Source organism: Anolis sagrei, chromosome 1 (genome assembly GCF_037176765.1).
Source record: "Anolis sagrei isolate rAnoSag1 chromosome 1, rAnoSag1.mat, whole genome shotgun sequence".
NCBI lineage: Eukaryota > Metazoa > Chordata > Lepidosauria > Squamata > Dactyloidae > Anolis > Anolis sagrei.
Window position 1 is genome coordinate 284,112,575 of NC_090021.1, and position 72,089 is coordinate 284,184,663.

Here is a 72,089-nt window from a genome sequence, read left to right on the forward strand (position 1 = left end):
CCCATAATTCCATAGCATTTAACCATGGCAGTTAAAGTGGCATTAATCTGCATTAGTTCCACAATGCAGATGGATCCAAAGTTCCTTCTCTTTTTTTCCACTGGTGCATGGCGGGGTGGTGGTGTTAAAGCTCCAAATGGTCCAAAATCAGGAGATTCTGTCCCCACTACTCCATCTTTTTGGTGTTTTCTGGCGAGAGGGACTTCACAGTGGTAGCTATATGGCATACTCTGCAACTGTCCCAATTTGGCAGAGACATTCCTGATTAATTTTCTGACATTCAATTTTTTAGCATTTCTTAAATGTCTTGGTTTGTCTCTTGTATTTTCAGTTTCACCTATTTTCCTTGGCTTAAAGACAGTCCCGAGTTACAAACATCTGACTTACAACAACTCATAGTTAAGAACTGGGGTGAGACAACAAGAAGTGAGAGAAATCTACCCCTCGGAAGGGAAATTTATTCCTGAATGAGCTATCAGGGCAAAACGGTGTCTCAAATGAAGCTTTCTCACCAATCCTTGGTTCCACAATAAGTCAAATTTTTCAAAATCCAATTATCACAGAGACAGAAAGTGAGGTGAAATCTTCTGAACCACTACAGGGTTAACCCTTCCCCATGCAATTCAAAGCTCTCTCTCTCTCTTTATATATCCCTACAGTGGTTGTTGTTGTTGTTGTTGTTGTTGTGTGTGTGTGTGTGTGTATATATATATATATATATATATATGGAGTTACTCTTGAAAATGTACCTGTTCTGATTTACATACAAATTCAGCTTAAGAACAAACCTACATAACCTATCTTGTTTGCAACTTGGAGACAGTTTACTTCATTTGCTGCAATTGAATTCGAGGGGGAAAAGCAGCTGGTGCCCAATTATTTCAGCAAGGAGTTTTCCCTTTCCCAGCAGGTTCAGCCAAAAGCAAACTACTACAACCTCTCCAAGTATGTCTTAGAGAGAATGTTCTCCCTCATTGATAAATTTTGCCATCTTGGACCACACTGAGATGTTGCTTGACCACTTGTGTTCTGGCTTTCATGTATTAAATATTGGAGGGCATACTATAGGAGTACTTCTCCAGCATTTTTGGCAAGATCCTATGTGCTATTTTTCACACATCGATTGAAATATTTTGATTGATTACACTTCCAATGAACATTTTATCCATAATGCTGTCTTAATTGACTCCTATTTCTCTGTTGTCATTTTATTGCAATGCCTTGTGTTTTTCATGAGTGGTGTTCAGAAGGTAAGCTACCCTGAGGACCATTATTGAAAAGGACAGAATGCTTTACGTAGAATTGAGTAATTGCATTTTGTGGTTTTTAATGTTTGTTGTAGATCATCTTGGTAGTTTAGCCTGGAAGCCAGCTTCTACGTCTTTTAAGCGGACAGTAGCACTCTTAAAAAGCAAATTAAAAAAATGTAGTGCTGTTTGTGCAGCAATGTTGGCACAGCCATGCCTTGTGAAAGATAAAGTGTTATTTTATAGGACAAATGAAGTGATGTTTCTTCAAAGGTTTAACTTTCTTCCTCATCCTTTATGAAGGAAAAAACTGTTTTGAGCACAGGAGGAGACAGGACTTCAAACAACAAACAACCGAAGATGTATGATGAAGTGCAGCTGCCAACCAGAAATGATTTGAGTGCAGAAAGAAAGGGGGAAAGGAAGTATATGAAAAAAGACGATGACTTCTAATTACAGTAGGAATATCTGAATCACAAATGATAACAGACAACATGCCAAAAGCAAAAGTAAAACAGCTCTTGTTCATTTGGTTTCTTTTAATGGAGGATGGGACCATCAATGGCTGCTAATTACAATAGCTACATCACTTTCAGTGCTATGATTAAATGTCATGGTTCAGTCCCATGCAATGGCAAGATATGAAATGGAGTTTTTTTGTAGGAGGGAATCAGAACTCTCAGGGAGTTCTAGTGACTCACCCAACTACCGCATTCAGCTGTCTCAAGTGTGGCTGGTGGGAACAAGAGGGGGGGGAGGAGGGAAAGGACCTTCTCTGTGATCGCTCCCCACCTCTGAAACTCCCTCCTTAAAGAGTTAAAATTTCCTCCTCCTCTCCTTCAAAAAGCTATTAAAACACATCTATGCAATTTCTCTTACAGAGAGGAGGATTAAGAGCATCTATATGTACCTTAACCTAGCTGCTATCATCCACCCTGCTACTCTGCTGTTCACTATCTTCCCTCCAACAATTGTAGCCTAATTTTAGAGATTTTCAATGAGAGTTTAAGGATTTAATGTGTTAGTAATTATGTGGATTATGTTATGTCTTGTTTATTTACATTGTGTTATAATTTATCTAGTTGTTTTTGATTTATATATTGCTGTTGGCATTGAATGTTTGCCATTGTGTATTTTGTTGTAAGCCGCCCTGAGTCCCTCAGAGATGGGGCAAGCTATAAATAGTTTTATTTCATTTCAGAACCCCAGGATTCCACAGGATGCTACCATGACAATTACAACCAGACCTTAACACTAGAGTAGTGTAGTGTGAATGGGCCTTGTGTGCCTCTGCACATCAACGTACATGGAGTCTGAGGGAACAGAATTGTAGTTTGGGAGTTGTAGTTTGGCAGAGTCTTTAGTCTCCTCTGTCAGAGTGATGGTGCTTCATCAAATTACAAATCCCAGGTTTCCATCACATTGAGCCATGGCAGTTAAAGTGGGGTCAAGCAGTTAAGATGCAGTTGCATTCATGCCCTGCTAGACTTGAGTTCTTAGTTGTGATCATCCCAGAAACATTCCATATTTGCAACATTGCAGCTATAGCAGGAATGAACAATACTTTAACATATGGCTTCAGGGAAAAAATAGTAGCAACAATATGGACAAACCTAAAGCACAATCAACAGCATACCATGGTGACCTTAATAATAATAATAATAATAATAATAATAATAATAATAATAATAGGACAGGGGGATGCACCAAGTCTAGGATGTCCATACTGTAAATTGAGGATTTTGTCCTTTCCTCACATTTGTTTAGTAGATTTTCTCCTCCGTCCTCCATCCTCCTTACAACACAAAGCTCATCCTGTGCAATTGCTTTCTTCTTAATGGTACAGAGGCCCTATGTAATTATTTGTGAATTGATAGAGGAAAGGGCTATGTAAGCAAGTCTTCCCTCATCTTCTCTCATTTTCCTAATCACAAACCCTGGAATAGCAAGAAGTGGCAGTGGGGGACTGACATCCCTTCCCCCCAAAAATGATCTTGCGGAAATGGGCCACCAACACTCTTGTATAATTTAATCTCCTTGGGAATGATCAATCAGAAGCGGCCTAAATGATCGATCACAAGGAAATACTAAGATAGTGACTGGCACCAAGTCTTTCCAGGAATTAGATAGGCCACCAGCAGTCTATCTTATGCGCAGGAGTTAGCTATACTTAACACATAAAGGTCTTGTATAAAGCATACATTGCTTTAAGGATGCTTGAATGATAATGGATGGGGAAAGTGATTTGGTTTCTTTCAGCAAGTACCTGACAAGTAGGCAAAATTAGTAACAATGTGTGTGCCAATGTTCAGCCCGCCACTCTCACTTTAAAAACAATTTTGGATTCCCTGTTCTTAATATGGATGCTAAAGAAACTCTCCTTTTGTTTCTCAGGCTGACTCTTAACAGTTCCATCAGCAATGCAGAAGTACAGAAGTGATTCCCTTCTCTGCTGACTTCAGGAAAACGTGGGGTTGAATTAATATGGAACAGGCACAGAGGAACCTGAGATTCACAGAAAAGAAATAGCCACACATAATAAAACAAAGAGCAGGGTGACCTTTTGGGAGATCTAGCATATTTTGACTTATTTAAAAGAGCTCTTTTTGCTTTCTGCCCACTCTTTTTCTGGTAATTCTGTGACCAGGCTTGGTGACATATTACAACATGAGCTTTCTTCCTCCAAAACAGCTAACAGGTAATTAAAATATGATCTACTGAACCATAGTCAAAAGTTTGGTGCTTACTGATAGACTACTGATGGCTGAACTAACCCATTAAGTATTTGCATGCTTTGAAGTTTGTTCTGCAATCATGAACACTTTGAAAATTTAAGTAGTCAGCCCTCTGTATCCATAGATTATGCATCCATCGATTCCTTGAATGGCTTGAAAATATTTTGAAAAATCCCCTAAGCAAGCCTTGATTTTGCCATTTTATATAAGGGGCACTATTTTACTCCCCCGCCGTATATAAAGGGAGCATCCATCAATTTGCCCAACTACTTTGGGAGTTTTAATCCCTTCTGTCAAGGTCTCCTCTTTTCAGCCCAACTCTAGGAAAAAATAAAAAGACTGCAACTTCAGATTTACTTGCCCAAATCTCAAAAACCATGGAACATAAGGAAATACCTTATAAAAAGAAAAGTAAGCTTAGCAACTGTGGATAGTTGGGAATGTTTTAGTGAAAAATTCCCTTTTAAAACAACCCAAGTTAAATACATTTAGGAAAAAAGAGTATATGAGGCAGGGCAGAACAAGGAAAAAAATGTGACACATATAATTCAATAAAAACCAGTTAACAAAATTCAACCACTTTCAGCTGGATGTTCAACTGGATGGATGTCAACACAACACAATATACCTCCTTTCTCTTATGTCTGACTTTGTCCTGTCCAAAAACTGGCATTGAATGTTTGCCATGTATGTGTACTGTGCTACACCCTGAGTCCCCTTTGGGGTGAGAAGGGCAGAATATAAATAAAGTGTTGTTGTTGTTGTTGTTACAATGTGATAAGTCTGATAGTTTTTGAACATCTGGTGAGATGCTTACACCACTCAAGCAAATGATCAAAAAATCCGAGGTATTGTCTCTATTAAGGGTATTTTTGAGGCAGCAAAAATCTACCTCTTTCTTGTTTATTGCTGTTTATTGTGATTTAAGTCTTATTTTTTTGATAATACAAAGAATATATATATTTGAATTACCTAATAACATTACTGTTTTCTTCTCTGTTGATCTGTAGCTTCATACTGGTTGGCATGTATAAGTCATTCTAGATAGAGCTCTGGCATATGAAAGTAGTACCTATACCTGAAGACGATCATGCAAGATGAGACTATACATAGCTTTCCCTCTCCCCTATTTCCAATGTGCACCTCAATTTACTTCAGAAACTCTGAAGGGGGCTCCATTTTCCTTGGTCTTTGGTTGCAGGAGAGGAGGCAAGGGATTGCTGCTCAGGTGTCTACTTGTTCTAATAATTTTTATAATAAATACAGAGATTTGCAGGTAGTACAGTAGATGGAATTTTGGGAAGAAGAACCTTTTCTTACACAAATATAGCTTTCCATCTTTATGATGAGATTTCTGAAAGAGGCCCACTAGGAATGAGCAGAAGGCATGAAGTTGAGTGAGTGGTTGCCTAACAATAGCTTGTAAGACTTCTCCCCTATTTGGTTGTCCTGTAAATCCGAGTGTAGTTGCTATGACCCAGGCTTGAACAACGTATGGATCTTAGGGTTTCACTATACATCTGCATGCAACAACCCAACTTATGAGAAGCTGGCATGAATGTTGTAGCTCTTTCCTCCATGTACTGTATATCCTCTATTTCCCAGGAATATTGTTGTGCAAATTGTGATGTGTGAAGCCATGGGATCCTTCCTTGAACACTACACATTCATTTCATCCCTCCAACTTATCTTCTTTGAAAACCAAAGTTAACCTGAATCTAGAAAGTTTGTTCTCTCAGCAATTAACAATCCCTAACCGAAGACTTACATGACTTTCCCAAATAAAAGTCCATTCCTGATATCTTGGGTTAACGCTCCCACCATCTCTTACTCATTGGTCCTAACAACTGGAAATTCGTTGAGCTGAAAATCAAAGAGATGGAGGGCCAAAGGTTCCTCATTCCTGTTTCAGGTGATGCTTAGGTAGGTTGGATGCCAAAACTGGCAAAAGTAAGATACAAGGCAAATCTATGCAGTATCAAAATAATAAAAATCTCTGAGGATTTTCTATCAAGTATAACTTCGAAAAAATCTCTATAGTAACAATAACGAAATCCCCAGAGGTATAAACACAGTGCTTCCTGGGAATAGAGAGCAACATCAACCGTGGTGGAGGGGGGAACAGAAGGAAGAGTTCTAAAGAGTTGCTTTCTATTAATTCTCTCAAGATTTCCGTCTCCTGCTAAGGCGGAGTTTGTAGTCTCTAGGCTCACAGTAATTATGTGTTACGGTCTGCCAAGCTAACGCTCTCAAAGGCCCAAGGAAAGGCAGCCAACAGGATTTAAAACCTTTACATTTCAGTTTGTATTTGTAATTAAAATGTTGTTCTCAGCAAATCCTTGATGTATAGGATAAATTAACCCAAACTGGCATATAGGTTTTAAAGCAGTGGTTCTCAACCTGTGGGTCCCCAGGTGTTTCGGCCTACAACTCCCAGAAATCCCAGCCAGTTTACCAGCTGTCAGGATTTCTGGGAGTTGAAGGCTAAAAAATCTGGGGACCCACAGGTTGAGAACCACTGTTTTAAAGTAATGATCCATATGAGTCTTTAATGCAATGGAGGAGGAAAGATGTGTAGCAACTACTATCTAGATCCAATATGCCATTCAAGTCATTGAATGTATATTCAAATGTAAATGATCTTAAATAACAAACAAGCTCTAGCTTCATTCTGTGTTGGTCATACCTCAGAGAAGAATGATCACATATGCATTAGATACGGCTTATGCACAATTTGTCATTGTATGCATAAAATACTACAAAATACTGATTTTGTTTACACTGTAGAATTATTGTAGTTTGACACCACTTTAGTTGCCATGGCTCAATGCTATGGAATCAAAGAATCTGTAGGTTGGTGAGGCACCGGCACTCAGAGAAGGCTAAAGATCTTTTAACCATGGCAGTTACAATAATGTTAAACTGAATTAATTCTACAGTGTCAATACACCCTTTTTCTCTCTTGGCAAGTGCTGCGAGCAGGTTGGACTAAAACTAATGCTGAGTTTGGTAGATCCTTTGACCAAATGTACTCTTTGTTGCCTATTTCCTTTTCTTGCTCAGCTTCAGGACTCATTCTAGCTTTGTGTCCCACTAGGAAGCATATTATAGGGCTGATATTTCAGTCTTACCCAAGAATTTGGACTGAATTTCCACAAAATCCACCTTTTGATTTCCAGATGACTTAATGCATTGAATAAGCTTGTGTTCTTGTCAGAAATAGCCTAATCCTTACAAGAATAAATGTGTGTAGTACATTGATTGTTACTGAGAAACATGTTTCTGGATCTTTATTTACAAGTCACTCACTCAGGCACTGTACTGGCATAAAAGAGTTATTCCACAGTGCTGTACATTACCAGTTTGCCCAGCTACTGAGAAAAAAAAACAGTTCAAGCTATGCCAACTGAATGAAATCATGCTGGTCCAAAACTTTGCCACTTCTGCTATCGCTGTTGCTCTTGTACAGACTTGGAATCCTCCCATGGACGCGGTCCCCTGATATTTTGCCAATCATCCAATTTGGCATCTTTCAGTTTCTGCAGAAGGAAAAGATTCAAAAAGTCACTAATATACAAGTTGAAAAACATTGCTCGGCCCTTCCATACATCCTTGATTTCCATACATGGATCGTAGTTTCTTTTTTGGAAATCATGATCAAGAATGATTTGTAGTGGAAATAATTAAGACAATGTCCAAGGTGAGTAGAAAGTCATAATTCAACATAGCCACAACTATTACTAAAGACACATGAAGAGAAATTGCTGTCAGAGGTAAATTTATTATTTATTATTTAAAACATTTATATGCTGCCCTCACCCTGAAGGGGACTCAGGACGGAGCACAGCATATATACAGCAAACATTCAATGCTGGGACATGGTATCATTAGATGCACACATAAACATTAAAAACATTTGTATCAATATTAAAGTGTTGTTGTTCATTCGTTCAGTCGTCTCCGACTCTTCGTGACCTCATGGACCAGCCCACGCCAGAGCTCCCTGTCGGGCGTCACCACTGGCCGTCACCACCATATTAAAGTACACTGTTTAAAAACTGTCTTGATCATCTGTGTCTAACCTAATTGGTCTGGTAAGGTATCGCTGCTTTATTGCATTGTCTCGAAAGCTTGCTCCCACAGCCAAGTTTTTACCATCCTTCTAAAGGACAGGTGAGAGGGGGCCGATCTGATCTCATCAGGAAGGGAGTTCCATAGCTGGGGTGGGGGTGGGGGGCAATAACTGAGAAGGCCCTCTCTCTCGTCCCTACCAATCGCAAAGGGCTGACAAGAATTTTTTATCCTCACTTGGTTCACCACAACTGTTGCAAAACTCATAATTATATTTTTCAATACCCTTCATTTGGCTTCACTCTAACTCTGCTTCTGCAAAAGATCAAATTTGGATGAAACAAGAAGCAGTTTTTTTGTAAAGTTACACAAAACAGCACACCAACACAAAACAAAGTGGGGGGGGGGGGAGAGGGAAATATTTGAACACAAAATTGTGGAAACAAGTTCTTCATATATGTGGATTCAGTGTCCAACTGAAAACTGGCCACGTGACTCTCAAACAAAATATACAATTTCAAACTCAAACCTGGGGGCTGCTGAGTGGTTTATTCACCATTTTCTTCACAATCATCAGTTTACTGAAGTTAGTGCTGAGGATGCAAGACTTTATGAAATTTAGGTCATCATAGCTCTGTTATATAACATACTAGACTGTGTGCAGCATACCCAAATTCTGCCTCTCTCTATCCAGAAGCAAGGAACACACAGCAGCTTATCTCTCGCTAGTGACTTATAATGGTAAAATGTATTCTGAGTTTGGGGTTGTGTAAGGGAGAAAGGGAAATTCAGAATATATTTCCCTTGGAGGGGAAAAAGTATTTTTAAAAAGAAACCATCCCAGAAATTCTCTGCTGAATCTAGAGTGGGGAGGGAAAAGAGGGAAGGGAAAAAAGAGGGGAGGGAAAAGAGGGAAAAGAAAGGGGAAGGATGTAAGTAGTAGATTCTACTCCAGCAGGAGGTTGGCATAAGATCAACAGTTCCTTGCTTTACAGAATTGGGGAACATCATTGCCCCCTAGCATAGTGCTTTATAAACTTATTGATGTAGTGGACCAGCAGGGGTTTCTCCCCAATGTAACAGGAATCAGCACCATATGTTCAAGTAGGTAAGACACGACCTATGGTAGACTCAGGGTCTCTGCCCTAACTGGGCCAATAGCAACATCAACCCCTGACTTTACCAGAGGCCCAAAATCATTTTGCTGACAGTAATATTGTCAAACCATTTAGCAATTCTGGCATAGACAGCATGCAATTGATCTGGGTTCTCATTATCCTTCTCACTATCCTTGGTTTTGCTGGAAATTAGAAGTGGACCTGTGGGGTGCTGTGGGTGGGGATAGGTCTTGTCCATGGTATAGGCTCACTGACAATTGTCTGGAATGTCTGTTTTCAGGGGGCTGTCATAAAGACAACCTGCTAGGTTGCAAGTTTTCCAATTAGACACAGCTTTAACTTCTCATGGGTCATATCGTGCTGCAATTTCCTAGTTGGATATCCTGGGCCTTTGTAGAGATGATACCACGATTCACAAATGTGTGCCATGGAAAGGAAAGAGGCCTTGAGTTAAGTTCCCTTTGTCGGCAGTTTCACTGTATCTACAGCAGAAAATAACTCGATTCACCCCGAGAATGGAGTGAACGAGGACTTGGAAAAATGTATTTTTAGACTGAAGTTTCCAGAGTTTGTCAGCTCCAATAGGCATTATGTTCCAAAAAAAAAGCCTGTTTCTTGCTATGGTCAATGTGCAGGCCTAAACTCTTAACTGCCCACCAAAGCCATGAGTGTCAGAGGAAATACTCAATGGAGCTCAGTCCTGATTTGCACAAGGACTCCTATACATCTATGTAAAAGTACTTTGTACATCGTGGAACGGAGGAATTTATTTGCAAGTTACCTTGATACTGTAAATAAGCTTCCTACCAGAAAGCTGTATAAAAGTAAAGAGAAAAGAAAAAGAGAGAAAAGAATTTGCTACTCACTTAATTTCTACTGGGAATTTGTTTCTCTCATAGTTCTTTTCAGTACATTTATATAAGACAATTAGGCTGGCTCAGAAATAAAATGCTGGTATGGAAAAATTAGCAATCACCTAATTCTTTTTGCTAGAAGTCATGTAGATAAAATGCCTGTGCTATATCTTAAGAAGATGAAATACTCCCAAACTAGGAACTTGAGCAGTACTAACAAATGGAGGGAGTAGGAAATAGTGGAGTTCAAAATACAAACTAGAAAACTTATGTAAGAGGGTGAAACACAGGGGAAGCTTAGCATGGATTTATTTAAGAGATGACCTGCTGATTTAACATTCATTGGGGAAACCTTTAAAAGCAAACAGATATTTGAAAACACAGAATGACCTAAAAATCTAAACTAAAAAGTATGTAGATGTACATAACTGGGATTTTAAAAGCAATGAATAAAACCAGGAATTAACTATCGAAAAGAAATATGGATGAGAGCCAACATATTGGTTGCCCGTTCTACCTTCAAAATGCCTTTTGTGATAAATATTTCTACTCAGCTTAATCTCACTTCCACCCAAAGATTATATTTCTCTATAAGAGCCAGCCTGAATTTAAACATCTCCAAAGAAGGGCTTTCTCTTGGGCCCACCACTAACCCAAGCCCTTCTGCTGAGGATGAGGGGCCTTTCCAACTGCTGATTCTAGGCTAAAGAATTTTCTACAACTGGAGTTCCTGGGGTCTTCCTCTTTGCAAAAAAGCAAAGCCCTTTTATTTGGGCAGGGCTTTAGTTTTAAATTCATGTCACTGAGGGATGCTCTAAATGCATTGTACTGTGCTTTTATCTTTTTATTATGTTCTAAATTGTTTTAACTGTGTGCTGTTTGAATAGAATAGGCAATTAATGAAAGGATCTGATGGCGCTGTTATTGGGGGTTAACCAGATGGGTGCTCCATAGAGAAGTTGTGACATCGTCTTTGCTTTGAAGACTTGCAGAGCTAGGGGGATATAATGATTACCCCTGGAGTGGAAGAACCTCCTGGTCGCACTGCCACTCGATTTGGCCCAGGCCAGTGTATATTTTAAGTGGGTGGACCATGACAAGTTGTTGCTAAACCAGAGACCTAGGTATTTGAAATGTTTTACTTGCTCAATATAATGGCCCTTTATCTTCCAGACTTGTCTTTTGTTGCTTTTCCCAAACGCCAAGATTTTGGTTTTATCGTAGTTCACCTGCAGTTCGTTCGTCTCGCAAAAATCAACAAATTTATGCAGGAGTCTTTTTAAGCCCACATGAGAGAGGGATAATAGGGCTGCATCATCCGCAAATAGCAAAAGGGGGACATGCTTTGGGCCAATCTTGGGGCTATGCCCGTCAACTTGGGCCAGGGCTGTAGGGAGATTGTGCAAAAAGATGTTGAAGAGGAGTGGGGCTAGTACGCACCCTTGTTTGACTCCCTTTTGAACCAGGATCGGGTTTGACAGGCATCCCCTGTGGTCTTTCACCTGGCAGATGTTTTGGTTGTGCAATTTCTTAATCAAGAAGAGGAGTCTTGGGTCTATGTTGAGGGCTGCTAGTTTTTCCCACAACTTTTCTCTATTCACAGAGTCAAATGCCCCCTTCAGGTCCAAAAAGGCCACGTTTAGCTTATTAGGGCAATTTTTTGAGTATTTGTTGGCTAGGTGGGCCAAGATGTGAGTCTGGTCTAATGTTGATTTCCCCTTAGAGAATCCTGCTTGTTCTGGGCCAATTATTATCGCTTCTCGGCCTTTTGGCAAGATCAAGTGATCAAGTGTATGCCACCTTAGGTCCCTTGTTGAGAGAAAGGCAAGGGGAAAAACAAGTAATCATCATTGTAGTGATCATCAAAGCTTATAGAGAAGAGAAGAGGAGGCACAGAAATGGCCGATCATCTTGGCCACTCATCCTCTCTCTGCCCTTCTCAACCTTCCAGTACCTTAAAGTATTTTCTAGCATATGGACTGAAATAATAATAATAATAATAATAATAATAATAATATTTTATTTATACCCCACCACCATCTCCTCAAGGGGACTCAGGGCAGCTTACACGAGGCCACGCCCAGCAATACAGTAAACAATATAATACAAAAAACACAACAGAAAATAAGAAAATAAAAATAACACAAGATACAAAAACCAATATAAATAAACAGAGCAACAATATAAGATCGGAACATTAAAACACAAAAAAATGCTCACAGTGGGCAGGGCCAACTGACACGATTAAAATTTAAAACACTGGAGTTTTAAATTTGAAACTCCAGTGTTTGAAATGGAGAATAAAGTTAAATTCTTGAGACATCACCTAGTTGGGATGGTAGGCATTGTGGCTTCTTCAGTACTCTTATTTGTGGCTTGTGAAGTCTAGCTATGATGCATTGGGAATTGGCCTTTCTCTGTTGTGAATATCTCTTTTACTCATCATTCATCAAACACATCTACTTTGCACCCATGGCCTTGCCTCCCTGTGATCATTTTCTAATGATTCAGTGTGGTGGTCCTGATAAGGCCCTATCAAATTTTGCCAAAATGTCCAAAATAATCAAATGATTGTTAAGTAGAAAGGGAAGAACTTATTTCTGCTTGTCTAGATCCCAGCCTATTTTGCAGTTTATAAACAGACACCACTTTGAGTCAAGATTTGCGTTGTATCAATGGATTCCGACACCAGATTGTCCCATTAAGTAAGTCCATTGCTACTCATGTCTATGCAGGAAGGAGCACAAGGAAATCCTTAGCTATCAATGGGAGTGGACCATTAGAACTTTATTTCCTCTCCATTATGTTACCACTGTAACTGGCTTAGGTTGAATGGAGATAACTATACAGTTTTGAATAGTTTACATTGTTTTAAATTGCTTAAATGGCTAGAGATTTTTGGTTGCTCAATTGTTTTGAAATGCTCCTTATGTTCAAAGATCGTTTTCAGATGCTTTTTCTGGTGATATAGGCAACATCTAAACTTTTGCATAAATAAATAGTTATTTATAGCAGATTTACTGATAGAGGAAAATTTGTCTCCAACACTTGTCTCTTTTGTTTGAAATTGTTATCCTCAGTTCACCTGCAGTCTCAAAAAAAGCAGATCATAATGTTCTCACACGAAAATCTATGCTTTGCATTTTTACTACATGCTTTGCAAGAAGCATCCCAGAAGTGGAACTACATTCCCATTAGTTCTGGTGGCACTTGCAGAAAGAGTGATGATTTATTAGGCAAATGAGACAGCAAGGCCTAGCTGGCTGCATAAGAGGGAACATACGCGCCTGTGAGCAGAATTCTTAAGCAGGGATACTTGGGAAGGAGATGACTCCCAGAATGGAAGAAAGATAGAAACCGTTCTAGACTGGAAAGTTCACTCGTTTGGTATATCAGTATATGGTAACCCCCATATCTTGGGGGGGGGGGGGGAGGAATTCAAAAACTGCAGGTTATTTTTTGATTATACATGGGGCAGATACATACGAAACAGTAGCACTGGAAAATAAAAAAAGGCCGTGAACTGTGGATATGGAGTCCATGGATAAGGAGATTATACTCTATATACTCTATATACTAACTGGCACTCCCAGTTGAGACCATGAAAGAAGATTAATATCCAAAGTAGTATTGTACAGATAAATAGAATTTCACATAGCTTATACAATATGACTTACTATTAAGTGGCACAAGCTCATTCTTTAAAAAATTCTAAATCTGTTTTTTAAGTCCATGTTCCAACTCTCTCTCTAAAAAGTGAGAGCCAACATCTCAATCAGATAAGGGAAGAATTGTGTCTTCTTGTTATCACCAGACTTGGCTTCTTGACGATCTGTATAACCAAAATGTAAGTCTTGCAAAAGCAGTTATAAAACCATTGTCTTCAGGCTGCATCAGTGTGATGAATGTAGCCTTAATTTTCCACACCAAGGAGCCTAAATTTTATGAAATATTTATCACTAGGCATTTTGAGAAGGCAACAAAATTGGAAATAAAAACTTGCTGAGAACCACTGCTTCCAGTCTCAGTCAATAACAGCACAGACAGCAGACATGAAAGAAAGTAAAGTTCAGCATGTACAAATAAACTGTGGGGGTAAACAACCTGCAGATCTCTAGTTTATTATTTCAGTTTAGAACATGGTGTAGGTTTAGCTGATGTGGCTAAGAATACAGAGTGAACTAAAAATGAACACATGTATTCCTTCAGATTTTCTCTGTACAGATCCACATAATTAAAGATGAGCAACACTTAGTGGGGCTACACTTCTATTATATATACAGTTCTTCAATTTTAAACTATTTCATTAAAACAATAAAATTACAAATACAGTAAACCCTTGCAATCTGCTGGGGTTTGGTCCCAGGACCGTCCACGGATACAAAAATTGTATAAAATCTATTTTATACAATGATACAGTAAAATGTTGTCCCTTATAGAAAATAGCAAAATCAAGGGTTTTGGGATTGGCTGAATCTGTGGATATTCTGCGAACCAACTACAAATAACAATTCTTTAAAAATGCATAAAATAGCTACCATAGTTATTGGGAAAGGTGTGTTTTAACTCTAGACCAATACTCCACAACAGTGTAAGATAGGACAACTGTAAAAAAAAAAAACAACCCTAATTATACCTACTTAAAATGTTTATGTTTTATTGTAAAGTTGTTTTATTGTTTGTATATGGTTGTGTTGTTTTAAAATGCTGTGAGCTGCTTTGCATCCTGTTTAGGGAGAAAAGCAGGATATAAATAAATATTTATTATTATTACTATTATTATTATTAATTCTGAGTTCTTCCAACTTAAATTTTAATATTTAATTTTAATTCACTAGTTGCCCTGTGTCAAAGTATACATTTTACTACCATGAGATGCCTTGGTGGCTACCAGTTTGGATGACATTAGAAGGAAATTAGATATAATCATGAAGGAGAAAGCTATTCAAAGCTACTAACCACAATGTTTATGTATAATCTCGTCACATGAGCTGCTGGAATGATGGGAGTTGAAATCCAAAACACCTGGAGGGAGGGCGCAAGTTTGCCCGGGCCTGGTGTAGAAACACCCCTTGTGAAACTAATACTCCCCTTGGGCTGGATTGTTGTAGGTTTTTTGGGCTATATGGCCATGTTCTAGAAGCATTCTCTCCTGACTTTTTGCCTGCATCTATGGCAGGCATCCTCAGAGGTTGTGAGGACCTCACAACCTCGGAGGATTCCTGACATAGATGCAGGTGAAACGTTAGGAGAGAATGCTTCTACAACATGGCCATACAGCCCAAAAAACCTACAACAAACCAGTGATTCCAGCCATGAAAGCCTTCGTTCAACAACACAGTTTTCAAACAGTTTCCTCCACACATAGATGGATATACCTTAGGCAATGTTTTACTCTTAATGAGACATGCCGCATTATCACGGGGTGTCTGCGCCCCACACCACTGGAGAAATTACACTGCTTAGCTGGTATTGCACCACCTGACATCCGCCGGCAAGTAGCAGCCAATAGTGAAAGGACCAAGGCAGAGACATCTCCAGCTCATCCCCTGTTTGGGTATCAGCCAGCACGTCAACGACTTAAATCAAGACATAGTTTTCTTAGATCTACAGAGACACTCGCTGGAACACCCCAGCAAGGGAGAGTCCAAAAGTGGCAGGCCCAAACCCAGCACCTCAATTCATGGGTGATACCAGATGAGAGACTCCCCCCTGGGCACTCAGAAGACTGGGCGACTTGGAAGGCGCTGAACAGATTGCGCTCTGGCACCACGAGATGCAGAGCCAATCTTAAGAAATAGGGCTACAGGGTGGAATCCTCGGCATGCGAGTGCGGAGAAGAACAAACCACTGACCACCTGCTGCAATGCACCCTGAGCCCTGCCACATGCACGATGGAGGACCTTCTTGCGGCAACCCCAGAGGCACTCCAAGTGGCCAGATACTGGTCAAAGGACATTTAACCAAATACCAAATTTACAAAATCTGTGTGGTTTTTTCTTTCTTTCTTTTTTTTTCTTTTTCTTTTTAATCTCTGTGTTTGTTTTGCTCTGTTAGAATTGTAATACAATGGTTGCTGATGACACGATAAATAAATAAATAAATGTTTTACTGAAACATTCACACCTAGCTCCAACAGCAAAGAGTTCTTTCTTCCACTCTGGACATTCCACAGATATATCAACCCAAATTTCCTAGTTCCAACAGGCCTCATAACCTCTGAGGATTCCTGCCATAGAAGCAGGCGAAACGTCAGGAGAGAATGCTTCCAGAACATGGCCATATAGCCCGAAAAACCTACAACAACCCAGTGATTCCAGCCATGGAAACCTTCGACAATACATAGGTATCTTTTGGTTGGACTCTGATCCAGTGAAGCTCTTCACGTATTCCTACTATTCAATTACAAAATGAACTATGGAGATGTCTCCAACTGATAGTCCTTGACGGTAATAATGGCAAGAAATGCTTCCTATCAACTCATTAAGTTAATTTAAAAGAGATTAACCCCAAAGAGGGACAATGGGTGGGTGGTTGACTGGCTGCCTATATTTGTGGATAAGCATTAAGGGCGACTGCCAAATGAATCTAGAAAACCTAGAATTAAAAGAGGCCGATAAATTAATAGGCAGTGTCACTGAGATAATCATATGGTTTAGCAATTATCCACATGAATCCCATCATAAGGGTAGCAATATAAATAGAAGCATATGCACATTCCAGTCAGACCTGCATTTATTTTGTAGACTAACCACAGAAACAGTAAGATTAAATTTGGAGTGCTGTATTTGGCAGATAGACTTCAAAGATGGGGTGTGCTCTGAAAGGCTTTGAATTTTCAATGACTGTTTAAAAAACAAAAACAAAATCAAAACCCAAGTCTGCTTGGTTTCACTGGATAGCCTTCAATCAAAATGAGGACTGTTTAATTTTAGTTGTTGGTAGAAAATGCCACATCAGCAGCAGCACAGGAGAGAAAAGAGAGAGAACCAGTGCCATAGCATGCAGCAAACTGTACCTCATATTCTGATTCCAGTGTCACTTTATTCTTCTTGAGTCTTTCTTCCAAAGCTGGATCAACCTATCAGTTTAAAACAAAATTTATATCAATTATATTTAATTTTAATTTAATCTATGCAAATTATATATATGTAGTCCTGGTAAGGAATGATCAATATGAAATTCAATTTTTTTCACTTTGGTTGTCTCTACTAGCCTAAGATATCATCATAGAAACATTAATTGTGTTATCATGAATGGTTCATTTAAGATGTCTCAGATGCAATTCCATTCCCAAAATTGGAACTGGAATAGACTGGTAAACCACTGATTGATTTAAATTGATTTAAATTCATGGCTAGATATAATTTTTCTTCATCTTTAATCTAATCTATATTACAAACTGAATAATGCAAAACTACAGGACTCTTCCAAATTAAAAAAAATGATGCCACCTGCAAGTCAACAAGTGAGTTCTACACATTTCTTATTTCAATCAAAAAATTAGGGGTCACGTAAAAAATTCTCAGGTGGAAAGAGGTCGTGAACAAATTTGTCAGGTAGAAAGGAGTCATGAGTGGTAAAGGTTTAAGAAGCCCTGTCTTAGACTGCCAGTTCTTAACCCTTTATTTCCATGAGCTCCCTTTAAATATATTTTGGCTACATACCACCAAGTTTTAATTCAAGTACATCTCATTTATTTAAAGTTGTTCATCAAGGGTCTTAAAATTTGGAAGAAGAATACACACTATTATATTTCATCCATACATATTTAAGACGGTGGGGAATGATGATGATAGTAATAATAATGATGAACATCAAACCATGGCTTAATACAAACGTTTTCATAATTGCTTTGATCTTGTTGAAGCAACTAAGTTCTCCTCCCTCCAGATGTAGGAGGATTGTCACCTATTGTCTTGATGGCAGTGTGAGGCAGAAACGGAGTGGCACAAACTGACAGTGGGACTCAGTGATCTTCCAGGAAGTCTTGTGGGATTACTCATGGTCCTTGTTGAAGATGGATTCAAAGAGCTTCAGCTTGACCTTCAAATCTGACATAGAAATCCTGACCAAAGGCCTGCTGTGCCACCCAATGGAGACCTAAGTAGGATCTAGCCCAATTTCACTAGCGTTCACTTAATTGACACTGCTCAGTTGGGTAGCAATGGAAGAGGAAGATGAGATAGCTACTGTTGCTGCTTTATTACTGTTGCCATCCAAAAGCAACACCACTACCACCCTGGAGGTGAAAGAAGCCCCTTTCTAGCAATGGTGGTGCCTTGGCAAGCTTTGTGTCAGAGAAAGTTGTCAGAGAAGAGTGGCTGCCAGCTGAGAACAGCCGCCTCCACTAATTGCAATGTTTCTTTCCTGCTTGTTGGATAGCCCCCTTTCTCCAAAACATTTCTTCAAGTCTTCACAGATATCCTGTGAGGAAGGACACCATACCCCCTAAGGGTACACAGACCACAGGGTAAGAACTGCTGTCATAACATTCCTATTAGCATGCCTTTCTTGGCCTCGGGAGTTGCCTGAGGTTAAGACAAATCACAGCAAGAGTCTTATTTGGAGAAATCTGACAGATACCCATGAATAGTATCAAAGTGAATATTTATATGAATATGAATGCAAGTATAAAAGGTGGGGATGTCACAAAAGAAGGGAAGGAAGGAGAAGGGAAAGAAGCTGAAAGTGAGAGATGTGGTGGGGAAGAGTTGTAAGACATCTAGAACACAATGGAGAAGAGCTTCATGTATTCACTAGCTTGGAGCACAGAAGAAGTAACAGAATTTATGTCATGAACTACTTTGCAAATAAACCCAGGCTTCAATTGTATACTGAAGGCCATTACATGGGAGTAAGTCCCACTGAATTGAAAGAGACTTTGGTCCAGTGTGCATGGCTAATAAACTCCATGTGCCCATGTTTTCTGTTTGCTTGGCTGTTCTTGAACTGAATTCCATCCTGTGTTGTAGAATCATTTCACTGCCACACAATATTTATAAATAAATCTGTGGACCAAAGGACTAAGGTTCACAGCAGAAACAACAGATTAACACCTCCCAGCAACAGATTTTCCCAGGCTCAGGCAGGCCTTCAAATGCTAATGAAGGTGATCAGCTAAACATTCACACCTAACTGCAGCAGGGAAGAGCTCCTTGCCCCACCCCAGCCATTCCACAGATATATAAACCCATTTTTCCTACTTCCAACAGACCTCACACCTCTGAGGATGCCTCCCATAGATGCAGGCGAAACATCAGGAGAAATGCCTCTAGAACATGGCTCTATAGCCCGAAAAAAACCCACAAGAACCTAGTGATTCCAGCCATGAAAGCCTTCGACAATACAAGAAACAACTCTGTTGTTTAAGACATAATCATTTTCTGTTCTAAGCACGGGTTTAGTCTTGATAGGCTGGCTTTCTTCAATTCTTCCACATTTCTACAACATATTACAAGAACTAAAAAACTTGACTTAGGAGATCAACTGTGTCCTAAAATGTTAATCAGTTCCCTAAACCCAAAGTGTTTGGTGTACATTGGATTGCTGTCAGGAAAGCTAGCCAATGTTCTATCTAGAGGTCAAGATTACTGATCAAATATTTGTACATCAGGATTTTATGGGCTGCAAAATTAATTTACTCTTCCGAACATTTCCAGAACATTAAGACAGTTGTTTACACCATGGAACGATGTATTTATAAATGGTCTTGTTTAAACTAATATAACTGAATATAAAATGAGCCCGGAAAACTCACAGCAACCCAATTCTTCTTTATCTCAGGATGGAAAAGTTATTGGATTTCCTTGCTCCAATATATACATGAAAGCAAGCATATGCTCACAAACATAAGCTCCAGCAATGGATGCTATTGCTGAATGCGTTTCAGCTCAAAGTTTGACCTGAGAAGTTACGACCCTGATAGGTGTGGTTGATGAGATACTGACATCCATGTATGTTGTGCAAAATACATGCTTTGCCTCATACATTATAATTATTGTATTGTATTGTATTATATTGCTGTATAAGCTGCTCTCTAATAGGAAATCTTGGAGGTTTACAATAAAACCAGTTTAAAACTGGGCAAATAATTACAAATATTTTAAGAAGCTAAAATATATTAAATAATTTAATAGGTTAAAAAGGAGTGAAATATTTTAAAATCAATTGTATATTAGGTCACATTACAGATTATAGATCAGACCAAATCCCAGCTTGTAATTTGACTCTCATGTGGCCAAACTGAGCTAATTGTAACACCCCAGCCTTATTTGCCTCCGAAGATTGTACTTAAAATAAAAAAGTAATGAAAAATAATATACATCACTGTTATTGTTCTTCTTTCTACATTTTTTTCCTGGTTTGAGACTCAAGTATGTTTACATTTTTTTAAAAAATAGCCAAAATTGTCCCAAACAAGGGAAAAAACAAATAAACTATAAGCCTTTGACAATACAATTAAACTATGGTTAAAAAGTAGTTAAAATATAACTATTAAAATGACAAATAAATAAAACACAGACAATACAGCACAATCCTGCACACACAGTCATCCTGAACCTACTTACAAGTTACATATTCCTTCCCATGGTGGTGTTGTAAAGCCCTAGCACACAGACACACATTCACCAAGGATTTGTAACCAAAAATCCATCCAATGGTGAGGGGATCTGTGTGTTTCCCCGAAAGAAAGAAAATGAGAGAGAGAGAGAGAGAGAGAGAGAGAGATCATAGTTTGGAAGATTTAAAGAGGATATTTTAAGTTTAAAATTCAAAAGGGATCTTCTCAAGGAAATTTTAGTTGTCAGGGCTGTTCAACTTTCCTTGCTTTGTACAACTTCTGCATGTTCCTTCTCTATGTGTGTGTGTGCCTTGAAGTTGCCTGCTGACTTATGGATAGGATTTTCTTCATAGAGTTTTCTTAGACAAGGAATACTGAGAGGTGGTTTCCTAGTTCCTTCATCTGATGTATAGCCTACAGCACCTTATCCACTGCAAAAAAACAGATCAAGCTCACATAACACAAGGCTGTTCCACTCCAAAAAATGTCTGCTATTGCAGAATCTCCTTTGCTTTTACTGTGACAAGGGCAAGACTTTACCTCCAGCTCTTCTCCCCAGAATAGAGACTCCAGATTTAAAGGAAGCAATCAGGAAAATGAAGGCATTTTAAAGGTAGTGGAGAAAATGGGAGGACAGAAAAGTAAGCAGTTTCTATTATTACCATTATTAACAGTAGTAGAATCTTTATTTATATCCCACCTTTCTCTATGGACTAAAGGCGGCTAACAACCACACAATCTAATAAAAATTGAAAATAAAGCAAATACAAAAATAAAAAAACAATTAAATATTAGTATGTGGATATGGATATAATTAAAATGCAATAAATACAAGGTAAATTAAATTAAAAACTCACTATCCTCCTAAATCCCCCAAGACACACTGAATTTAATCGTAATTCACATGACATCTATCCACAGATGTTATGTTCTGTAGACAGTAACTTTCCAAAACTCTTTATTACAATATTATTTTGCCATTCTATCAACTTTCAGTTATAAAACGCACAGGTGAACCATGAACCTGAATCCTATTTAAAGTCATGGGTACAGTAGTAGATCCACTGAATAGATTACATTCAAGTACAAGTCAACTCATCATTCAACAAATGACTGAGACTAACCAACAGAATACCAGCCATAGTCTTTAATGTTAAGAATCAGTGGGCACTTAAATATAAGTTTGATCTTCTCAGAGACACTCCCTTTTTTCATACTCTAATTCAACAGATTTCTACTAGGCTTGTACAATGTGAGTAAACTGCTATTCGTTTCAGTGTCCCGGATTTCAGTGGGGGTCCCAATCTGTTTTTCGAGAGCCTCCTGAATTTGGGAGGACAGAAATCCATTTTCAATTTGGGAAGCCGAAAAATTTGTTTTCTGTCTAGTCCATTATTTGGGGGGGGGGGGGGACTCCCCAGGCTCTCCTTTCTGTCATTTTTAGGCATTGTTTGTCCTTATATCCTTCATTAAGATCTAGATTAAAAGCATCAGAGTTAAGGTACCACTCTTTCTGTGATCCTTTCCCTTCTGTCTGTAGAGGAGACTTTAATGCTTAGTTAAAGCTCTCTCCCTGCAGGACACTGTTCCAAGGCATTTTAAGTGGGCTTCCCATTTCCCAGGAAAGGAAGAGGGATCAACCGGGAGGTATCCTACCCTGGGCTTCCTTAAACAAGCCCTCTCTCCTCTTGATTTGGAGGCTTCGTTAAAGCTGTTTCCACTTTAGAGGGGACAAGAGCTGCAGGTGTGTGTAGGAGGCAGTTTTCAAAGGCATTTTAATGGGGCTTCCTATTTCCCAGGGAAGGAAGAGGGATCAACCTCAAGGTATCCTGTCCTGGGCTTCCTGAAAAAAACAACAACCCTGCTTTCTCTCTTGATTTGGAGGCCCTAGAAAGGAGAACTGGTGCCTTACCCCCTCATGCTTCAATCTCCTTTCTGCTTCCAAATCAAGAGAGAAGGGAGGGCTTTAAAAATCTTGCTTCCTGGAATCCTTTTCCTTCTAGTGGCTGCCTCCCTCCCCACACACCATGTGTAACCGAAAGAAACCGAAAGCAGCCAGTTTTCAAAAACCACTGTTCTGTTGCAGTCGGTAAAAAAAAAAAATGGCTGTGGAGCTCACACTGTTATGGGCTTCTGAACAAGCTGAACAAACCGAAGGCAAATGTCTAAAACGAATACGAGCAGAAGTTTAATTTCTACTAGAAGTAGATATTCCAAACATTAATGATCTGAAGTCAGAATATCACGTTAGTTAAAGAAACCAAGCAGAAATATTACAGTACTCATTTATAAGCCAACTTCATTTATATGTTGAGTGCTGGTTTTGAGGCCAAAATTTTGGAGTTTGATATGGGCCATAGGTAAGTTGATGCCATTCCACAGAGAAGGAAAGCACCCATGTCACCCTAGGGCCAATGGCTTTATGGCTACTGCTCACAAAGCATTCAAAAAGACCAGAAGCAATACCACAGCAGAGAGAATAGAAGAGGTCAGTGTTTCTTCTGAGACGGGACTTCATCACACACAATAAAATCAGTGTTCCTACACATTTAAGAAATGGCTACCAACAGAGCCATCACATGACCCAAGCTTGTACTGTGGGTTCCAGGTATTTCGCTGTTTCTAAAGTGTGATTTTTCCCTATGCTTCTCAGGTAAATTGGCAATCAGCTTTTCTTTAATTCACTGCATAGAGATGTGTAAAAACGTAAAATTTAACATGTGATGGGAATTCCCCATTGTCTGCTTGTAAAGGTAACAATGAAATAGTTCTGGAGGGAGGAGCTGAGATGGGCAGTAGAGATTCCTTTCTTCTGCCATAATCTTTAGAACCAAGAAGGAAGGAATGGTAATTCATATCTTTTTAACAATGTAAATTCAATAAAAATACCTTTTGAATTTACCCAACTCTCTTCTGTGCCACTATATGAAACATTTGCATATTCCATCAACAGACTTCTGTCCTAGAGACTTGCATACCTCTAAGTCAAAGCCACCCATCTGGTCAATTTTGCAAACAGAACACTGGATCGCCATTAGATCCCAGGGAGTCACAGTGTGGTACAGCAGTTATAATGTTAAAGCAGATATACTTGAATTCAAATATCATTCTGCCACTACAAAATAAAGAAAGGAAAGAACAATGTATGCTGCCTTAAGCTCCTGGGAAATAAGGTGTGTGTGTGTGTGTGTGTGTGTGTGTAAAATGAAGTTAGTAAATAATAATGAAACTGTTTACAGATGCTTAAATGCATAAGCAAACATGCCACCAATTTCCACTCTCTGGCTATAGCTGAGGACCCCAAATATGGCAGCATGAGCTCAAGTTGTGAATGTACTAGGGGGACTGAAGCCCTGACCTAAAAAATCCTTAAAGAGCTTCTATGAAACAGAAGAGTGGAGATTTGTGGGAGGCTAAGAAGTAGATTGAAAAACATGCTTGTGATATTAGAAGAACAAGGGCACATTATTCTCAGAGGCAGAGAGCAAAAAAGGCAATGGGAAAGGTATGAAAATGAACTTCAAAGGCATGCAATGACAACTCACACAGGGGGCAAATGGGCTTGTAGTGGTACAGAATAAGGGCTGGACTACAAAGGAGAAAGAATAAAGGTCAAAAGGGAGAAGAATTCAAAGAAAGTGTAGGGAGAACACAGAAATCATTGCAGGAGAATGCCCTGTGTGAAAGAGAATGTATGGAAATATCTCTGATGATTTCTTTTTTAAAATATAGTTTACATTTAAAAGTAGCTTCTAGTTCAGAAAGATTTTTTTTAAATCTTATTTACACTGTTTACTTACCACTTTTATGATTAAAATTTCTCACAGTGGCATATACCCTTACAGCTTGTCAAAACAGCGCGAGTACTGTTGAAAAATGCACAATTGGGTATCTAGATTCTCTTTTAGGAACTGGAGCGCTCTTGCTGAATAGCAGGCTGACTCATCTTGAGTGTAATAGAACGAGATGGGGCAGGGGAGTACGAAAAATAAGACACCCATGTTTAAAATATTAAAACACAATTCCTCAAGGTGCCTTTGGAAAGCCTCTTTAATATGCTGTACCGGTACTTTTACAAACCGCCGAAATAGCCTGAAGTGCAGGATTTAAACCAAAATGCCCCTGGGCTTGGGTTGAGAAAAAGAAAATGTTACACAGTACAGTGCTACAAACCTTTCTTTTTTCCCTTCTGTTCTTTGAAAAGGGTATAACTATATGAAAAATGTGCTCGTATTTCCTAGCAGAAATGGACCTATTTAAAACTGAAAATGCAACCAAAAGTCTCATCTACTACAATGTTGGATTATTATAATTATATTTATTATTATATTCAATTCCTTATCTACTGCAAGGCTTCCCAATTTGCCCCCTTACATTCATTTATATGACTGCCTTTTTATATTCGAGCTCCAGGTAAAAGGAATTCCTAGGTCAGGCTGAAATGACCAAGGTTCAAGCATGTGGTACATGCTCAAAATACCCCATAAGAATCAAATCATATTACCTCTACAAAGATAATTACCACATCTGCCAAAATCTATTTCTATGCAATGATTAACTAGTTTCAATGCTGTGCTCTTAGTAGGAGCAATATGGAAATAAGGTTCCTGTAATGTTATACATAAGGAAACACATTATGGGATTTAACCACAACCTTTTTGGTTTGTATGTCTACTAAAATATTCTTCAAAGTTTCATTAAAGACATCATAAACCTAATCACACTGAGTCATTTTTCCTCAGGGCTTGGAGAGAATAAAATCAGGACTTCATTCAAGATTTCTTAAATATCAATCAAAATAACTTCTATAGTGACATCTAGTGAACTTTTATAGCAATAAAGAAAAAAAATCACTCATTTAACACAATGTTTTTCAAAGACATTCATAAAAATCTCTTCCAAATCTCCTATAAAGCCCATAAATTTAATGAATGAAAAACGGACTTCTTTGGAAGCACTGAAATGATTTTTGAAAGCCATTTTGTTTTTGTAGTCATTATTCCAGTTACTCTAAGCCTGGCATCAGAAAGATCTGGAGAAGTTTGGTTCAACATAGTTTGCATTCAAAATATTATGGGTAAAATAGCAGTATTGTTGTACGAGCACTGCATTGTCTTTTTAGTGTGGGAAAATGAAAAAGGTGAGCTTGAAGTAGGGCATATGCTGTACTAGATGCTTAATTGTTTATGTCTACAAGAATGAACGCCCTCAAGGTGTTTCTAAATGTCATGGCCAAGAAAAGAAGGCACGCTTTATTCAAGATTAAGACAATAAGCAACAGAGTGACTAGGGATCCTCTCCATGGTCTTAGTCGAGAGTACTGCAAACAAAGAACAGTACTTTTTTAAAACCACAATTTATTTTCTATAAAATCACTGTTCAATGGAAATAGCCTTCTGAAATATTTCTATGATAATTGGTGATAAAAGGAAGTAGAAGTCTGCATTACTAAAAACATATTCATCAGCTAAGATTTATACAAGGAGGATTTTATAAAGCTTTTTGCAGATACCTACTATCACTTCAGTATCCTTTTTAATCGCTCCTTTTCAATGATCTCCTCATTGATCTCCTCCTCATTTTTGCTTTGAAAAAAATTATTTGTAAGGCTTTTAAAAACATCTTGTCTCACCTGATTCTCTCCATGTGTCTCAAATAATTTTCTATGACTGATATTTTCCATAGTTTTTATATTGTGTTGTTGTTTAATGCTAGGCAACTGCTGCTGCTCATGGCCTTTCAAGTCCAAGCACCTGCACTTTCTTTGTTGGTTTCATAAATGGATCAGCTGGAAGCCAAAAGCAATGGGCCCAGAATGCAGAATTCATTATACCTGCACAAGTCCCTGTTTGAAACTGGGCTTTGACAGGACCTTTAAAGGAAAAATTACATGTTCTTCCCACTCATATTTCTATTCAAATACACCTGATCAGTAGAAACATGGCATGAAATGATGACCAGAAATATCTGGATTCATTATTTATCCTGTATCATCACCTATTGCCAAAGGAAAGAGACGAAGGAGCTGCCATGATGATCCCACAAAAAAGACAAACAAAACAACTGCATAGGTGACAGAGAGGTAAACAAAGAAGCCAAAGCTACAACATTAGCGATGCGAGCAAATACCACTTCTGCTAGAATTTACCTATATTCTGTTCCAGGCAAGCAGACCCTGAGTCTGAGGAAAAGACTAAACAATCCTCTAACCATTGCAGGAGTTTACTGTATAATGTGCAGCTGTGGACATGCCTACTTAGGGACCACCAAACTCAGTGCCCAGACAAGAATCAAAGAACACGAAAGGCACTGTAGAATAATTCACTGCAGAAATCAGCTATAGCAAAACACTTGATGAGCCAACCTGGACACAGAATATTATTTGAGAACACATAAATTTCATAATATTATTTGAGAACACTCTGACAACCTTCCTGTCAGACTACACTGAGAAGCCATTGAATTCCACAAGCATGAGTACGATTTCAACAAAAAGGGGGCAACCACTAAAATGAACACATTCTGGTCACCAGTATTAAAAAAACATCAGAATCAAGACAGTAAATAACACCACTCAGAAACAGGGGTACTGCAGAAAGCAAACAATCAAATTCCAGCTAACACTTCCAAAACAAAGGATGCCTCCAGGCACAACGATCAGGCTACCTCTATCAAATACCCTCACAGTTTGACTTTGCAGCTGCAAAGCTACTCAATGCTAATCAAGCTTGCTAATTGCAACATTCACACTTGCTTCAAACAGGCAGGGGTTCTTTCTCCCACCCTGGACTTTCCACAGATATATTAATACTCCACTTGCCTCATATCCAACAGACCTCTGAAGATTAAATCTCTGAGGATGCTTGCCAGAAATGCAGGCAAAACATCAGGAGAGAATACTACTGGAACATGGCAACCCAGTGATTCCGGCCATGAAAAGCCTTTAACAACACTCCCAAAGTAGTTTTTGTTGGCATCTCTTGATCCCCAGTGAAAAACTTGGTATCCTTCTGGCTCAAATATAATAAAACATAGACTTTGATATTACGTACCATTTCGGGTATCCATGAGTTTGTGTCTTGAAATGCATCCCCAATGAATATTTAAATTTTAATCAAAGTTATCCGTTTTTAGATATCATTCAAGATGATTCAGTACAATTGAAAAAGGAAGCAAAATATGAATTTTCATAAGGAAAGAATTTTGTGCATCAAGTACCTTTTGTTTAAAGAATACATACACTACGTCAATTTCGCAGAAAAATACATTACTCATTTAATGGACACCAATACTTCTATTTGATATCTAGGTAGAATGAACATTTGTTAACAGCTACATCCTATCAACACCATATTGTTATGAGTTTTGGCTGTCCCTTGATGCTATTTTGAAAGCCTGGCACACCTTCCTAAAGGAAACTGTCCAAATGAGCCACGATGTACAAGAAGACTGCATGACCCTTCATTTCTCTCTGTTATGCTCTAATACGGTTTAAAACTAAGAATTAATTGCCAAGAGCAAAGCTATGCATACATACATACTTATATCTAGTATGACTCCTGTATCTGTGGCACTGGTGTCTACAATTTCGCTTACCCACGTTCGAAAAAAATGTATGCCCTCTAGAATTTTCTAGTTCCTCCAGTGACTATATGGTATGCTTTTTTCAGGAAGTTACCATAGAGTTTTCCCTGGAGACCGTAGCATGTTCCTAGATAGGATACCACTGGATAACTTTGTGATAACTTCTGGTGGAAGTAATTACCGTAAAAACCGGGGTACTAGACGACTTTTTAGGCATGTAAATCCTTATAAAATTTTGGGGGTCGTCTAGTACCCTGGGCATAAAAATAAAATAATAAAAAAATACCGGTAGAGCCTCTTGGGGTGGATGCCTTGGCCACGGGCCCAGGTTACATTTAAAAATAATAATAACAATCAGAAACCGAAGTACAGGCAACAACGTAACAAATTTAGTATGAAAATCAGCATGCACGAAGCAAAGATTTGCCTTCATTACATTTAGCCCTGGCCCTGTGTGACCTGCACAAAAGAGGATGGAGGAGAAGGCACAGGGATCGCATCAGTCCCTCGCCACATGCAGTCTCTGTGATTAGTTTACTGAAAGCCAATTAAATGTAAGAAACTTGGCTAGACAAGACAACTTAATTATTTTGTAAAATTCAGTGACAGAATCTGCACTGCCCTGGTATTCCCTTGTTTATAGATTTAACAAACAACTACTTTCCTATCTAGAAATGGATGAACATTAGAAATCTTTCCTTATATCCCTATTGGTTTACTAAGACAACAAACTGTGATGATCTGACGGGCCCTTAATTGTGTTACAGTTCTAAAGAAAAAGCTGACAAAACTTCCAGATGCCCAAGAGCCATCTAATTTAATATGCGCACTTGATAATTCTGTAGTAATTTCACAGATATTTTCATTCAAGAGTAGGGAAGTAACACAAATAATAACATTACCTGTAACATATCTTGGCAAGTAAGAAGGGCATAACTGTGTTTAGGTTGGTGAATATTTTTAGCTACTTACAGTCAGTCAATGATACTCCTCGTATCCTAATAGTGATCCTTGTTCTTTACAAAACTGTTTTATTTATTATTTTAGGAACTTATTCCTAAAATGTTCCTGCATTTGGGAAATTTTCAAGACAGTTTTATTCCTTTTAAATAAAATACCTCAGGCATGGTGGAATTTAACAATGATTTTATAAAAAAGCACTGGAATATTAAATGAGATTATACAGTATTCTTGTCAAAGTCCTTATTATTCTATAATTACAATGGCAGGTTGGAGTGTGGGTTTTTGTTGTTGTTGTTGTTTGAAGGCAGTTCTATAAGATTAGGCTTTGATAAAACTTGTCAAAGCTTATTGCTTCTTATTTAGCTGTGTTAAGATATTATCTCCCAAACACCACCCAGGGGATATGCATATTTTAGTAGAACAAACACAGAGGTACCTACAAGAAAAGGAAACATTCTGAACCAAAAACATTGCCTCTCTGGGCAAACTAAAGTCTGTTCTCAAACTTCTGTGTTCACATATAGTTCAGCAAAGTGCTATTATTTTTAACTGTCAATATAGCAGTTAATCCTAAACAAGCTGCCTTCAAGGTGGGTCCCCTCCTACAATGGTGGGTTCGGATGGATGCAGCATGGAGAGGAAGTCAGCTTCCCTGCCATCAATGTTAGGAGTCTTAGACATGCCATTCTAATTATTCAACAGTATTCATAATGTAGCAAGACACTATAAGAAAATGTGTTGACTGTAGACATACAGGTGCATAAGGATATGGTTAGCATCAGTGTGGTTATGTGACTTGCTAGCATACTGTCTCAGAAGCTTAAAAGAATGACACATACTGAAACTATTAATTCTCAAGATTTTACACTCAGAAACTTTTCACAAAGATCTGACTCTACATAAACATCCATGGTGATAGTACCAAAAGAGAAAAAAGCCCTGTAGGTGTACTGTGGGACTCCAATTTCCCAGGAGTTAGAGGTGCAAAAAATACAATATAATTAAACACAAATAACAAACCTACTTTTTAAAATCCCGAGACAGCACCAGACTAGAAATCTCTAGGTCAACCAGGGTGATTTTATGGTCAACATCCAACAGAGGTTCACTACAGAGTTGCCCTGGAGGATCTAAGCATTTCTAGAGAGAACTTAATATTCAAATCCATAAACATCAAATCTACAAAAGTTAAACCTGCCGATATGAAGGACCAACTGTAGTTACACTGGGGTGCACACAACTGGAACTGTGCAAGCAGTAATCACTAGGCTTGGGCAATCCATGGTTCTAAATGGTTCTAAAGTACTTACAAAAGTAAAGTTCTGGTGGTGAAAATTTCAGAACTCTAACAAAACTCTCAAAATTTCATAATAAATGGCAGTTCCTAATTGGTTCTGTCATTAAAATCACCAATAATGAAATAATAATTAAATTTTGAAAGTTTTGTTAGAGTTCTGAATTTTTCACCACTAGAACTTTAGTTTTGTAAGTACTTTAGAACCATTTAGAACCATGGATTGCCGAAGCCTATCACTGCTGCAAACATGTAACATTCACCTGAGGACAAAGCACTGGATGTCTATAGGTCTGAGTGCCAGAACTGTTAAACTATCAAAATGATGGGAAAATACAAGAAGTCTGATGACACCAGATAGGATATTGTCTATATATCCACTGACACATGTACTGTTTAAAACCTTGGCTAAAGAGGTTGTACAATACCTCCTTCTGGTTACAGTTCTACAGTGTAGTAGAACACATCTCTGACCTTCCCATGATTGACCCACGGCATCTTCTACAAAGTTGTTACCCTGACCACTTCCACCCTCTCCATATTCCCATTGGTGGAGGTATTCAATTTGCCAATTTTCAATAGGATCCCTTTCTTACACTAAGGCCATGTCTTTTAAAATTTAGAGTGAGTGTGACTGAATGAGTAAGAGAGGAAGAGATTTTTATGCTGAGAAATCAGTTTTTTTGTGTTCAGACTGAAAGCAAGGTTTCAAAAAGTTCTTGTATGATACTTTTTCCCCCCCGAAGCTCCACTTAGTAAATTAGACATATATTCAAAACTAACACAATCAGACTGACAACTTTCTTTTAAAACACAAACTAAGAGACAAGACAAGAGATCTTGTCCCAGAATTCCGATTCTATGCATTGGAACACAAACTCATCTGAACTAAATGTTGCCTCAGGAAACCATTAAAAGCAATAACAGAATTAGAAGTTTATTGCAAAGTATTTCCAAGACATTTTTTATAGGAGCAGAAGTCTTCTTATTCAGTTCAAATGTTGCAAATGTTTCGCTCCCAGTGCTTGAAGGGCTGTGGAGAAGGGCAGCATGAATGATGAAGGGCATCAGCTCTTACTCTCATGCAGCCAGAACATGGAAATTGTACATAAACAAAATCTCAATACAATTCTGCAGGAGTGACTTTCTAAATAGTCTGTGGTGTCTTGGCTGTATGTGAATTACATTTAATCTTTCTAAGATCTGGAACTAAATATTTGAGTCAGTAGGCCTGAAACATATGTATCTTGTGTGTTTTTGCCTCCATTAAGTTGTCTCAACCCAGCACATACAGTTTCCTCTGTTCTTATAATTTTCATATTCCCTAAAAATGGAGGAGTGGAAGAGAATTCAGTTTACCTTGCTGTGGAGCTTGAGTGCATCATATCTAATCTGGGTGAACTCACGAAGTCCAAAAGACCCACCAATTATAAGCAGCTGGAAAACACAAAATACAAGAACAAATAGTCAGTATGGAAGCAGAGTAGAATACAGAACTTGGTCATTAATTCTGTGGCGTTCCTGGCATCTTGCAGAGCTGTGGTGAGAACTCCCAATATAAACCACGTGGAATTTTAAAACATCCCTCAACTTTTTTATCCTAGTGAATGCATTCGGAATATTGATGAAATGGCATGGGCAATGATATCAAGAACAATGCCATGCTGCTGTATGGTGTATGAATGCCAATTTAGAAAACGTCTGCTGTGATAACAAAATCCAATTTACAAAAAAGCAACCTGTCTAGAAGGGGCATAATTTCGCCAAGAACTAAAATACAAGGTAGAGGGTAGGTCTGAGCCCCAAACCCAAAGCCAATCCTTTGGGATAATATTTTTCTGTTGATTTTCCTCCCAATAGCACATCTATTTCACAGAAAGGCAAATCACCGAGGATAAAATGCAAGTACCTTAATACAAGGGTTCTTTAAACTTTCCCCACTCACAACCCCTTTTGCCCCAATAAATGTTTACATAACCACAGGTATATAGGTATGTAAAATGAGTATAAGAATAAAACATTTACTGATAATAATTTAGCATTTGCAAGGCTTGCTAAGCAAGCTGAGTTTCCTTTTTATGAAGTACAGCTGAAGCATCTTCTGCAAAGTGCTGTAAATGCTGCTCAACAGATTTGTGTAAATGTCTTAAACAGCCACTAGGTGACATTCAGAAAACGTTTACTGTTGCCAAAATTTGAGGAAACCCAACACTGAGATAAGGGGACTTCATTTGGGTTCAGTACTCAGTTTTAGAACGTTTAAAAATCCATTTCACACAGAATGCACACACAATCCCTGCTCCACACAGAAAAGATCCTCAGAAACAGGCTTCACTCTTTCTACTTCTCACTGAGTTCTCTCTTCCCATTCATCAGTCTTCCTGAGAGCAGAAAGAGAAACACCAATAACCTACTTCACTCATACCACCCCCATCCATTCCCCGCCTCCTCCATTCCAGTTCTCCCCTGCTTGTCCCAGCCCCTTTGTTACTCCACAGATTCAAATCTTCTTCATGGCCTGTCACTCCCCAGGTTATCATTTTGAGCTGCTAAGGTGCTTCCAAGTCAAGTGGTGTCTGTGGACGTAAAGATGGCTGTGGAGGCAAAGGCTTCACTTTCCAGAAAATTGGTTTCCTGGTTTAAAAAAAAAAAATCAGGAGGGACAGTGGTCCTTGGCATATGTCAAAGTATGCATCTGTAAGGTGCTTCCAAGTCAAGTGCTAGCCTGCAGTGGTGTCTGTGGACATAAAGACAGCTGTGGAGGCTAAGGCTGCACTTTCCAGAAATTTGCTTTCTTGTTTTTTTTTAAAAAAAATCAGGAGAGACAGTGGTCCTTGACATATGTCAAAGTATCCATCTGTGAGCATCTCTACCAAAGGGCATAGCATTAGGGACTTCACATTTAAACAGAGCAAAAAAGGCTACAGATATTCAAATCAAAACTTAAAACTCTGAATTTATGCAAGCATGTGCAATACATGGAAGACGCATCTTGGCCCAGGGGAAAGTATGCTTCAGGTGCATCTAATGAGAATGCACATATATATCATACAAGTGGGACTACTGCAGTTTTCAATCTCAAAAATGTCAAAGCATTCACTCAGATGACTTTAGCATCATCCAGACTTTTTTCAGGTTATGCTGTCTTCTAGAATTCCTACAATGCTGTATTCTTCATTTCAGCACCATTAAGTCACCTTACCATTATATTCCTGCGAGACACTCCCACCATTTTCAAACTATTAACAAGTGTAGTAATAATACTCAGCAGGCTCATTCTGGTGCCAAGGCGAAAAGAACCCAATTAAGCCTCCAGAAGATACCAGCAGATTGGAACTCGAATTCACTGTACACTATTATGTAGCTGGAGAAATCAATTTCTGCAGAGCCTCTGTCTTCATTAGTTCTGTCACTGCTAGTTCCAAACTACCAAGACGTACAAATAAACAAAAAAATAGACGTAGGCATGTCCCCATGGAGGAAAATGAAAAAAACATTACTCTGTCATAAGATGTAATAAAGAGCAACAAAATAAGCTTAAATGAAATAAAATGAAGTAAACTTAAAGATCAGATTTAGGCAAATTTAAAGATCAGATTAATTACTAGAGTATTTCATGTGTGACCATACCTATTGATGGCCTTAAGCCCAAATCCATTATACAAATAGGAGAAGAGCCAAAGAGTCTTCTTTTGGATTCAATCCACTGTTTGTCAATATGGTGTAGCCTTTACTACTGGAAATAATAACTGGAAAACAAAACTTCTGGAAATAGTGAAAACGGTGAGGTGAAAGGAAGAGAAGGGAGGAAAGCAGGACTACTTCTTGAAATGTTATATGCTTTGCACAACATCTATCCTCTTTTCCCAATTATAATACAATTTAAAAAGTAGCTAAAGTATATTTATTCAGTACTCACAGTGAAGAAAACCTTGTCCTTTTTTTCAGATTGATCTTATGGCAGTGGCTACATTGAACTGTAATGTTCTCACATTTGCATAACGATTTCTAGCTCAGATATTCCAGGAACAAGAGGATACAATTATAAAGACAATTAGGAGGAGGATGTGAAAACATTCCACAGGAGCTTAGCACCAGGCAAAAATTCAGTTTTAATGCAGAGTCCTTTTTTTCAGTACTAGTCCAAAATTATTGTTGACTTTGTGTATATACGGCAATCATTGTAGCCAGGTTGACATCAAAAGTTTAGAAGAATGCAATTTTGCACTCTATTGATTTATCATATTTCATGTTACTAACTAAACTTTCTATAAACACAGCATATATGGTAAATAATAGCGTCACTGAATTGAAGCATCTGTATTAGTAAATACTGACAAGAGAGAATTTTTCAGTTTGTTTTTATATGAAGTTTCATAAATATGAACCAATTTGTGAATTATTTCCAAAAGCATTGCGCATAAAGGCGTGTGTGTGATGCATATTAAAATGCAAAGAAATGTCCATGTAAACTTTAAAATGATAATAAAATAGGACACACTAGTTACGACTGAAAAAAGAGAAAAACTACAATTGGGAGCCCCCAGTGGTACAATGGGTTAAACTGCTGAGCTGTTGAACTTTCTAACCGAAAGTTCGCAGGTTTGAATCCGGGGAGCAGTGTGAGCTCCCGCTGTTAGCCCCAGCTTCTGCCAACCTAGCAGTTCGAAAACATGCAAATGTGAGTAGATCAATAGGTACCGCTCCGGTGAAAAGGTAACGGCACTCCATGCAGTCATGCTGGCCACATGACCTTGGAGGCTTCTATGGACAATGCCGGTTCTTCGGCTTAGAAATGGAGATGAGCACCAACCCCCAGAGTAGGACATGACTGGACTTAATGTCAAAGGAAAACCTTTACCTTTACTACAACTGAGAAATTACTCTATCCTTTTTAGATGTTATTGACTTCCCAAATTATGTCTGACAGCAGCATGAAAACATGGCATTCTAGTTTTCTTCTCTTGAAGCTTGCAAAATGTTACTGTAATAGTGTCTATACCCCATCTTTCCCACTCTGGCTTTTTGGCTTTGCTACCCATGGTCAGTAACACCGACTAATTCTGCACAAGTCATTCCAACAGCATCTCCAATTCCTTAAAGCTTGGGAAAGCAATTTTTAAGCTATATTTCCTAGAATATTCCTCTCAGAGCATGGGTTGTCCCAACATCCACTTCCCTAAACTATGGATTATTCAAATTCAGTGAACTGGTCTTTGACAGATTCTATTCACCGTTGTACTCTACACAATTGAGCCCTTTTCTTTTGACACTCAAGCCACCAGCTCATGCATTGCTTCTGGATGAGTTCTGTTCATGTCAGTTTTGATCTAGTACAAATTCCTTGTTGTTCTTTGTGAGGCAATATTTCTGGAAGTTCTAGTTCTTTTTCTGAACAAGTGTGACAGTTTTAATAGTAAAAAAAAACATGATAGTAAAGATATAAATACTGAGACAGATGCTGCGATTCAGTGTGATGCTTTGTTTCACATTATTATAACTGATGTTTTTGTGAACCTTTTTAAAAATAGAAGATGCCCTGGGCAATGAATGATAGAAAGGGAGAATATAGTTAGACAAATTCAAGTACATTCTGCATTAGGCAATCAGCCTCTTGCATATGTATGAGCTAAATAAAGAATAAGCTATGGTCCATAATCTTGCCTTCCTAATAGACTTGAAGCATCTGAAAAATATTTCATACACTGAAAAATATTTCATACACCATCTATTTTCCTTCTATCATCAGAACCATAATGTTGTTTATAATATTGTGATAGATTTCACTGTTTTAACTCAGTACACATTAATTCTCTTCTCATCTATACATTGGCTCAAAAGTTTGTCATGTCTGAGGATAGCAATATGAGAGATCTGTTAAGAGGAGCACACAAAAGCAGGAGAGTTTGACTTTGTATGTACTCGGAGAATTGCCTCACTTTGAAGTTTAAAGCCATCAAAACATGTATCTAACAATAGATTTTACATCTGAAGGTCACCTTTAACAACACATAACAATAACTTTTCACTTAGACTGTGTTTTACATATAATCTTGGAAACAGGCCAATAGCATTGCTATCAAGATAGCTGACACTCAAAAAACAATTTTGTTGATGTTGCAGTGAGTTCACGCACAACAAAAGCAACATATTAATGAACTTATCTATGCACATAATGCAAGGTAGGACAAAACATGGGACGTGACACAGAAGCACCATCTGTCACATATCCTCACCAACCTTGGGAAGTGTTTCATGCAGAAATTGACACAAATTTCTCTTTCATTGCATTTTGAGAGGCTTCTTTATATCCCGTTACTGAAATGTATGTTAAGTGAACATCTACAAATTGCATTAGGTTGCATTTCTGATGAAGAATATCACCAGTTACCAATACATAGGTTTGATCCATTTAGGCAAACTGTGGATACAACAAAAATCCACCACAGAATCTGATCTCACCAAATTAGCCAGCAAAATCTAAAGCAGAAAACTCCTGGGTTAACAAAACAAGTAGTAATTTCCCTGGCATTGCTTAGCAAATTGCTATGTTAGATTACTTCTGTTGCTAGAGAAACTCATTTGATGCTATAGTTCTGTTTTTGAGAGCCAGAGTATAACATTACATTCCCCTTGTCATGAATCCCAAAATTAATCACATCACACTATTCACTGCTGCCAACACAGATCACACACTGGTGAAAAGGACAAAGGGGAAATGTTATGAAATATTTTACTCAAACAGGGACTGTGGTAATTTTCAAGCCTCTTATTTAAGACAACTGCAGCTGAACCCTTGAGCAATGCATTGTGCAGCTGCAGAACTGGAACACTCAAATAAAATATTCTCTTTTTGCTTCACACTGAAGGGAATAAAAAAGATTTAGGGGTGTTCCTTTTTAAAAACAAAAAAAATCTGCTCTGTCTGCACTTCAGAGTTACTAAAAGGTCTCAGTCTGACAGTTCTGGAAACTGGAATCCTTCATGTATTGCAATCCAAGTATAATGGGAGCAGAATCAACATATAAAAAAACCCTAGTCTACCAAGTGGGCCCATCCCCAAGATTTCACTTTTTAAAACTAAAATTAGTTTTTGTCAGAAGGAATGTCTCTCACATTTTCATAAGAGCATTTGTTTTATATATGCTCCATCTCTTCCTTCAGGAAGTACGTGACAACAAAATATTTTTGTCGAAGAGAACTTGCTATGCAATTAACAAACTCTGAATGTGGCAAGACAAGACTTTCAAAACATAACCAGCTTCTTTGCCAGTCACTCTTCTCCAGTGAACTTTGTGAATGTCTTCATTATCAACAGTGAAGTAGCCTATGAGTGCATTTTGCCACTGTGCTTTGAAGAAGAACATGACACATATTCTTATACAGGCAGTTCCTGAGTTACAAACAAGATACGTTCTGTAGGTTTGTTCTTAAGTTGAATTTGTTTGTAAGTTGGAACAGGTACATTTTAAAGTGGTAAATGCAATCATTTTTCTAAAAATGTCTTTAGTGCTAAAGTGCAAAAGCACTAGCACATAGAGAATTGCCAAAACTAGTTTTACTTTATTAGCACCTGGATGCTCCCCTTCACGAACTGTGCATAGTCTTGAAGTCATGCCTGATCTTATAAATATTCAGAAATGGGTCCCCCCCCCCCCCATATTTTCTGTCACTGCACCAACAAAACAGCAGGGTAATCTGAAGAGAGGTGTGTGTGTAAAAACGGATCATATTGCCTTCAGTATCTACACTAATCACTCAGACTGGTCACGTGACAGCATAATTTTAAGGCTGCCCAAAATCTGCAGGTTCAAATGCCCTTGAATAGTTTTGGCGCACACACTATCTGAATCAACAAATACAAGGGCACACAGGCATAAAATGGGATGAGAGCACTTTTCAAACAGTGAGGAGCATTGGCCCAAACATTCAGCAGCCCTGCATCAGAAAATGATGCACTTCAAAGTTTAATTTTGAGGAGGCGTATTGAACCTGGAAAACAGCAGTACAGTAAGTCCGCTTTTGTACTTAGAATCCATGCCACCAACATTCGATTTAGAAGAGCAAATAATACTTCTGGTTTGCAGCCTCATCCGACACAAGAGGCTTTAATTAACTGGAGGAAAAGACAGCACTTCCCTTCCTCCCTGAAACTGTACAACTAATATTCTCTTAGCTTGGAAGATAAAAGTGCTAAAATGGGATAGTGTCTTGGGAGGGGGGAATAATGGTTTTGTAGCAATCTGCCTGTTTGTTCCAGTTCAAGGTGTTTAACCTTACATAGCCTTCTATTAACTATGCATTCTTTTAAAATCCAACAAAAATGGGAAAGAAAAAAGTAAAAAAATTCACTGATTTTGTTTAATGGGGAAATAGTACAATCTGAAAGGAATCTTTTGATTCAAACTACGAAAAGCTTAGATATCCTTGCAGTTCCTGAAAGGCAAATCAATGGCACAGATATACATGTGAATAACAGTAACAGAATCGGAAGAGACAATAAGGGCCATCCAATCCAACCCCATTCTGCCACAATCAAAGCACTCCTGACAGATGACCATCCAGCCTCTGCTTAAAAACCTCTAGAGGAGACTCCACCACACTCCGAAGCAGCAACCTATTCCACTGCTACATAACTCTTACAGTCAGGAAGTTCTTCCAAATATTTAGGTGCCAAGTTAGTCCTCATGTTCCAACTCAAGTCATCACACCTCTAAATTAGAAAAAATCATAATGGGCATATGGAAAACATAGATAGTCCACTTTCTTGAATAGTTCTTGAATGTTAGAAAAGACTGCTAGGGCTCTAAGGAAACATCTGACCACAAACAGCAGAAAGGACTTTGTTAAGAAGTGTTTAAGCAGGGGAGAAAAGGGTCTTGGATGTGCGCTCTCTCTCTTTCTCTCTCTCTCTCTCTCTCTCTCTCTATATATATATAATTATGGTCCAAAAAAGAAAAGGGATTTTTTTTTGCTGCCAGAAAGTCTAGTAGAGAACAAAGTCTGTCAATGAGGTGGAACTGATTACTTAGCCAGCTCTGCAACTTGCTGTTTTCTGACTTGCCTTCACTTCTTGTGACTGCCAAATTAATTATTCTGCATTAATCAGAACCAAGTAGCAAAAATGAAAAGGACCACATAACTCTTTCAGACATTGAAAATTTGGCCAGCTGTGAGAGTAACAAGTTTATGCTAATGGGATGTTTTCTCACTTTGTTTGCACTCTGTGGAATTTACACTGGAGAAATCCCACTGAAAAAAGAAAATAAGCACAATGAAAGCATGAAAGCCTCATGTTTGAAACAGATTAATCCAATACCTTGTTCTAAGTCATAGACCTTATCTAAACCCCAAGAATGGAAGCAAAACTTGGGAGAAGACATCCAAAGGGGCAGATGCAAACCAACAGTTCCCTAAGCCGCTCCTATGAGGAGCGGCTTAGGGAACTGGGCATGTTTAGCCTGAAGAAGAGAAGGCTGAGAGGAGATATGATAGCCATGTATAAATATGTGAGAGGAAGCCACAGGGAGGAGGGAGCTAGCTTGTTTTCTGCTTCCTTGGAGACTAGGACACGGAACAATGGCTTCAAGCTACAAGAAGGGAGATTCCATCTGAACATTAGGAAGAACTTCCTGACTGTGAGAGCCGTTCAGCAGTGGAACTCTCTGCCCCGGAGTGTGGTGGAGGCTCCTTCTTTGGAAGCTTTTAAACAGAGGCTGGATGGCCATCTGTCAGGGGTGATTTGAATGCAATATTCCTGCTTCTTGGCAGGGGGTTGGACTGGATGGCCCATGAGGTCTCTTCCAACTCTTTGATTCTATGATTCTATGATTCTATGAACAGTGCCTTTATATATAGCTTTATATAGCTTTGTTGCCACCTTAATTGTACACCTTATAGTGAAATATATAGTGAATAATGATGCACTGGTAAAATCCTACAATCAAGCTCCAACATTTCCCACTCATTCTGTTAAACATAAATCGATCCCTTCCTTTTAGATAATGTGGATATTCAAACAGCTTTTTCTTTTAACGTTTTTAATGCTTCCTTTGTAACACCTTTCCAGCACAAGCCTATCAATGTTCGCTTGTAAGTGTCTTTCTGTTCAATGAAGCTTAATATGAAATAAAATGAAATTCAGGTAAGTGTTACTTTTCTCTTAACTTCAAAGAGATGTTGGAAACCATCTCAATAAGCAGTAAAGTGAAAAGAAGGTCTGGCCATCCATAGAGTGCAACTGCCACCTCAAGCATTCAATTTGGGTGTCAGTAGAGAACAGGAAATTGCTAGTTGTTTAATGTATCGGTATTGTACTGTTACACTTAGACAGAAGCACATTTGAGATGTTCTTGCTTAGATACCAAAATAACTTGACTGCCTTTAAAGCCAATATGTTTCCGTCTGAATTCAAAGTGTTTGCAATGATATACAACCAGCTTGGGATCTTGATATCTGAAGGAGACCACTCCCTCTACAAACTAAGGTCTGAATCCCACCAGTGAGAGGAAAAACACTGTGGGAGACCATAAGAAAGAACTTTCTCTGCTTGTAAGGCCCCAATGGTGGGATGCCCTCTCCTTTGAGACCTAATTAACACCAGCACTGAACACTTTTTGGCACAAGTGAAAACATGGATTTTCATTAAAAGCCTTTGGGGCCTAATTGATTTCATTAAAACGCATATAGTTGTGGATTTAAACTGTTTTAAACCTTTTAAATACATTTCAATTTGCTAAATTGGCTAACATATTTTCAGGTTATTTAAATTATTTTTGGTTGCTTTAAATTTTAAACCATTAATTTTTATTTGCCCTGAGATATGGTGCTACAACTAGAGATAAAAATGGGATGGGAGAAGGCACTATTTGTCTTATGAAGCAATATGTTTTTGACTGGCTCTGCTAGCAATATTGCTAAAGGTGTGAATTCGCATATCGGCCTCATTCCTAATCACTGACAATTCCCCAAGAAGCCCCATTCACAGATTATGAAAAGGTGTCCACCAGATCCAGCCGGGGGGGGGGGGGGGGGATGAAACATTTTTTAGCAAATCATAAAGAGTAGGTCCAGAACACAAAATAATTTAAACTCTGTTACTCATTCTATATGTTATATAGACTTAATTAAATCAAATTTCTATTTTAGCTACAAAGTTTCATTTTTTTTCACATTCGGGTGGGGTGGGGGATCTAGTAAGGATCTGTTTTTCCTTTTCCCCTTCTGCTTTGACATTTGTGCACATTTGTGCACACTTAATTAAGTTTCTAGAGGCAGCTGCTATTTACCTTGCCTGCTATAGGCAGGCACACACAACTACAGAATGATCAAGCTTTATCACTCTGCTGCAAACCAACACTGGAAGTCTGTATTTTTTCCAGCTTGATGTTTAAAATCTTCTAGATAATCAGAGGATAAAGAGGAAAGGGGTTGGGGTGGGGTAGGCAAGCCTAAAATTAACCTGGATAAAGAAGTTTCTTTGTCAGAATTTTTGTCAATTGGGGTATGCCTGGGGTGAGAGAGTACAGAGTTCAGTGTTTTAAGAAAATGAGGCTCAACGAGAAGGCAGACCATATGTTCCACAGTGCAAACATGAACTAAAATGGCTCCTTTGACCAGACTGTTGTCATTTTGGATTACACACAGTGCTTGGCCAGGTCAGATAACAAGGGAATCAACACAGCTGCAGCTGCTTGAAGAACAAGTCTATTGTGGTGGGTCAAGAGCAGCTTCTTGTGAAAAATATGTCACCTAAAGCAAGGCATTTTTTATTTTGTTGTAAAGAGGAAGAGATATTTTCTCCAAATTCCAGATATTATCTGAAGATGTAGCTATTTGATGACTGCTGGTATTATTTCTTTACTTGTTTCCATGTAAAAGGCAGAAGCACTATGAAATTCTTCCCAAGGAAATAACATTCTCTCTTGCCACCTAGTGTTCCATAATACAAATATATACCAAATCAGTTTAATGTGGAGTCCACCAGCTCTGGAATTCAATATTGCAGTTTTTTCCATTAGCTGGGCAATTACATTCCCAGGCAATTAAATGGACCACAAATTGTGGCAAAGAAGGTACATTCTTAAAAGAAAAAAAGCTAGGAAGTGCAAAGGCTGAAAAGAAGTGAGATGAGGGAAAGGGCAGCTTTAAACCCTGAGAATATGAGGAAACATCAGTTACTAAATGCTCATGAAGTGATGGAGCAATACTCAAAGCTGTTTATAAAGCTTAGAAATGGAGGTATCACACATAAATGGGAGGCATATCACTCACACACATAGGCACTGCACTCTTAGTAGTGAAAGACAGGCACCTTTAAAATGAGTTATTTGAAGATGTGTCTCCAATCCTGAGCAATTTCAAAAGTTGGTAAATCAAAGCAATTACATATTTTGTATAGTCACAAATACTCCAGCCATTAAAAAATTCTTTCATATTAAATCAATGTACAAATCCGTATTAAGGAAACAGCCCTATATTACAATACTGGTATACAGTGTGTCACAAGCTTTCTGATTCTCAGAAAGTGGGAGATACTAGGTGCATGAATAAGAGGAGCCTATGAGTGTGCCACTATCCTTATTGCCTACCCCTTTCCACTAAAAATAAACAAACAGGTCAGATAGCCTTACTGACATTTTCATATGAAGAGAAATGAGAATCCCATGCCAGAACAACTTCACCCCCTCCATATCTGCACAGACACATAGAGTGTTACTGCTTAGGAAACCGCTTCCAACTTATTTAGAGCTAATTCAGTACTCAAACAACAAAAAAGGGTTTCCGCTAAGGCATATTCTGAAGGTTGCCATTCTTCACTCTGGAATAATATCTGCCATATTCTGAAGGTAGTCATTCTTCACTCTGGAATAATATCTGCCTATTAGTGTATAATCATTATTTCCCATTTTATATTTATACTTTATCTTAAACCATTTTACAATGTGCTGATCAGTACAGAGACAATCCACTTAAGTTCAGGCCTTAAACATTCTTCTTCCAACATCCAATGAATTTTATTTTTTCCTACAGAAATCAATAAGCCATTTACTTCTAAGGAAAAAATATAGCTGCAATGGTTGACTGTTGAAACAGTGAAAGAAGTGTCATTTCTGTGGATTCTGCCAAATTCTGACTTTATTTTTCATTACAGAACTGAATGATGCCTATTGATTTCAGTGTGAAAATATAAACCAGTACTGCATGATAACCCTCTCAGGGCAAGGAAAAGTGTACATCAAAATTGTTGCTAAAGCAATAGTGTGGGGTGGTCGTTGCCCAACTCTGAAGTTGAGGGAGTCTACCTTGCCCAAGGTCACCCAGTGAGTTTCCATGACTAAGTAGAGATGTGAACTCTGTTCTCCAAAGTTACAGTCCAGCCCTGTAACCACTATATCACCTTAGCACTCCATTATGACAATTCCCATAGTAATATTCCCAAGGAAAGCCCCCAAATACAGATCAGTCAATCAACATATGATCCACTGAGAAACAGAACAACATAGCACAATTTCTAGTTTATTAAGTTTAACAGAAAGTCAATATATAGAGAATTAGAAATACCTTGAGTTTTCTAATATATTAAACTCTGGCTGTAAAACCTGAGATTACATGAGAAGAAAAGGAACACAACACACACAAGAACCATTCCCTAAAGATTTTTCACAATTTTCTTTTTACAACACAAGAGGGAAACATTTTATTTCAAAGACAATAAATGCATTCTAATGTTTCTACCTCCACTAAAAGCAAGAATTTTGTAAAAGATTCTTAGGTATTAAATAAAGAACCGACCACACAAAAGCTATTTGTATTACAACTTGAGAAGCTCATGGCATTATACTGTTATTGTGTTCCAATAACGTCTGTGAAAAATCCACCTGACTTTAGAGGGGGGAAGAAATCTTAGGACCACTTTAATGTATCTCTCAAAACTTCATGTCACTTTGACATTACAACACCTGGCTCCATTACAGCCATAGATCTGATCCAATCAGAACATGGTATTTGTGCTTGATACTGAGGCTTCTAGACTCATCTTCCATTGGTCTTTAAGATAATCCTTTGAATACCCTTTATAACGAACACATTGTTCCAAATATCTTATTCCGAATGTTCACGAAAAGTTCTGACAGCACTTATTTTAGCAGTGCCAAAGAACCTCACTGTCCCAGTACATTATGCTCAGTCACATGGGGAATGAGTCACTGGCAACTACAACCATGACCAGAAATATGAAATCAACACTAGAAGTTCTGATACCTTTCTTATGAAATTGGAGCACCATCTACTGTATTTGAGAGCCTAGTGAACTACTAATATGTGCTTCAAAAAACAAAACAGATACCTCTCGCTGGCCTTTCAAATCATTTAAGAAGAGCACAGAGAAGGGGCCAGGAAATATGAAAATCCATGCAGGCAGAGCCACCTTTTGTGAGAAGTGCAAGTCATATCCATGAGGTCCCAAGAGTTCATCCCAACATCCAAACAGATGTTGCCATCTCAAATGCTATAGGATTTTAAACCCTGAAGCACACAAGCTGTTAAGCAATGTTCAGTGCCAGATTACATCACTCTTAGGTTTGTGTTGCCTTATGCTGGGCACTGATATGATCACACATGTCGTCAAGTTTGTAGTTGAAGAAAGCCAGCTTGGCAAATGCAATTAAAGAACTCTGTCTACTTCTATCTGTTATGTTGGTTATTCTAGTCATATCACCCATCTGTCAGCTTCTTCTTTGGTCTGAAAACTGGGTTATTTATTCCAATTTATAAGCTTCATAATTCTGAAGTATAAGGGAAAAAAACAAATTAAAATATAAATGAATTCCTTAAAACATAAGAATAAGACAAATGTTGTAGTACCTGGCAAACCTTCATTTATATCATTCATTCCAAAGAGTGGTATGGAATGCACTGACTATTTGTTAAGGATTGTTTTAATTCCAAAGAAGCAGAATGAAAATGAGAGGAAGTTAGTCATACACAGAAAGATTAAAAGTGGTTTCATGGTGCTGATTGGATTTTGACAGCTTGAGACAATTGCCCTAGAAATTCAACCCTAGTCACTAGAACCAAAAATAAGCAGGATTAAGTTATTGAGTTAAGTGGACACCAGGTCAACAAGTTCAGCACAACTATTTAAACTGATGAAATAAAAGCAATGCTGAGTTACTATTAAAAAAATAAAGTGAAGGAGAATGTAGGTGAACAAATAAATAAAACCTTACAAATTAATAATTATAAGCTAAACACCCAAACCAACCTGCTATTGCTAAGAGAAATTATACAACCAGTGAAAAACGAAGAGAAAATAATTACATGTTGCATCAAGGTATTTTAGCTGCTCAAAATAATACCTCTGTATTCAAGGTGATAGACAAGACTAGGGCAGAGCTTACCAAACTGTGGGCCCTTCCATACAGCCCTATATCCCAGAATAACAAGGCAGAAAATCCCACATTTTCTGCTTTGAACTGGAATATATGGCAGTGTGGACTGAGATAACCCAATTCAAAGCAGATATTGTGGGATTTTCTGTCTTGATATTCTGGGTTATATGGCTGTGTGGAAGGGCTCTGTGCTGTGACGTGTTAGTGTGTCTGCTGTGACGTGTTAGTGTGTCTGCTGCATTGTGTAGGAGTGATGCATGAACGTCACAAGAAATAAAATGCTGTTATCTTACAAATCACATTTTTTTAAAAAACAAATGAAAGTTTTTTTTATGAGATATGTTGTGTCCCCATACATTTCATTATTACAGTTTAGGTATGTGTCATATCTCTTATAAGAGGTTAACCTCCAATTTGCTAGTAACACTGAATTGCTGTGTTACGAAATTATGAAATGGTCAGAAAACTCTGCTGTAGGGCATGAAGGGTTTCAAAGTGATACACTGATACCATGTGATCTTATGCTTTTCAGTCTGCAAATTCAGGCCACTTCCCCACAGCTGAATAAAATCCCACATTATCTGCTTTGAAGTAGAATATATGGCAGTATGGACTCAGATAACCCAATTCAAAGCAGATATTGTGGGATTTTCTGCTTTGATATTCCGGGTTATATGGCTGTGTGGAAGAGCCTTCAGACATTAACCCTTTTCTCTAACTAGTAATAGAGAAGACTTCAGTTTCAAATACTAACAAATCAGACAGATTACAGTGCTCCAAATTAAAATGTCAGTCACTCACTCTATCTTTTTGATCAGGACTGCAGCCTTGTTTGTCATGAAATATGTAGAAAAGTCAAAGGGGTGTGTATTCATTTAAAGATCTTATATGCAAAGAGATCTTGTAGCACCTTTGAGACTATGGCCCCTTCTACACAGCTGTATAAAATCCATATTATCTGCTTTGAACTGAATTATATGGCAATATAGACTCAGATAATCCAGTTTAACACTGATAGTGTAGATTATCTGCCTTGATATTCTGGATTATCTTGCAGTGCAGAAGTGCTCAAAAGGCCCTTCCACACAGCTCTATATCCCAGAATATCAAGGCAGGAAATGTCACATTATCTGAGTGCGGACTCAGATAACCCAATTCAAAGCAGATATTGTTGGATTTCCTGCCTTGATATTTTGGGATAAAGGGCTGTTTGGAATGGCCCAAAGACAAAGTAGTTAGCAGAAGACACTTTTACAAACTTGTACCTACTTCATAAAATGCCATTACATGCATATTCTAAGTGATTGACTGCATCTTTCTCAGCTTCAGAACAGACTTGTAGAAGTGCTGTTAGTTTTTTAAAAAAAATCTATACACATATAGATACATATAGTGTGTGTGGGGAGGTGTGGGGTAAAGAGAGGGAGGTAATTGACTTCTACTACATAACATTAGAAAACAAGTAAGATTAAGTAAAGGTTTCCCCTTGACATTAAGTCTAGTCATGTCTGACTCTGGGGGCTGGTGCTCATCTCAATTTCTAAGACGAAAAGCCAGCGTTGTCCATAGATGCCTCCTAAGTCATGTGGCCAGCATGATTGCATGAAGAACCGTTACCTTCCCCTTGAAGTGGTACCTACTGATCTACTCACATCTGCATGTTTTTGAACTGCTAGGTTGGCAGAAGCTGGGCCTAACAGCAGGAGATGACTCCGCTCCCCAGATTCAAACTGCCGACCTTTCGGTCAGCAAGTTCATCAGCTCAGCGGTTCAACCCGCTATGCCACCGGGGGCTCCCAAGTAAAATTAGGACCAGGGAGACTCCCAAGATTAGGAAGTTACAATTAATGCAGTAGCCTTCTGGCACTACATTAGCAGGAAAACTGGAAACTGCAGTTAAAAAATTTATCTTTTGAGTCAAGGCACTTGTTAATTTAATTCTCATGCTGTAATGGACGTCCTAGGCACGCAGAGGCCAGGACAGAGGGATGTGCTGCAAGCAAAACGTCAATTCTAATATCTCAAACTCTTTTAAAGCCAACAACAGACAAGCATATGTGAAATATAGGAGAAGCTTACATCATTAATAAGTTTCTTATGTAACACTATGACTCCTGCTAACATTTGATTGACAAAGCCTTTTCCCTTTGAAAATTCCTGAAAACCTATGGGCCCTTCCACACAGCCATATAACCCTGAATATCAAGGCAGAAAATCCCACAGTATCTGCTTTGAACTGGATTATTTAAGTCCACACTACCATATATTAAGTTCAAAGCAGCTCATGTGGGATTTTATTCAGCTATGAGGATCGGGCATAAGACTCAAACCATTTAAAAAACAGAACATTACAAATCCCCTGTAATTTTCAAAAAGGGTAGGAACCCTCTAAAACAGTCATGGGCAAACTTGGGCCCTCCAGGTGTTTCTGACTTCAACTCCCACAATTCCTAACAACCTTAGGCGTGATCCTGGACTTATCACTGACCTTGGAACCCCAGGTGTCAGTGGTGGCCAGTAGTGCCTTCACACAGTTAAAACTTGTGTGCCAGCTGCACCCATACCTTGAGACACCTGACTTTGCCATGGTAGTCCATGCCTTAGTCACATTCTGTTTGGACTACTGCAACGCTCTCTACGTGGGGCTGCCTTTGAAGATAGTTCAGAAGCTTCAAATGGTCCATAGATTCGCAGCCAGGTTACTTACCGGAGTGCCATGTTTGTGGGTAAACAATATTTCTTGCTGTTTCTTTTAGCAATGATGTAGAGATTATCTGGTTTGCCTAATCAGGAACATGCAACATATAATTATCTTTCTTTAGGGGTCCCTTTCAAATCTATGATACGATATATCTCTGTATGTGAATCATATTTATCTATATCCATGGCTGAATGGCTCTTTGTCAGGAGGGCTTTGATTACGTTTTCTTGCCCTGGTGAAAAGAGTTGGACTGGATGGCCTTAAGTATTTTTTGTTGTTCATGGGGGTTCTGTGTGGGAAGTTTGCCCCATTTCTGTCATTGGTGGGCTTCAGAATGCTCTTTGATTGTAGGTGAACTATAAACCTCAGCAACTACAACTCCCAAATGTCAAGGTCTATTTTCCCCAAACTCCACTAGTGTTCACATTTGGGCATATTGAGTGCCCATGCCAAGTTTGGTCCAGATCCATCATTGTTTGAGTCCCCAGTGCTCTCTGGAGGTAGGTGAACTACAACTCCCAAACTCAAGGTCAATGCCCAGCAAACCCTTCTAGTTTTTCTGTTCGTCATGGAAGTCCTGTGTGCCACGTTTGGTTCAATTCCATCATTGGCAGAGTTTAGAATGTTCTTTGGCTATAGGTGAACTATAAATCCCAGCAACTACAACTCCCAAATGACAAAATCATTTTTTTGAGTGATGGTCACTCCTTGGTTTAGTAGGTATCTTGTGGCCAAATTTGGCGGCAATTTGTCCAGTGGTTTTGAGTTATGTTAATCCCATAAACGAACATTACATTTTTATTTATATAGATATATATAGATAGGGCTTCCTTGAATGGTCTTCCTTAGACATCCTATGCTCATTTCTTAAGAAAACTGCTTTATGCCTAGTTAGGCTATCTGTCCATCAAGCCCAGTATTGCTTTATCTGATTGGCAGTGACTGGCCAGGCTTCTAAACAAGAATTGCTCACATCACCTAGTACTTATCTTTAAAGAGGAAACTCCAACCTTTTGCATGAATACTGATGCTAAGCGGTATGATCCTTCCTGCCATTCATTTCTATGAGAAGCAGCAAGTTTTTCTATGAAATTTACAAATGTTGAAACAAGAATTGGACAAGAGTAGGTTTATGTTTGATTTTATATTGGTTGGTTATCTTTTGAAAAAGGAATATTTCAGAAAACTATGTTTGGAAGAATAGATTTTGATTGATGGCTTCCCTTCTCCCACAGACAGATTTTTCCTGCTTTTTCTTTTTCCACGGAAAGTTCATGTGGATTTGGGGGATCATGTTTGAGCAGCGGCAGATGGTGCTGTATATGTTAATGTATGTTAAGCATACATGCCTGAGCCTTTGCCTCATGATATCTTGACATATGGCAGCCAGAGAAGTGCTACACTTTGATACTTGCTGATACTCCAAATGGGGCATAACATGAGTCCCAGACAGGTGGATCACTATAGATATACTTGCAGTTTGGAGATGTGAACAATGCTGTTCCTCTCAGATTTGCATTTATGATTATGTCTTTTTTAATTTTGAAGATCTAAGCATGACACTTTAAAAACGAATAATAAGTTTTTAAATAAACATTACATTTTTAAAATTATTATTTTTTATTATCAGGCCTCTTTCCTTTTGCCCTTCAGCCACTTAAGCGGCGAGGGGGGGAAGGAAAGGGCCTGAGGCTGTTAGGAATGGTGGGAGTTGAAGTCCAAAACACCTGGAAGGCCCAATGTTGCCCATGCCTGCTGTATAGGGAGGAGAATGATCCGTTTTCCCTTTAAGGCAGGGGTCCTCAAACTAAGGCCCGGGGGCTGGATGCGGCCCTCCAAGGTCATTTACCCGGCCCTCGCTCAGGGTCAACCTAAGTCTGAAATGACTTGAAAGCACACAACAACAACAACAACAATCCTATCTCATCAGCCAAAAGTAGGCCCACACTTCTCACTGAAATACTAATAAGTTTATATATTTGTTAAAATTGTTTTTCATTTTAATTATTGTATTGTTTTTAAGTGTCTTTTGCACTACAAATAAGATATGTGCAGTGTTCATAGGAATTCATTCATGTTTTTTTCGAATTATAATCCGGCCCTTCAACAGTTTGGGGGATTGTGACCTGGCCCTCTGTTTAAAAAGTTTGAGGACCCCTGCTTTAAGGTCTCTCTCACGCAGGTCAAAGGCAAGGCAGGAGGAAAGAGCCTCATCCCCGCCTGTCAATCAAGCCCCCGCGAGAGCAGCCACACCTCTCGCGAGACCTCTTCAAGGCTCCCCTTCCTCTCACAGGACCTTCGCTCGCACAGCCAAGGCCATCGCCGTGCCATAGCGCCACCTGCCGACGAACTATGGCTCCTCCCTTCCCATAAGGCTGCCAGTCAATCAGCATGCCCTCCTTCCCTTCCTCACCATCATCGGGACTCCATATTGCAGCGTCTTGTTTTTCCGCAACGCTCTCATTCCGGCCGCGGCGAGGCCTCTCTCGCGTTTCGCCCTTCCAGAGAGGCGCAGAGATAGGCCGTTCCCCCAGCACTTCCGCGGTTCTACAAAAATCATCGCCCCCCTGGAAAACCTGGCCGGAAGCAGGAAGGTTCCGCCATGCGAACGGGCCCGAGCGCGGCCAATCCTGGAAGGGATGACATACATACAAACTTTTCGTTGGATTTTGGCCATGCACAAACTACAGCGAGACCCAAAATCTACGAAACAGTGGTATCTTAACTGGCATGCTGTATTTTAGTTGTTGCAATGAAGAAATCACTGTTTTGTGGATTTCGGATCTTGTAAGAAATGCAGGAGAATTACAAAAGCTTTCTCTCTATACCGGTAGTTCTCAGCTTTCTTAATTCCGCAAGCCCTTAATACAGTTTCTCATGTTGTGGTGACCCCACAACCATAACATTATTTTCGTTGCTACTGAAAAACTGCAATTTTGCTACTGTTATGAATATTAATGCATTTTCCACGTTTATTTTCCGAGCCCAATTTAAGGTGCAGGTGCTTACCTACAAAGCCCTGAACGGTTTGGGACCACCCTACCTGCGTGACTGCATCTCCGTCTACGAACCCACACGTTCACTTCGGTCATCTGGAGAGGCCCTGCTCGTTAACACCCCCCCCCCCCGGCGTTGCAAGCGCGCTTGGTGGGGACTCAAGACAGGGCCTTTTCTGTGGTGGCCCCTCCATCTCTGGAACGCCCTCCCAAAAGATCTTAGACAGGCCCCTACGTTGGCAGTCTTCAGAAAGAACTTGAAGACCTGGCTGTTCCGATGTGCCTTCTCAGAATAGGAAACTCCAATACCAAGTCCTAGAAGCACTTTAGTAGAACTAAGATCACTGCACACCGCACACTGCACTTACTTTATAATCCTACATACCTCCTGCCACATCAGCACTTTTAATCTTGTACCCATTACTCTGGCCTGGCCCAGTTTTATAGTGTCTCGATGTATTGTTTATTGTTGTTGTTTATTCTGCTTAACTGTTTTTAATTTGCTTTAGGTATTGTATTGTTGTATTGTGTTTTGAGGCCTTGGCCTATGTAAGCCGCATTGAGTTCTTCGGGAGATGCTAGCGGGGTACAAATAAAGTTATAATAATAATAATTGATGTAAATATCCGATATGCAGGATATATTTTCATTCACTGGACCAAATTTGGCACAAATAGCCAGTACATCCAAATTTGAATACTGTTGAGGTTGTGGGGATTGATTTTGTAATTTGGTGGTTGTAGTTGCTGGGATTTATAGTTCACCTATAATTAAAGAGTATTCTGAGCTCCACCAACAATGGAATTGAACCAAATTTGGCACACAGAACTCCCATGACCAACAGAAAATACTGAAAGGGTTTGGTGAGAATTGACTTTGAGCTTGGGAGTTGTAGTTCACCTAAATCCAAAGAGCACTGTGGACTCAAAACAATGATATATCTGAACCAAACTTGGCACAAATACTCAGTATGACCAAATGTGAACACTAGTGAAGTTTGGGGAAAATAGACCTTGAGATTGGGGAGTTGCAGTTGCTGGGATTTATAGTTCACCTAAATCAAAGAGAATTCTGAACACCAGCAACAATACAATTGAGCCAAACTTTCCACACAACCCTTATGACCAACAGAAAGTACTGTGTTTTATTATGGTCTTTGGTGACCTCACTCACACCTCGTGACCCCTCCCAAAGGTCCCAACCCCCAGGTTGAGAAACACTGCTCTACACACAGACACACACACACACCTATCTATCTGGATGCCTTGGAGCATTGATTCTATATAATCTAACTTCAGTTCATTGTTTGCTTGCTTGTTTTAATTTCTTTCATCCCTAGGGGACACCAATCAGTTGCAGTCATTCCTACCTGTTGTGGTTGTGTGCCTTCAAGTTGTTTTCAGCTTATGGCAACTCAAAGGGACACTTTTTTTGACAAGATTTGTTCAGAGGAGGTTTGGCATGGCCTTCATCTGAGGCTGAGAGAGTGTGATTTGCCCAAAGTCACCTAGTCAGTCTCTATGGCTTAGCAGGGTTCAAACCCTGGTCCCCAGAGTTGTAAGCCAACATACAAGCTATGCTGGCTGTCTAGTCCCATCTGAGAACACAAAAGTAACTATGTTAGTCATGCAGGCTGGCAGTTATCTCATAGTTGGACAACTCTTGTATTGGGATCAAGAATGTGGCCAAACTCTATCAAACTAAGACTGGATCTACACTGCCATATGGGTGTACACTGCATTATATGGATCTATTAAACTAGCCATAACCATTTTTTAAGTTTGGGGGAGGGGTGAAGAAATTAGACCTAAAGCTAGACCAAATGGCATTGGTATGAAGTTCTCAATCTCAACATTGAGACTACTGACTGAAGGAACTACTGATTAAGTATGTGTGTTTCTGCGGTGTATACTAAAGCAAACATGCATTTTGTTGTGTTACTTGCCATCAAGTCAGCTTCCACTTCTGAATGAGAGACCTTCAAGTCACCTGTCATCAACTGCCCTGCTCAGATCCTGCAAATTCAGGGCCATGGTTTCCTTGATTCAATCTACCTGTTTGGAGTGAGGTTCCTACTACCTTCCACTTTACCAAGCATAGGCTTTTCTAATTAGTTGCATTGTCTCATGACATATCCAAAGAACATTAGGTTATCTTGGCATCTAGGAAGTATTCAGGCTTGAGTTGCTCCTTTCCCCTCTTTATTCTCCAACCACTATTTTCTCTTCTCCAAAAGCGAGGTAGTCACCCATGCCTGCAGAACATGCTTATTTATTTATTTACTGTATTTATATCTCTTGCCCCAAAAGGGACTCAGAGCAGCTTACAGTTGGCAGTGTTCAATGCTGCATATTCGAAACAAATATACAGTAAAAGCAATAAAACTGATAAATATAAACTATTAAAGACATGACACCTAGTCCTGAAGTCATCATTCTTGTTGCTGCATTATGCCGAATCCATATTACACTATTCTCCAAGAGCCTGAATCCATAGCCTTCACTTTCTTCACTTTTTTCCTGAAACCCAGGAGGGAGGGGGCAAGTCTAATATCACTGGGGAGTTCCATTGACTAGGGGCCATCCCTGAGAAGGCCCTGATCTCATCCCCACCAGTCACACTTGTGAAGGGGGTGGGGCTGAGAGCAGGGCCTCCACAGCAGATCTTAACACTCTAACCCAGGGGTCCTCAAACTAAGGCCCGTGGGCCAGATACGGCCCTCCAAGGTCATTTACCCGGCCCTCGCTCAGGGTCAACCTAAGTCTGAAACGACTTGAAAGCACACAACAACAACAGCAACAACCCTATCTCATCAGCCAAAAGCAGGTCCACACTTCCCATTGAAATATTAATAAGTTTATATTTGTTTAAATTGTTCTTCATTTTAATTATTGTATTGTTTTTAAGTGATTTTGCACTACAAATAGGATACATGCTGTTATGGATGAGTCTCTGAGTAGTAGTAACAACAGGGAGTTGGAGACTAGGCAGGCAATAAGGTCTACTCGGGAACAAGAATCTATTGAAGAGCAACAGCAGAAGAGAATTCGGCAAATACTTACTGAACCCACTGATGAAGAGTTTTTGGAAGGGTTTGATGGGGATGATGGGTTTGGCAATGAAGCAGATTCTATGAGAAGTGCTGGGAGTAACATTGGTGGGGTTGGGGATGAGATGGATTGGACAAATGTAGCAGAAGTGAGAGAAGTGTGCGAGGAGCCTGCAAGTAGTGACACATTCAGAGGGTTTGCTGGAGATTAAACTTGGAGGGAGGATGAGTTGTTTACTGTTTGGGGAGATGTAAGTAGAAGCAGGAGAAGGACCTCTTGGCAGGCAAGGCAAAGAGCAGCTCAGCACAAATGGCAGCACAAATGGCAGCTAAGCATGGGGTGTTGTCTGATTCTAGTTTGGAGGAAAATGCAGGAGCAGCTGAGAGTGGGCCGTTGCCTCATTGCAGCTTAGAGGAAAGTTTGTTATATAAGGAGGGTTGGTTGCAATGGGGACTTTGCGACTGGCAAAGTGTTTGCTGGGTTACCTGCTACGCTGGGTTGTGATTCCTGAACTTCGTGGACCCTCTGCTACTTCTTTGGCTTGGACCTTGGATTGCTTCTGGACATTGCCTTCGCTTTTCTACCCTGACCTTGGATTGGACGTTTGATGCTGCTGCTGCTGTGGTATCCTTTTTGCTGTGAATGACCCATGAACCGGCTTGACTACGACTTTGCTACACCCTGGAATGTGCTAGCTGAAACGATAGCGAGTGTTCTTTCCTTTTCTGTGTATTTTGGTTAGTGGATTGGGATTTTTAGGACTTTGAGACTCTGATTTGCCTCCTTTTTGACCAGTTGGTCTGTGTTTTGTTTTGGGAGTACTATTTTCCTGCTGTTAAGCATTTTTGGTTCTTTTGAGCTGTACCGTCAATAAACTGTTGTTACTTTGCACTTGGGACTGACTTTGTGGCGTCTGTACCTTGACATGTGCAGTGTGCACAGGAATTCATGTCTCTTTGGCCCTCCAAGAGTTTGAGGGACTGTGAACTAGCCCTCTGTTAAAAAAGTTTGTGGATCCTTGCTCTAACAGGTTTGTAGGGGGAGATATGTTCGGACAAGTAAGTTGGGCCAGAGCTGTTTAGGGCTTTATAAGTTAAAGCCAGCACTTTGAATTGTGCTCAGTAGCAAACTGGCAGCCAGTGGAGCTGACGTAACATTCTTAGTCTTAATGATGGGAGGAGCAGTCCTCCTCTGTGGAATAATGAAATCTGTTATTTCCACAAACATTTGATTTTCCCATGTCAAGAATGGTTGATGTCTGTATGTCCATCAGTTAATGTTACTTCTCAGGACCAGATGCTGGAACATCAGGGGGGAATGACAGATTCATTAACCATTATGGAGTATCATCAAATGTATTTTGTTAATATTGGGTGGGAGAAATTTAACTAATTAATCTGCCATTAATGGTTCTTCCACACAACAAACATGACGGCCTTTTACTAATGATCCATGTTGTCTCATGATATGTCCAAAGGTTTCCATGCCCGAGCAAATTTTTGAACTCTGGTCTTCAGGGTCCTAGTCCAGCATCCAAACCACTACATCACATTGGCTCATATTCTGAATGTAGGAAGTAAAAACAGATGGAAGATAAGTTCAGAATTCCTTGCCTTCTTCATCAACCTTCAACGAGTAAATAAGCAAAAGCGACTACACAAGCTTATGTGTTCAAAGAAATAACAAAGTGTTATCTCCAGGCAGAATTTCCCAAAGCACAGCACAGTTTTATGGCATCATAAACATTAATAAAATATGTTGTTCATGTTGTTCATTCATTCAGTCGTCTCTGACTCTTCGTGACCTCATGGACCAGCCTACGCCAGAGCTCCCTGTCGACCGTCACCACCCCCAGCTCCTTCAAGGTCAGTCCAGTCACTTATTTTATATTTTATATAATAAAATATATAATAAATTAATTCATTTTAAAGGTGTTATAGGACTTCTAAATGCATTTCCTAAATCCTAATGTTTTTTTCTCTAGAACACTATGGAGGTCAGAATGGCCCTCTCTCTGTTGTCCTTCTGACTGCTAAAACCTTTTTATATTCAGGCAGGCTTTTAAACAGAAAGTTTTTAAGACTGAGCCAGGGATGCTGTGTGGTGTTTCAATTATTTTAACAGTTTTTACTTAATTGTTTTACTGTAATTTTAACTTTCTTGTTTCAATAAATGTATGTTTTATTCTAATTTACTATTTTTATTTATTAGGTTTTAAATTGTATTATTTTTAAGGTTCTGGCGCACTTTGGTTTTCAATCTAGAGAGGAAAACGGGATACAAATAAATATGATGATGATCAACATCACCTTTTATATACTGTTTTGAAAAAAGAATAAATTAAAAACAAAACAAAGGCCACTGAGTAAGAAAAGGCACAGAATGAAAGAAATGACATGCTGAAATGGGGGAGGAGTCTCTGTGAAAGAGTTGTTTTAAGATAGATTTCATCAGGTTGACTAAAACCTAGGTCAGGTTGCGTGAACATTTGTGTGGCTTGACCGATTTGATTACTATGTGGATGTTTCTCCACTAGATGGCACATTCTTTGTATTGAATGTTAACAACGTATCTTGTCTTGTTTCTGTGTAATTTACAGCCATAAAAAAGGTTTAAAATACTCAAGCCTGGATTATACAGAGATCTTCAGCAAACAGAAACAAGAATGAACGATGATTTACTACTTTTTGAACTTAAATTAACTTTCACCCAAAGCATACCAATCTGTAGAGAATAAAGAAAACAAAGCACACGTTTTGTCTGTTTGTTTACAGTAAGTGCAACACCAAAGGCAATCCAAGTGGCCAGATACTGGCCAAAGGACATTTAATCAACTACCAAGCTTGCAAACTTTGTGTTTTGTCTGTCTGTCTGTTTGTTTGTTTTGTTAAAAATGTAATACAAATGTCTGGTTGCTCCTGAGACGATAAATAAATAAATGGTAAGTGCAGAATCACATTGAAGGCTATAGAGTAATAATGGACTCATAAATATATGGCAGAGGAAACAATACTTGTTCAGGCCTTGGTGGTGGGGTTAAGGGTTTGTAAAATGTTTGTTATTTTGTATACTTTTCACACTGTATGTTGTTAATTATTTAATTTAAAAATTATATATATATATATATATATATATATATATATATATATATAAAAGACTAATAATGGATCACAGTGTATTGGCAACAAAATGCATTAGCCAGGACCAATAGAGGGCCAATTGCTTTCTTAGGTATAGCTTTTCTTAGGTATAGCTTTCTGTCACTTAGTTAATATATAGAAAATTAATCTGTTGAGGAAAAGAATGCATATTGACAATATTTTGCATACCCTCCAATATGACACAGGGGGAAAATAGGACACATATGGCCAAGCAACATCACAGTGTAGTCAAGATAGCAAAAGATATGAAAGAAGATGAACACACAAACTAGGAGAGACTGCAGCAGTTTGCTTTGGTCTGAGCCAAAGCAAGGGAAGGGAAGCCACCAAGAGCAAAAGAATGCTGTACTGCCAATGAAGGGGAGGAAGGGATCTTAAAAGGAGCAGGAGAAGGGTTTTGGAAGAAGTTACAAGTAAAGTCCAAGGCCTTTAATGGCAGAGGCAGTGGCTGGAAACAGACCAAGAGGTGATCAGCCTGCTGTGGTCTCTAATGTTCAAAGGAGAAGAGGCAGCAGAAGGACTTCTACTTCCGCAGCTCTCCTAACTCATTGCCAACTCCTCTACTTCTCAGAGCAGCTCTTAAACATTTCCTGCCTGAACCTATCTGGCTGCTATGGGGCATGTGACATTCAAATGGGGCAGCATATGGATCCATGTCAAAGGTAAAGTTGGGGTTGGGAGGCCTCGGCTGTCAATAGCAGTGACTGTATTGCCCCATTTCCATAAAGACTTGAAGGTCCTTGCGACCATAAATAATATTGGGGGGCAGAACCTTCTTTCACTGCAGTCTACAAGACCAAATGGCCCTGTTTGGAGTAGAGAGGTTAGTTGCCCAAAATAGGAATTAGAGATAATTTTTCCTGCATTTTTAGTGTCATAATAGTAATAGTAACAGCAACAGCAATGCAGGCATACTTCTGTGAGTTATGTTTCTAGACAGCAGTAACTGTAACTGTGCTGGATAATCAAAATAATGGGTGCAAGTATACTTATGAGAGGAGAAACCCCACCCCCTCCCATTGCATTTTCATCCATTTACTAAATGTCTAGTACTGCACTGCAGAAAGGGATACTTTTATTTATTTATTTATTGCATTTGTATGCTGCTTTCTTCCAGAATGAGACCCAAAATTGTTCATGCCTAGAACTCTTCTACTTGCATTGTTTACATTCTCATAGTAATGGTGACTGCCACTTTTTCTTTGGCTGCCTAAACTGTATTTCTAAAACTACTACATTACTTCAATGCTAGAAATTTGGAGATTGAAGGAAACTTTCCTTGGGGTACAAAATTTTTATTTGGGAAGGGCAAATCCCCCCCCCCCCCCCCCCAATTCATCTCTACTCCTGGTAGGGAATAAAGTAACTAATTCCTCTTTAATAAATAACACTCCAAGCTCAAATTATACACATATTAGGCATTTTCTGTGAGTGTGGATGCTATCTATATACATTGCATTGCATTTGTTGGAATGTACATTGGGAAGATGGGGTGAACTCAGGACAACTGTTTTCTCAAACTGGTGAAAGTTTCAATCCTACAACATTTGGAGGCTTGCATGACTCCCACCTATTTTCTATAGGGTTCCCTTTCACGAATGGCAAGGCACTGATGAAGACCTAACATCACCCTCTTTTCTGAGCAATAGAGTGAGAAATTCTTAGCCTTTAATTAACCTATTTTTAAAGGAAGAAATAAACAGAGCTTTTAAAAAAGTCACATATGGCGATGACAAATGAGCATGGGCTGCTCATCACTGAAGTGTCTCAACAGTGTTCATCTGTGCTTATCATGACAATCTTTCAATAAATGTCCACGCAGCATAATGAAGCAATTTGCTTGGGCAGGAGTGAATCATATTTTTCTTACTCATTAAATTTGGCCATTTAAGTGCTTAAAAATGTCTCTCCCCCTCTTTTCCTTCTCTCTCCACAGAGGTTCTGCCTCAACAACAATCTCAATCCTGTGTTGGCTGGAGGATTCAGAGTGTTGTGGTTCAAAATACTGCTCTGAAGCTTAATTTATATTTTGGTGAGTTTTGAAACCATGCAGTTAAACCTCCTTTGTGCCATAAAAAAACAGTCACACTTCATCTGCCTCAGGGCGCATCCAGAGAGCCCTTTAATCCGGGAATATTTGTGTTTTAAAAACACAAATATTCCTGGGTCCTAATCTACACATGCCCCAGAAAGCAGTTCTTTCTGGGATGGGTGTCCAGATGCGGAAGAACACCTGGACAGTGGACACCCAAACTCCCTCCTCAAAACCTCCCAAAATTCCTTTAAAAATATTAGAACTTACCTAACCTACATTAGTGTGGTGCTAGAGCTCTCTTGGCGCATAGGAATGATGTGCCAGGAGAAGGGGCAAAGAAGCAATTTTCCTCACCCCCCCCCCCCCTTCTCCTAGCGCCATTCCTAATTTAGCCTGGAAAATTGCAGGACTACTGTCTGGATTGCCCTGTCAAAGGCCCAGATCTTTTGAGGGAAGTGTCAAGACAATAGAAGTAGTAGGTTTATCCCGCACCTTCCAAGAAAGCACAAAATAAACCCACTAACAATTAAATTTGTGACAAACCAGGGTTTTCCTGGTTTGTAGTGAATGAATTCATTTTCCTCTGAGACATCATCTGGACAGGCCCCTTTTAATTGTGGGAGCTCTCGTGTTAAAGAGACTGTCTGGATGCGCCCTCAGAGGAAGACTAAAAACCCCATCTGAACAAATCTCTATGATGGCTTTGTTTTAGGGTCAGCATGACTCAGAAATGGCTAGAAGGCATGCAGCAACAACAGTGCTCCCTTCAATAAAAACACATTTCCAGAACAGCTTACAAAATTAAAAACAGTAAAAATCAGTGCAACCACTAGCATTCTCAATAAACACAATGCAGAAGTAAAACAGAAAATAAAAGCTGTTAAACAAACCCTAAAACTGTTAAGAACAATCACAAAGGCCTGGGATCTAACCTCCTGGAAAATTTCATTAAGATCAGTTTTATAGTTTTTGAGATAACTGTGTTTTATCCCCTGTTAAATCTCTGGAATAGCCATAAGCAGTAAAACACAGTGCTTTGAGTATTCCTATTGGTCTGAAGGGTATGTGTAAAAAGAAGAGGCCTTTTAGCCAGGAACAAGCTTCTTAGAATCCAACCCTCTTTTGTTTTGTTAACTTCTGGTTACATGCTCAGCTGCATTGCACCAAGAGTAAAAGACTGCAGCCTGCTGTATATAAAACCTTCTTAAAGCACATTATACAACACTTGATTTGGATTTTGGCAGTAAGCCTAGTCCTATTGAACTCACTGGATTCAAAACTAGTCAACCTATGTCCGGATTGAGCTGCATATTGTCATTTTTCAAGGAGATCTCTAAGTGCCTGACATTAGAATAGTAAAAAAAAAACAACCCTATATTATGCATACAGAACAAAATATCTATACTTTATTCTAAAGCTTTTAGAAGAACATCTATATCAAAAAGTGAAATCATTAGCTTACTTCCACACAAGGAAGTTGTCTGCACCAGAAATAAAACCCACCTCTGTTTCAGTACCATATGAACAAAGAACATACAACTATTTTTAGGGTGGAAGTACTTCTTCTAGGCTTTAATGCAATTTTTCAGAAATCACGTCTTGCACCATAGTTTCCAGGAAAAACTTTGATTCTGTAGTGTATCCATCTGAATTAGAGTTGCTTTGGAGACAGGATAGATTGGTGGGTGGCAAGTGTTGCAATTTTTCTTCATGTATAGATCAAGGCCTTTAGCATTGAAAAGGCAAAATAAACTGAGTTTAGTCTTCTTGCGGCCCATATCACACCAACATTACGGGGAGGCTCAACAGAACAGCACCTCAGATGTGGACAACCCTCAGGCTTGAAGAAATGTCACCCTTAGAAGGACACATAGGACCCAGAAACCTCCTCAGAATACTTCCGCTCAGCTGCAGTTACACAATAGATTCCAAATTCTCACACAACTAGCACCTGACCAAGAAACACAACATATTGGGGAAGACCAGAATGGCTTAGATACTGATCAGTGGCTCATCCTTGATCAGTGTGCAGGGGATAGCCCTGACTGGGACAACACTTCACAACATTCACACTTGCACAATCGTGCAGGGGTACCATCCCCAACCATAGACCAGGAGCAACAGGAACACATACAGGAGAACCATAGGCTCTTGGACGACTCTCAATGGATTGTCCTTGACGAATGCACCGGGGATGTCGAGGAGGAGGACAACACTTTTCACCTACACAATTCACACCAACAGGATCACTTTTCTGGAGACCTACACACTACATTGCACAAAAGGGGCCCTGTCATTCCTGAAAGTAAACAGGTCTTGGTAGTAGGCGACTCCCTCCTTAGAGGAACGGAAGCTGTCATTTCCAGACCAGATGGGATGGCTTGAGAAATATGCTGCCTACCGGGGGCAAAAATACACCATATCACTCAGAGGCTCACCAGGCTCCTCAAGCCCTATCACCGTCCTCCCCTCATGTTGATTCATGTAGGAACCAATGATACTGCAAGGCATACGTTTCAAAAGATCACAAATGATTTTCGAGCTCTAGGAGCAATGCTAAAAGAATGTAATGTACAGGTGGTCTTTTCATCCCTCCTCCCTGTTGTAAGACACGGACCCACAAGAGCCAGAAAAATAGTACAGGTCAATAACTGGCTTAGAAAATGGTGTCAGGAGGAACGCTTTGGCTTCCTCGACCATGGCCTGCTATTCCAGGAGGATGGCCTACTGGCAAGGGATGGGGTGCATCTCACACAAGTAGGAAAACACCTTTTTGCTCACAGACTCGCAAACCTCATTAGACGCACTTTAAACTAGGTCCACTGGGGGAGGGGGACAACAGCCTTGCGAACACTACTTTACCCATAATGTCTGGGAATCGCCAGAAGGCTAAACGGAGGGCTGCACAATCTTCAAGAAGGGTCCCAATCTTCAAGAAGGGAAAAAAGGATGACCCAAACAACTACCGTCCGGTCAGCCTCACGTCGATACCGGGCAAGATTCTGGAAAAGATTGTTAAGGAAGCGGTCTGCAAACACTTAGAAACAAATACAGTCATCGCTAATAGTCAACATGGATTTATCAAAAACAAGTCATGCCAGACTAATCTGATCTCTTTCTTCGATAGAGCTACAAGCTGGGTAGATGCAGGGAATGCCGTGGATGTAGCGTACCTGGATTTCAGTAAGGCCTTCGACAAGGTCCCCCATGACCTTCTGGCAAGGAAACTAGTCCAATGTGGGCTAGGCAAAACTACGGTGAGGTGGATCTGTAATTGGTTAAGTGGACGAACACAGAGAGTGCTCACTAATGCTTCCTCTTCAGTGCCGCAGGGTTCCGTCCTGGGCCCGGTCCTGTTCAACATCTTTATTAATGACTTAGATGAAGGGCTAGAAGGCATGATCATCAAGTTTGCAGATGACACCAAATTGGGAGGGATAGCCAATAGTCCAGAGGACAGGAGCAGAATTCAAAACGATCTTGACAGATTAGAGAGATGGGCCAAAACTAACAAAATGAAGTTCCACAGTGACAAATGCAAGATACTCCACTTTGGCAGGAAAAATGAAATGCAAAGATATAGAATGGGGGATGCCTGGCTCGAGAGCAGTACGTGTGAAAAAGATCTTGGAGTCCTCGTGGACAACAAGTTAAACATGAGCCAACAATGTGATGTGGCAGCAAAAAAAGCCAATGGGATTTTGGCCTGCATCAATAGGAGCATAGTGTCTAGATCTAAGGAAGTAATGCTACCCCTCTATTCTGCTTTGGTTAGACCACATCTGGAATACTGTGTCCAATTCTGGGCACCACAATTCAAGAGAGATATTGACAAGCTGGAATGTGTCCAGAGGAGGGCGACTAAAATGATCAAGGGTCTGGAGAACAAGCCCTATGAGGAGCGGCTTAGGGAACTGGGCATGTTTAGCCTGAAGAAGAGAAGGCTGAGAGGAGATATGATAGCCATGTATAAATATGTGAGAGGAAGCCACAGGGAGGAGGGAGCAAGCTTGTTTTCTGCTTCCTTGGAGACTAGGACGCGGAACAATGGCTTCAAACTACAAGAGAGGAGATTCCATCTGAACATTAGGAAGAACTTCCTGACTGTGAGAGCCGTTCAGCAGTGGAACTCTCTGCCCCGGAGTGTGGTGGAGGCTCCTTCTTTGGAAGCTTTTAAGCAGAGGCTGGATGGCCATTTGTCAGGGGTGATTTGAATGCAATATTCCTGCTTCTTGGCAGGGGGTTGGACTGGATGGCCCATGAGGTCTCTTCCAACTCTTTGATTCTATGATTCTATGATTCTATGATTGAAGCACCACTGCTCCCTTCCCTGCCAAAGAACTTCCCCTGCAGAGTCCCGCTTGTGAAATCGCTTTCTCTGACTGTTTTTGCACAATTACACAAGTATGCACTTGCCTGGTTAAAAAAAAAAGAAGTATGATTGGAAAGAAGTCCAGTTCTATTTTAGGACTAGTATGAAATGAGGATCTTGTTGAAGTTGCGTAATTGGAATGACTAAGTTATTTGTTGTTGTTGTTGTTGTTGAAAACATGACAGTTTCATCAAAATTGGTGAATGACTTGCTCATGTTAGCATAACCATATTAATGAATACATGGAAGCAGGAGGCCATTCACACCCACACAGCTCTACTTTCAGGCCTTGGGCAAGATTCCCTCTGACATGCTCCCATTGCTCATTCATTTTCTATCTTCTTCATCGACGCCTCACAGTACAAGGAAAGGGCCAGCAACACAAGGCACTCCTCTTTCCAATGATGTCAGCTCTGAGAGTAGATGCAAAAAGGAGTAGGTGTATATGAGAAAGTCGTATTGGCAAGGAGCAACAGCAACGTAGTGGGCATGTGTGTCACAGCTTAGAAAAGTAACTTTCCAAAACTCAAATTGTTCCTTGACTCATTAATGGTTTAAAAATAATTTGTTCCTGTTACTCATTGTAATAATGATAATGTTCACTGTCAAGACCCAGACGGACCAGCAAGCAAAACGGCAGTGAAGGAGTTAACCAAAGGTCTTTTTAATGTCTATTAGCACAACAAAAGGAGGCTCTTAAAGTCAGAGCTATAAACACAAAAGGCTTGCGGTCAGCAAGAATGTAAACAAACCAAGTCCCAGTCAGTCCTCGCTGGCAAAAGGAAAGCAAGTCCAAACGCAGGCAAAACAGCTTCAATTCAGCAGTAAAAACTCAGTTCATTTCAAAGCCAAACAAAACAGCAAACAGCAATCCGCATGAAGAGCGGTCCAACGAAGTCACCAGGGGATTAGCAGAGGCGTAGTCAGGCAGTCCGAGGGTCAAGGCAAGGAAGACTCACAAGTCCAGGTCCGGCAAGATTGTTCACACGATCAGGAGTCCACGAAGCTGCAAACAAGAGCTCAGGGCAGAAGTTAAACACAAGGCACACGGTAACGCGACACTTTGAACTCTGCGATTAGTTTGTTCCCAAACTGCTCCTTAAATCTCATTCGAGTCGCTGGAGTTACTTTCAGGTGCGTCTGCCTCTACAGGTGAATCCCGACTTCGCCATTGCTGCCAGTCTGTGCTTCGGGCTGCATCCTGCAAAGTATTATCTGGAACCCAAGTGTCATTAAAACCCTGGAATTCATCGCTAGACGTGGGAGCATTAACCACATCTAATACTTCCTGAACTTTAGTCCAATCCAGCTCTTCCTCTTCGCTGTCCAACTCCTCACAATCAGCTACATCTCTAAGGCGTTTAACAACAGATCCCACATCACTATCCGAGCTGCTTGCTACTCGCTTTACACTGCGGTAATCTTCCAGCTCCATTTCCTCGCGAGTAAAACCCTCAAAATCTTCCTCATCCGTAGTCTCTAAGAACAAGTCTCTAATACGTTTCAGCTGTTGCTGAGCTTCCTCATCTTCTAAACCACGTTTCCTTCTACTACTAGTAGTAGGTACATGAGACAGACGCTGACTCACAACATTCACTCATTGTCTTATTTGTTGTACTGCTCGTTACTCTACTTCAGAGGTCCTCAAACTTTTTAAGCCGAGAGCCAATTCACGGTTCCTCAGACTGTTGGGGAGCCAGATTAAAGTTAGAAAAAAAAACATGAACGAATTCCTATGCACATTGCACATATCTTATTTGTAGCGCAAAAATAAATAAATAAGTAAAAGAACAATACAATATTTAAAATGAAGAACTATTTTAACCAACATAAACTTACCACTGTTTCAGTGGGAAGTGTGGGCCAGCTTTTGGCTGATGAGATACGAGTTAGGTTTCTGTTTTTGTGTGCCTTTAGACCCTAAGTCTAAAGTTTAGGGTGGGGGCTGGGTAAATGGCCTTGGATGGTTGCATTCAGTCTGTGGGCCTTAGTTTGGGGACTCCTGCTCTACTTGATGTTAAATATAATAATAATAATAATAATAATAATAATAATGCATTGTTTTTAACCTACCCTCTCTCCCCATGGGGACTCAGGAGATTTCCAAAGTAAAAATGGCAAACATTCAATGTCATGTAAACAGATTAAACCCCATTGGCTAAAACATGTTAATCAATAAAAAACATCGTATAAAACAAATTACACAGTTAAAATTCATAAAAAACATAGATTTTTTTGCTCCTATGAATTAGAATTATCAATTGTCGGGATTGTCAACAAAGTAGAGTCAGTGGTAGTCTACTTATCTTCTTCTCCTTAAGCTAATGTACACAGATGGGTTTTCAGTTGTTTCTTAAAAGAAAGGAGTGATGGGGCCATTCTAATTTCTTTAGAAATTTCTAAATGCCTTTTGGAGTAACTTTTGAAAATGACTAGAAACAGTTATTCATTTTACTAATAGATTGACTTTACTTTTACTTGTTACAGTATTTTTAAATATATAACTTTGTTTCACATGTAATTCATTCAAAGAGGGTTGTTTGTGTATCATGCTGATGGTTTGCCACCTTTTCCTTGCCAAGCCATGAGTTTTGGAAGGTGCCTGAGAATGTGGACTACCTAACCCCAGCCCTGCATTCATTGACATTGGCCACAACCCTGTTCTCACCTGCAACTGCCTGGCAGTCTGGATGAAACAATTGATCAGAGTATAATTTATTATTAATTTTATGTAAGGAGATATTCCTTCTCAAAATTTTATTTTGACAAAGGGTGGAGAGGGGATGTTCCCTTAAGCATTCATCTACTGTCAATCAAGAAGATTTCAGAAATTTGAAGTTTCAGTGGCTCATTCTGCTATAGAGGGAATGCTTATATAAATAATGTCAACAAATGGGCACATTGTCTTTTTCACTTTTCCTTCTGTTTCACTTGTTTCCTATATTGTTGTGTTGAATTGCCATAGGATATGTCTGCAATGGCACCATCTTCATATAAAGCTTATCAGACTTTAGATGAGATCCTAGATTTGAGTCCTCAGTTGAAACTTTTACACAGCAAAGTTCCAACTGAGAGGCTATCAGAGGGAAACCATGAGTAAGAGAGTGGCTTTGATCATTGTGCAGGATGGAAGAGAATACCAACGAGCTGATGAATGTTCTGATTTTTCTAATGCGCTACTACATTATTTATGTATTTGTATGTCAAAGAAAAGACAGCACAGCCTGAAGCAACATTGCACTGCCCCAGATCTAGATATAATTAGTATACCAATGCACACCTGATCACAAGTAAGCCTCTGGGAGGAAGTCATGAGATTTATATAATGGGGTTGAGGGCTAAATAAATCCCACTGTACCTTGATGACTTTCCATGAAGTGAACACCACACAAACAGCAAGGAGAAGATAAGGTTACCAAGAGTATGTTAAAGCTGCAAATATAGGAATTCTAGTTCTTAACCATTTTCAGTGTTACACTCTGCAGTGGTTCTCAACCTGTGGGTCCCTCGGTATTTTGGCCTACAACTCCCAGAAATCCCAGCCAGTTTACTAACTGTTAGGTTTTCTGGGAGATGAAGGTCAAAACATCTGGGGACCCACAGGTTGAGAACCACTGCTCTAAGGAATGAGAGATATTTAAGTACAAGAGAAACATTAATTGGGGCTCAAATTCTTATTTGGGGGGGGGGGGCAATGTCCTCATTATTCTTCCACCACAACTACATACCTTCAAACGCTCAAATACACCATGCTATACAAATTTCTTGTGCAACAAAGCTCTGTAAAGATGAAAGCTTTGTAATGGAACAAACAATGATACATTAGCACATTTTGTACATATACGGAATTATATCTGGAGATAACAATAAGAAAAAGCCTTTGCTTCCAGGAAAATCCATCCACATTATAGCAGAATGATCCCTCTGAAATCTGACAGAATTTACAATATCATTAAGGAAGCACAAGTAAAATACGTTGTAAAATCGTGTGTGTGTGTTGATTCAATAGTAAGTTGCATTGTTTCCCATAGTGCTTACCCATGAGTGTAGGCCATGTGTTGACTCAATAGTAAGGTAAGGTGCACTGCCTGCAACTAAATATAACTGTTTGGCCTGATTGGTTGAACAAATTGATTTATCCCAGTTTCAGTAGTGGACATATCTGTTTAGGTTTAGTCCCAAAATCAATTTAATCTGTTTTTGAATGTCTTGGTCACTGCTACTGAATTGCCTCTTCCCTTGTTTATCAAAAGCTCTCTTCTCTTTTTATGCTTGAAGGATTTAAATTGAAGAATGTTCACTTAGAAGCAGATTTTGGACACTGGCAAGAGTTCAGCATTCACGGCAACGTCTCTTCACATAATTTATACTTCTGAGAGTTGGTGAGATTGAGGGCAGAGCTTTGGTTTTCTAAACTAATCTGAGAAGGTGGTTTATAATACTAGAAATTGAAAAATGAAATGTGACACTGATCAGAAACCATCAAATTATCCCAGAAACTGATTTCACTATAATGGGTGGCTGAACTAATTTGAAGTATAAACACAGTTGCAGAAGAAGAAAACAAATGACATAACAGGCCACAAAGGGACATAAGTAAAATTGAGATGGTGTTCATAACCGAGCAAAAGAAAATCTGGAGCTGTAACACAAATTCTAATGTGTTATGTCAAGCGAGGACATAATAAAACCGCGTTGAGTCGCCGATTTAGGCTGAGAAACGGCGGTATATAAGCACAGTAATAAATAATAATAATAATTTCAAAGCTTTTTAAAAGAGCTTGCTGTAATGTTTCCTGAATGTTCTATCAAAAAGATGTCTTTTCAAGAGTTCTTGATTTCCAAGCTTCTTACTAACTTGGCCTCTTAGATTATCAGCCCATTTCTGAAAGTCAAAAGAGTTTGATACAACAAAAATAACTACAATATATATAATGTTGAGTCAAATGCAAAGAAAAAGAGGTATATCATTACAAGCAATCCATTTTGCTGCCTGATGCAAAGACCAGGGTACCACCAATTGCCATTCCATGTACAGAAGCCTTACAGGTTTGATTGTTTAGTCTAAGAATTATCAAGTAAGTGTGTGATGTTTTTATTGTCTTTGCATTAATTTCAGAGCGTTTAATGTTTAAACATAAAATTGTTTTTAAATAGCTTTTATATTTATACTTTTATCAAAGTTTTATATAATTTTTAGTCTGTATTGTTTTCAAAATGTGTTTAAAATATATTGTTAGCTTCTTTGGTCTCCATTATTGGGAGAAAACCGGATTTAAATTAATATGTCATTATCAAATCTCAGAGATGGGAAAAACTAGAAGGATTACCGTATATAGTCCAACTTCCAACCATGCAAGGATTCCATAACTGAAGAACTCGTGAAAGGTGCCCTGCAATCCCTGGTTAAAGACATCCAAAGATGGAGAGTCCTCACCTGCTGCAGTCTATTCGCTGTCATTTAGTTCTTGCAGTAGAATATTTATTTATTTATTTAATAATTTGTTTCGAGGTTTTATATACCGACCCTCTCACCTTCAAAGAGGGATTCGGACCGGTTCACAACATGTGTTAACATACAAAAAATATACAATAACAACACAATGCCACTTCATTACACGGTTAAAATATCAGCACTATACACGTTAAAACATTATCATCACAGTTAAAAGAGCCAAATCGTCCGACACCATCACAATCCCATTCATCATCCTCCTTTCATGTGGGCAAAGAATTAAATCAGTTGTCAAATGCCGCGTTCCACAACCAGGTCTTTGTTAGTTTCCTGAACGTCATGAGGGAAGGGGCAGTTCTGATCTCTAATGGCAGGGAGTTCCAAAGTCGAGGGGCCACCATCGAGAAGGCCCTGTCCCTCGTCCCCACCAGCCGTGCTTGTGCAGGCGGAGGGACCGAGAGCAGGGCCCCTCCAGACGATCTTAGTGGTCTTGATGGTTCGTAGGGGAGAATACGTTCGGAGAGGTAAACAGGGAACTGTAACACAACTGAACATTTATTTGAAACATTTTAAGGTGTAATTTCTTGTTATTTTAATCCATTTTTCAACTCTCAATCACTCTTCAGCACCGGGGATGAGTCAAAATCCTCAGTTACAAAGAGTAGCATAGGGAATGTAGGCTAGACTGGTTAGCACACAGTAGTCTCATCCTATAACTTGCTGCCATTTGCTGCATGAGCTGCTTGGGATGTCTGCTTCCCTTTGCCTACTAGAAGGGCTGGTCCTGTACATAGCCGATTCCCATGGAAAAGGTTGCATCCCCCACCACCAGATGATTCTACATCCGAGATCCACAGTGCATACCAGATGTATGTATGCCAATTCTTACGCTGATCATTGCTGGTCTAAAAACCCACCTGCTGGCCCCTTACCTCTCAACTACAGTCCTTTGCAGGAGAAATAGCAGAGTGTGGGGAATCAATGGCATTTTCACAAGGGGAAACAAGGAGATCTGCACTATGCGTGATCTTTCAGGGATCAGGTCAACATATTCCACAGAAGAGAGAGGCCAGGCATGTCAAACAAGTATGTCATGCATACTACTCTTGCTCAGTGACACCAAAGCAGACTGTGTTTCTGTGTTTCTCATTTTTGATATGAAGTGGTGGTATGTCTACTCAGAAGCTGGGTATCTATAACTTCAGACTGGTGTGCTACATCAGAGAGCATTGGGCAGACAGGATCTTTAGAAAGGGAGTCAGCTCAGAAGCATATCATGGGGGATCATGGGCATGCCAAGACATGCCTTGGGACATGGAATCAAGGGGATGCAGACAGAGCTGTCTTGTGAGGATAAATCTTAGGATTTTTGAAGCCATTAGGAGGTAAATGTGCACAGAATTTAGATTCAGAGCACTCATGCATACAAAGAGAAGCTAGTGTCGAAAACTGCAAACAGGGCTCTTTTTCCATTCTTCCACTTCTTTAACCAGATATTCTAGAAGCTGCATTTTAGATCTTGGACACACAAAAAACCAACAACACAGAACTATGGCTTTCTGACCAAACAGGCTGAAGCCTCCAAAGCTATTATTAATGCTTTTGTTCCTTCTTGTAGTAAAGGTAAATGTTTTCCCCTGACAATCGTGTCCGACTCTGGGGTGTGGTGCTCATCTCCATTTCTAAGCCGAAGACCCAGCATTGTCTGTAGACACCTCCAAGGCCATGTGGCTGGCACGACTGCATGGAGCGCCGTTACCTTCCCGCCGGAGCGGTACCTATTGATCTACTCATATTTACATGTTTTTGAACTGTTAGGTTGGCAGGAGCTGGGGCTGACAGCAGAAGCTCACGCCGCTCCCCGGATACAAACCTGCAACCTTTTGGTCAACAAGCTCAGCAGCTCAGCACTTTAACCCACTGCACCACCAGGGGCTCCTTCTTGTAGTCAGCCAGTAATTACAGATTCAATTTCAATTGCTTACTCAATGGCTTCTCCATTCTTCTCTTTACATTTTGATTAAATAAAATTAAGTAAATTTTATTAAGTACAGCGACCCTGGGTTTTCTTCAGAGTTTGAGTCTAGTACCTTCTGTGGATGCCAAAACTTGTGGATCCTCAACTCCCATTATGTACAATAGCACAGTAAAATAGTGCTCCTTATATAAAATGGCAAAATCCAGATTTGCTTTTGATATTTTTAAAAATATTTTCAAGCCATGGATAGTGGAATCTGTGGATACAGAATCCATAGATATGGAGGGCCAACTATAACGGTTGGAAATCTTTGTCCCTCCAGGTATTTCAGACTACTAGGTTGTTGTAGGTTTTTTGGGCTGTATAGCCATGTTCTAGAAGCATTCTCTCCTGACCTCTCGCCTGCATCTATGACAGACATCCTCAGAAGTTGTGAGGATACCTGCTTTAGAAGCAGGTGAAATGTCAGGAGTGAATTCTTCTAGAACATGGCCACACAGCCCGAAAAACCTACAACAA

General features: G+C 39.4%; 1 protein-coding gene across 1 annotated transcript; it reads right to left on the reverse strand.

Annotated features, from left to right (window-relative positions):
- Positions 1-7,257: 7,257 nt before the first annotated feature.
- Positions 7,258-51,098, reverse strand: COX16 (cytochrome c oxidase assembly factor COX16). Its single transcript, XM_060761804.2, has 4 exons — positions 50,937-51,098; positions 31,790-31,867; positions 17,044-17,106; positions 7,258-7,521 (listed from the first exon to the last, which is right to left on the reverse strand). The coding sequence occupies exons 1-4, from the start codon at positions 51,081-51,083 to the stop codon at positions 7,429-7,431; spliced, it is 381 nt and encodes a 126-aa protein (XP_060617787.1). The 5' UTR covers positions 51,084-51,098; the 3' UTR covers positions 7,258-7,428.
- Positions 51,099-72,089: the final 20,991 nt, after the last annotated feature.

What these genes read in the sequence shown, in the direction of transcription:
- COX16 (XM_060761804.2), bottom strand. Translation starts at nt 51,083, where the DNA reads ATGATTTTTGTAGAACCGCGGAAGTGCTGGGGGAACGGCCTATCTCTG. An exon ending in AATATGGAGTCCCGATGATG is followed by an intron (nt 31,868 to 50,936) that starts GTGAGGAAGGGA and finishes TGTGTTTTCCAG; the next exon opens with CTGCTTATAATTGGTGGGTC. An exon ending in CACTCAAGCTCCACAGCAAG is followed by an intron (nt 17,107 to 31,789) that starts GTAAACTGAATT and finishes TTAAACTGATAG; the next exon opens with GTTGATCCAGCTTTGGAAGA.